The 72,089-nt window shown below is 36.2% G+C and overlaps 1 protein-coding gene across 1 annotated transcript; it reads left to right on the forward strand.

Moving 5' to 3' along the window:
• Nucleotides 1-7,271: 7,271 nt before the first annotated feature.
• Nucleotides 7,272-11,170, forward strand: LOC111390109 (AP2-like ethylene-responsive transcription factor ANT). The gene is made up of 9 exons (XM_023015104.1): nt 7,272-8,027; nt 8,123-8,687; nt 8,868-8,950; nt 9,109-9,117; nt 9,196-9,284; nt 9,373-9,446; nt 9,541-9,591; nt 9,702-9,778; nt 10,167-11,170. The coding sequence occupies exons 1-9, from the start codon at nt 7,709-7,711 to the stop codon at nt 10,838-10,840; spliced, it is 1,941 nt and encodes a 646-aa protein (XP_022870872.1). The 5' UTR covers nt 7,272-7,708; the 3' UTR covers nt 10,841-11,170.
• The last annotated feature ends 60,919 nt before the right edge of the window (nt 11,171-72,089 follow it).

Consider the following 72,089-nt stretch of genomic DNA (forward strand, 5'->3'; position numbering starts at 1 on the left):
AATTCATGATTGTCTACTTAGTTCTTTACACTCATGGCGATTTTGCATCAAAAGAGTGGATATTGTTTTGTTGTTGTGACTTTGAAATGGTTTGTAGATTTAATACGATAACTTCAAATCCTGAAGTAAAAAAGTTAGACCGTCTAACCAAATATTTTTGCATGCTTACGTGTTTGTTGTTATTTTGGTTATTGTTTTGTTTAAGGACAAATTAATGTTTAAGTTTTTGAATGTTTGATTAGTGCATTTTATACTTTAATTTGGGGTCTAAAATAGCGATATATGATGGTTTTTAATCAAATATAGTCTAATAAATTGTATATTTCATTTATTATGTATAACTTGATGATTAGAAGTGAAATTAAAAGAAAGAAGCCAAAAAACGACAAAAAAGGAAGAAGTCCAAAGTTTGAAAATCAAATTGCAAATATTCAATAGTTAATTCAGACCACAAGATGACACTTTCAAGATTGCTAGAAGACAATTTGATAGAATTAGAAATTAAAAAGGAATGGAATATGATCAAAATCAATTTCTAATCACACAAATTATCTAAATTTTTAGCCAAAAATTGAGACCCATTTCTGGCATAATAAAATTCCGAATTAGAAACATTCTACTTCTAGCAAAGTTATAAACCTTTGAGTTAGATTTCTCACGTCGATTTCCCACATACTTTGAATTATCTCAAACGAATATTGTGAGAGAAATTTATTACCAAAATACTGATTGTTGTGTAGAGAAAAATATGCATATACAAAAGAAACTTTCCTTATTCGATTGGGACCTTTTTGAAACCAATAGGAACATGATTTTTAGTAAATTTTCCACTCCTACAAATACTTAATAGTAAAATGCCTGTTAAACACCTCTCATACTACAGTATTCCATCAATTTTCATCGTAAAATAGGGGCAAAATCATACATTGTGAGAAAATTTCAAAGGAGAAGTTCAATAACTCATCAATTAAAGATTAAATATGGAATTTATGAGCAAAAAAGAAAAAGAATTATTTAAGATTTATCGAGATTACTTTGAAGAAATTCAAGAACATTAATATTCATCTTCATCTATTCATTAATTCACAATTTTGGATGGTGTTATACATTTAACATGATTTCATGTAATTCCAATATTGCTAGGCTAGTTTTATAAATTATTAGAATGATATGAAACCTTATTATGATATTTTTAGTTTTAATTAATTATTTTGACTTTAATTTGATTTGATCTGTGGATGTTTATTATTATTTTTCTTGTTCTTTTCAACTGTTTGCTCACCATTTGAATTGTTAGTAAATTTTGTTGTTATCGATAGTGACAATGAGATTTAAATACAATATAATAAATATTGTAAGACTCAATAGAAGATAAAGATATACTTCTATACTTCATATGATTTCAATCGGTGTTTTAACACTTGTTAATACAATTATTATATTTACATCTTTCATCAAGAGAAGAAGGGTCACGTGACTACCGAGAAAAGTATTCATTTAAATTAAGAATTTGACTAACATGAGTGATTCCAAATTGGGTTTCAATTAAAATGGTAGTGTAATTAGCTATCTCAAATGAATATGCTATTTGTTTCTTATTAGTAATGGTAGAAATAAAAAAGCTTTCCTATTGTGTCCCAGTAAATAGAATCTTCCCCTCAGTATTATACTGGTGAGAGATTTGTTGTTTCTATATAATCTCACTCATTCAAAATTTGGTGCATCCTTGAGAGTTAATATATAAGAAATTCTATTTGGTTGTACAAATTTTTCATATAGTAAAAGTCTCTGTTTATGGTATCCCGTGACTTTTCTCGATTTAAGAAATTTTTATGTAAATCTTTATTTTTTTCTCAACCTTTATTTTTAGTTTCTAAATAAATTCTTAGAGCAAGGATCAGTTTGCCTCAATTCCTTAATAAATGGTATCAAAGCGTCATGTAGTTTAGAATGATGGAGAAAAAAAAAAACATATGTCCAGAGAAAAATATGTGAATCCCTATTTGGCAATCTTGGACACTCTAGACACCTTAAGAAAAAATGTCTGAGAGGTAGATCATGTTTGGCTATTGCTCGAGTTAATAAATAGAGATATAGAAAAAATGTGTCTCTTTTCTCCATGAAAGACAAACTTATCCTTATGGAATGATTTTAGCTAGTAAGTTGTCATGATACATGATGAATTGTTGTCCGCGAATCCACAATTATTATACCAAGCTTAACTTTGACATCATTTTACATGGCACTCGTAATGGCCTTTGATTTTTTCAACTCCCTTTCACATCACTGGTCAGATTTTGACACATAAAAAGAATGTCATCCATAATGTAAACAAGAAAGTACATCTAGAATAATTCTTATTATACAGCAAATGATTTGCCATTGATGAAGATTTTGTTGTGGAATATATATTGAAGTCGGATGAACTTTCAGGAAAGCTAAACATGAGGGTTGCACCTTAAATTTTCTGTTAGTTTGTTTGACATGTGCCAATAAATTTCATAGAATTTGATAATTCTAAGTGCTTGCAGTGGAGTATGGTAATTCTTTATTTTATGAATTATAAAGAATCTTTTTCGAAATATCCAAAGAGGGAGTAAGAAATGGGTCTGTGTTGGAGGTATATTTTTCAGATTTGGAGGCAACATGGAAGAATTATCAATGGAAGACCTTGTACAATTTAAAGTCAATGTCGAGATTGTTAGAATTTTGATTTAGTATTATACAATAAAGATAGGATAGTGCTTGTCTAGAACCAAATATATGTTCTATTTCTTTATTTGTACTTAGACTATTATGAATTTCGCATCGAATAGAAATAACAGGACTCTCCTTTTGTGTCATATCGTATTTTATTTATCGAAAGTTTAAGATGGTCATGCATGTACTATATTCATGTGAGACTTGATGATATTTTGTAGGCTCACTCGATTCGATTTTGGGGGCATGTTCGAGAATTTGGGGTATGTGAGAGATTCAATACAATTTTACAAAATTTTCATATGTTGAAAGTCTGTGTCTTTGGAAACTTATGATTTTTCTCCGATTTTGAGAGTTTTTCACGTAAATTTTTATATATGTTATTCATCTTTATATTTTCTAGCTTCCAAATAAATTCTCTAAACAAGGATACTGCGAACAAATCAAGATATTGATTTCAATGCCCCAATATTTTTTCAATTCCCACCCTGCCTCCCAAAAATCTCTTATGGGGGTGGGGGGTGTGGATTGTAATTACTAACTTTGTCTCGCCTTGTTAAAAGTCGGCTCGTGAAACTCATGAACTAGCCATCGGAGCTTGAGTTCAGCTTGCTAGGTCAAACTCAAGCTTGAGCTTAGTTAAAATTGAATCCAAACCGTTCAAGGGCATAAGCATTCGACCTCATTTCTATCCTTAATATTAACTCGAAATCAGTAAACCTACTGGAAAATACTAGCCAATTACCAACCATTGGCAAGTAAAATTAGGTTATCGTCTCTGTCAAAATATGAGAGCAACGAAAGTGAAAGATTAATGATTAAATGCGTCGTGACAAAATAAATAGGATCCGATATGTTAATTAAGAGTGGAAGTGGCCTCTTTATCGTGGCATCTATGCATGATTTAATCTGACAAGGAAAGGCATTATTTGTGTGGGAGTGCTTTGGTGGATTCACTCATCATTACTATATAATCAAAAGAGCAATTCCTTCCCCCCAAAACTAAAGCCTTTCTTACTATCAAAGATTCAAACCAAATCATTCACATTTGAAAATCTGTCTCCATGAATCCACTTCTGCATGCAACGCCCGCACGAATAAAGGATCCATCATAATTACTTGTATATCATCAAACGTCTGCCTCTTCTTATAATTCTTTGATTGCAGGATTCATGAAAATTATTTGTTTTCGAATAAAGAATGGGATACATGTTTTCATTTTATTCACTTTTTTTTTTAAAAATATTTTTAATAGTTTTTATGATAATAATATTTGGCAAAAACCCTTCATTTATTGGCTACCAGAAAAAGACACACTCTTGCAGAAAGCCCGGAAGGAATAGCACCACCACTAACTTACACATAACACACTGCTATATCTAAGATCCTTTTTGATTGTAAGGGTGAAAAAGACAAACAAATTTCATATAAGTTAGAAAAGAAAAACCCATCAAAATCATAGGAATGCATTTTCCACTCAATTGGCCAAAGACATGCTTTAAGTGTTTGTACCTAGGAATTCGAATTCCATTTCCACTTTCGTATCAAATAGCCAAAGTAGAAAACGAATTCCTTGGATGTGACATTTTCCATAGAATTGAAACCAATCAAACGGGTCCTAAATATCTTTTGTTAACCAACAGTAAGCCCTTCTTGTTATGAGCTTCATTTTCTTCCAAAATGCATTTTTACTTTTTTCTCTTTTTCAAACACACATTTTTCAATAAAATAATATTACACGTGAGTTCAAAATTTTTACTTATTTTTTATTCATATTTTCCAAAAAAATCACTATTCCTAAATACAACTGGTGAGAGAAAAATAGAAATACAATTCACATAGGGACTGAAATAGCAAAAGAGGCAAAGCTAATTGCGAGCAAAACGATATCTCCAAGAAACTCTACAATATCTTAAAGAAGCGAAGCATATGGAACTAAACTAAAATTCGAGTGGAAATATTGGATAACCCTTGGAGCATCACTCTCAGCAACAGCAATACAAAACCCATTATTTTTTGGAATAGTATTGCTATATAATTGTTTTCATGTAATAAATTATATAAAGGGGTCGTTTGATCATTTAGTTGATTTATTGTAAAATATTGTAAAGGTGTTGAATAAAAAAACATGTTTCACCAAATGCATTGCTATTTTATAGGGCCCTTTCTCATCATTTCTGGAATATTGGGAGCATATAGAGGCCCACTCCCACTTTTTGTCGTAAAGAGGTGTTGACTACAACACTATTAGCCTTAGAAAATGCAAGTAAGTTTTTAGTGTTAAGTTATATATACAAAATTGATTGACAAAGTAATATTTATACCAATTAAATCAAAATAGATTTTTAAATCATTAAAAATTAACAGCCTAGATTTTATCAACACTTATTTTTGGGATTTGGATTAAAATCAGTTTTAATCTAAATTAAAGTCAAATAATCAATATTAATCATATTTTTCATTGATCTCACAGTTTTTCGACCACACTTTTAAAAAATTTCTATCATAATCTACTAAAAAAATTTAATTTTAATTTACGCCAAACACAATCATCGTTCTTGCCAATTTAAACTTTTATGAAAGATAATTTAGCTTGTTTGATAAAATTGTTTAAAATTCATTTCCAGTAACACATTATCTCAATAAACTAATTCTTTATGTGATCTATAGTTTTTTTTTTTTAAATTTAACCATAAATTCTCTAACAGAACTCAATTTTTATGTATATCTTAGCCCCGTTTGGCATTCATTATTTCAAATTTTTAATGGGTAGAATAATATTTTTTTTTAGAGAATGGGTGAGAAAAATAAAAATTAATTTAGTGGGGGACCACACAGGAGCTTAATCCACCGTATTACTCTAGCTTGTTCACATTCCATGCTTACAAATACGATAGTAGATAGCTTAAACACAAAGCATATCTTGAACCAAGAAAATAATACGATAATGTATAAACTTGGGACATATATATTATGATAAAACGTTACTCCGGAAATTTTATTGAATTATATGACTTTTTTTTTCCAGAACTCACCTTTAAAAATAACTTTTTCATTTTAAGAGTCATCACAATTAAAAATATATACTCTAAAAGTGCTATTTTTTATAATAAATAAATAAAATTATATTCTACTAAGGGTGTGTTTGATTACATTTATTTTCTATGAAAAATATTAGTTTTTCACCCAAATTCTTACTTAGAATATTTGATTGCTATTTTTTTTATGAAAAACATTTTCCAACTTTTTAAAATATGCCTAATTTTAAGGAAAACATTTTCCTTGGGTAGAAGTGATTTTTATTTTCCACAAAAGATTAAAAATATTTTTTTTAGGTGATATTTTTCATGGCAATCAAAAGTAAATTGTGAATTCTTGATTGAAGTTAGAGCCCTGCTCCCTGTCCCGGGTTGGGGACAGGGGCGCCACATGGCTCCCCCTATTCGAGGGGGGCTTGCCCCTGATTTATTCTTGAAGTTAATATGTAACTTCAAATTATAAAGATATTTTAATTAAATCCAAATAAGATCTAAGCCCTTGTTTAAGCCATATTATTTTAATAAGAATGTATTTTTAAATATTGTATTGATAAAAATGTGTGGTTAAAAAATAAAAAAATTTAGATTTACGCGTAATATTATTTTATTGAATAATGTGTGATTAAAATAATATCAAAACTTTAAGAACTATTATTTTAAATATAATTAAAAATTAACGATTATTTTCATCAAATTTTAATATAAATTTGACCAAATTGAGCGAAAACCGATTGAAAAATGGAATTTAGCTGGTATCTCAGTGCCAAACGTTGAAAATGGACCTAGAGAGAGAGAGAGAGAGAGAGAGATATGCAGCTGGATATATTGTACAGAAAAGCTGTATTGCATGAAGTGACTGGAATGCAGATGTCTCTGCCCGTCAAATCTATCCGAGCCTCTGACTGTAAAAATTAAAAGCAATCTTGTTTGGTATTTATCTCTGACTACCCTCTTTTCCCATTGGTTCTATATATCTCCACTAGATTCACAAAATAATTGTATCATGTTTGCCGAAACTTATAAGATGCTTATTAATGAGCAACTTAATTAAGAAATATCCTGTTTGAGCCACTTATGATAAAAAAATATATTTGGAATAGTTATTTTTTGAAGTACGTGTGATTAAAATAAAGAAAAAAATTTCAGTTTATATGTAAAATATTTTAAGAAAAAATGTATGTTTCAAAACGAGTTTTTGAAAAAAAAAAAAAAGAAAAAAAAAGAGAAAACCCACAAAAGAAATTGAAAGAAAAATGAACTAAAAAATTGTAATATTTTTTGAATAAACTTATAAGATGCATGTACAAAATTTAATCAAGATATATCTATTAATAACTGTAGCACTTATAAGAAACTTTTTTGGATTTTTTTTCAGTGAGCTTTAGCCTAAACCGACAATGAAAAAAAGAAAGAGACAAAAGAAAAGAAAAAAAAGTCGAAAAACAATGCACACTTTGCCACTGGGTTATTTTTATTTTAACTGGTCAGGTTCCTCTTACCATAATTGCATAGTATTTTTTATATATACAAGTGCATTTGGGGTATTGGCTTCATGTCATCTTTTCTGGGTTTAAGGTAGGGTTCCAAGAGTTGGGCAAGGAAATTATACAAGAAAAAAATTAGCAAAAGGCTCCTCCTTCCTAGATACTCCAAAGATATGGATGTACACAGATCCCCATGGACTGCTACCCATTTCCCAGCATTTGTTTCTGAAAATTCGTTCTTTTTGTTTAATTTAAAAGGACCTGTATTGTTCTCTTGAAGGGAGAGAAGAGTTTTCTTGTTGGCCAATGCCTTTCTTGTTCTTGTGAAATTTCTGCAACAAAACTATAAAAGAAGATTTAAGTTTTTCAGATGAAGAATCATATTAGAGAAATAATTACTTTTTTTGCTCTCAACGATTGACCTGCCCTGAGAACAGGCAACAAAAGAGAGGGGGGAGAGAGAGAAAAAAATTGAATCTGTAGAAGATGAAGTCCATGAATGATAATAGCAATGGAAGCAATGACAATAACTGGTTGGGTTTTACTCTCTCACCCATGAATATGGAGGGCTCTTCTTCAGACCCTCATCCTCATCATCAGTTCAATCATAACACTGATGCTCCTCCTGCTACCACTGCAGTTCCATCAAGCAACTTCTATCTTTCACCTCTTCACTTAAATACTTCGACAATCTGTTACGGAGTAGGTGAAATGGGTGGTTTTCACTCTCCTTTGTCAGTAATGCCTCTTAAATCTGATGGTTCACTTTGCATTATGGAAGCATTCTCTAGATCACACGCACAAGGTTAGTTAGGTTCTTATTATGCCATCCATTTTTATTCATTTTCTTTTTAACTTAATATTGAATCTTTAACTCACATTTGTGATTCGTTCATGTAGCTATGGCGCCAAACTCCTCTCCTAAACTGGAAGACTTCTTGGGTGGTGCAACAATGGCTAGTCATGGAGAAACAATGGCTTTAAGCCTAGACAGCATATTCTACAACCAAGAGTCCATTAGGCAGCAGCACAACCATCAGTATTATTCTGAACTACAGTACAATGGTATGTACCAGAGAGTAGACGAGGAACAACCTAAGGAAACTCAACTTGTAGACTGTAACACACATGTTCCTTCGACAACTGAAGATGAAATTCAACGTCTGAAAACATGGGTGGATCACCATCCCTTAGAGCAGCAGGTAAATGGTTGTATGGTTGAAGATAGAGGTGCTTCAGGCTCTAAAACTTGTGGGGATTTGCAGTCTTTGAGCTTGTCCATGAGTCCTAATTCTCAGTCTAGTTGTGTCACTGCTTCAAGACAAATCTCACCCACTGAGTCTCACTGTATAGCCTTGGGAACCAAGAAGAGGGGATCTGAAAAAGTTGCGCAAAAGCAAACTGTTCATCGGAAATCTATTGACACATTTGGTCAAAGAACATCTCAGTATAGAGGTGTAACTAGGTTAGTCCACTCTCTCTAGTTTCCACTGTATCATTACTTGCACAATTTTCTTGCTAGACTAGACAAGATCTTCAGTATTGTTTACAGCCCATTTTGGTTGGGTGGTTTACAAAATTTTCATGGTCTTTTGGCCTGTTTTCTCCTTGATTTGATGGGACATTTTTGTATTATTTTTTTTAGGCATAGGTGGACTGGAAGGTATGAAGCTCATCTGTGGGATAACAGTTGCAAGAAGGAGGGGCAGACTAGAAAAGGGAGGCAAGGTTAGCCAAGAATAATGGATACACTCTATAATATTCTTTTGGACGTATTATGAGTTCTAGCTCCATTTGATTGTCTAACTTTTGGTTTGATTTTTCTTGACATGTTCCATTATTGTTCTGGATCATATGCTGTTTCCATCAAATCATATAAATCTCAGTTTATCTGGGTAAGATTATTGTTTTCTGAAATGTGAACCTATTTAGTGTAGATTATGAATTAAAAACTTGTAAAAATCTCATTCTAGGTGGTTATGATATGGAAGAGAAGGCTGCAAGAGCATATGATCTTGCTGCCCTTAAGTACTGGGGACCCACGACTCATATTAATTTCTCTGTATGTATTATTTTTTTACCTCGGGTCGGTTTAGTTTTCTTTTGATGTTCTCAGCCAACAAAATTACAGTGTCATTACTATTTTGCAGTTGGAGAACTACAGGCAAGAGCTTGAGGGGATGAAGAACATGAGTAGACAGGAATATGTCGCACACTTGAGAAGGTTTATTAATCGAAAAATAAGAAAATCTGGCTAATGGGTTTTAACTCCTAATATTTTTCGCGTAGAATTCTCATTTACAGCTTTTGTTTTCCAGGAAGAGCAGTGGATTTTCAAGGGGAGCTTCAATGTACAGAGGAGTAACGAGGTTCAACTGAATATACCTTTCGCTAGATAATATTGTATTATTCATAATATTAAGAGCCTTTTACGAGTTTCAAGTTGCATAGCCTTAAAAGTCGGGTTTTACGCTTACAGGCATCATCAGCACGGGCGATGGCAAGCTCGGATTGGCCGGGTCGCCGGGAACAAGGACCTCTATCTTGGAACTTTCAGTAAGTTCTCATCAATGGACTTTTATTGTCTTACAGTTTCAGTATGTGTTGCATCATTTATTAAAGTTGTCTGCAAATTGTAGCATGCTTTTTTATAAGGCTGTTCACACACACCTTTTGACTGATGGTTGATTTTTAGTGGGAATGAACTTTTATAAGGCTGCTGCTCCTTGAGACAAAATGATAAAGATAGCTACAAGTCATTTTTAGCTAAATTCTTGATCAAACTTTATGATTTTTAATTAGAGAACCATACGTAAGGTTTTCTTTCCACTTCTAGTAGAAATTTTTTATAATATTCCGGGGACGAGAGCAGGCCTGTTAGAACGGTGTAATATTGTGTACTAAATGAGGTTTTGGCTATATCATTTTTTTTCTTTAACTTTAGGTACTCAAGAGGAAGCAGCTGAAGCTTACGATATTGCTGCAATCAAGTTCCGGGGTGTAAATGCTGTGACAAACTTTGATATATCGAGATATGACGTAGAGAAAATTATTGCGAGCAGTACGCTGCCTACTGGGGAGCTAGCAAGGCGAAATAAAGAGAGGGAGCCGCAGCCTGAGGCCATTGAGTACAGCACATTAGCACAGAAACCGGAGGGATTTGCTCGACTGGAGAATGTACCTGATTGGAAAATGGTGCTATACCAATCCTCCAGTCATCAACAAAATGATTCTTTGGAATTAGTGAATGAGAAAAGAATGCATTCAGGAAATTATCAAAACCCTTCTTTCTCAGTAGGGCTGCAGGATCTGATTGGAATCGACGCGTCTAATATCAACGAGCCGGTTACGGAGGAACCTATCAATCCTGGAACACAACACTTTTCGAACCCATCATCTTTGGTTACCAGCTTGAGCAGCTCAAGGGAAGCAAGTCCAGATAAAACAGGTGCTTCCATCCTCTTTGCAAAGCCTACTACCCTCACCACCAAGTACGATGGCCCCTCCGCCTCTGCCTCGACTTACGATAATACCTGGATGCACGCTACTACCCAACTGAGGCCTCTTCCACTTTCAATTGCTCAGTTGCCAGCTTTTGCTGCCTGGAATGATACTTGAATTCTTCGTCATGTTGTTGCATATATCTTTATATTATTTTCTTTTTTTGCATGATCAAGAAAAGCCGAAAGCAAATGTGTAACATCGGAAATTAATGGAGGTCCGAAGGTGGGGTCCAGTTATGTTTCTGTGAAATGTATTGGGAAATCAAGATTTTGCAAAATGGAGGGAATGGGTTATGGAGGGCCTCAATGATTTAGTACACTCTCTATACTAGAAACTGCTTTTATTTATTTTCTTTTGATTTCTAATAATGCAAAATGCTAATGCTTTGACTACGCCATCAAGATTTTGTACCTAAACTGTAAATACACAATCATAGTTCTCTTTTTCCTCTGAGCTTTCCCCAAAAGTAACTGACATTCCCTCCCATAATTCATCAAGAGTGGGAGGAGATTCTTATTTAGTGCGTTGGTTTGCTTTTGAAAGTTTATGGGGCACCATATGATTGTTTATACTTTTGTCCCCTATTTTATGTGCTTAAAATTTCCTATGCTTTTTTTTAATCCACTTGATGTTATCTTGGATCTGAAAGTAATTTTATGTTTTGATACGTCACTTGTACTAAATAATCATTTTACCTCATAGCAAAAACGTACACAACATGTAGTGTGTTCTTAGTATGTATATATATGTGTATATATATTATTCTTTGTTGATGATGGGACAACTCGTAATTGCTACCTTTCGGGAGCGCACCGGGTAAATCTAGAGATGGCAAAAAGGTTCTAGACTCAGTCAAAATGAGCCTCGACCCGAGCCGACTCCAAAAAAAAATAAAGAGACGTTAAAAGGCATCAAGCCGTTGCCTTAGAAAAGCCAGTTTGCTGCCTTTCGAAGGAGGAAAAAAATGAGGGGGAAATAAACGAGCTGGCTCGGCCCGTTTTGGCTCGAGCCGAAAGCTCAGGCTGAGCCTATATTTTTTAGCTCGGCTCGACTCGGGCAAAAAAAAAGTCCATTTTCAAAAAGCTCGAACCTTGATTTTCGGCTCGACTCGGCCCGTCGCCATCTCTAGGTAAATCTTTGGACTGACGCAATAGCTTGCAAATCACACAAACTAGGTAAAATATACTAGGCAAGTTCGATGCGACAAGCTCAACCAAGAAAGTGTTAATAGGGAGAATCGAACTCGTAACCAAAGATCTCCGTGTTTACCTACTCTATCAACTCGGCTACCTCATGAGAGGCATGTTCTTAAATTATAAAGTAAAAATAGAGGTTCCTTGACTTTTTAATATGTTTTGGTTCTCTAACGTTTAAAAGTGAGGTATTAATGCCTAGGGTTGGCAGTCCGTGGCTCGGCTCAGCTCGACTTGGCCTGGTTCGAGGCACAGAGACATTGAGTCAAAGCTTGGACTAAACCCCATTTTGGGGAGCCAGCTCGAGCTTGGGCAGGTGTCGAGCCACACGGGCCAACTCGTTTAAATTTGAAATAAAAAAGGGGAAAAAAATTTAATCTCAACAGTCATGAAGTTGTCGATTAAGGCAGCATAAAGAAGCTGCATTTTAGTTGCCAAACAGATAGAAAAGGGGAAAAAATTTGAGCAAGCTTGGCTCGACTGGGCTCAAGTCGAAAGCTCGAGTCGAGCTTTAATTTTTTGGTTGAGCTTTTGCTTGGCTTAACTCGAGCCAAAAAAAGCTCAAGTAAAAAAGTTTGAACCGATACTAAGTCGGGAATTTCGACTCGAATCTATTCGTTGACACCCCTATTGATGTATGTTGACTATGAAAATTAGATTAACAAATCTTATTCATCTAGCTGTAAGTTTCACTTTTTAAATTCACTATTTTGGTTATTCAAACAAGAGCAAGAAATAAAATAGTTATTTGAGAGGGAGATATTTGAATTACATGCTATCTTCTTCAATTGAAGGGGTATTTATAGGTTTATCTCCAAAATTTGAGGTAATTTGGTCATCATAGAGGAACGACAAATGGCAGTTTTTTGTTGGCTTCTTGATAACTGATTCAGTTTACGAGTATTATGCTTTACATGGGTGTTGATTGCTTGTAATCAGTCAGGATGAGAGAAAGGTTTACGTCTCATGATTGAAACCCTTTATATTTTCCTTCTCTTTGCATATGATTACATACTTCGCAAGGCATGCAATAGGGTTTGAGGAGCGAATTTTTTGGAGTTAAGAAATAGTCATTGAAATTCAATTTTAATATTCATATTAGTTCTAGGACTTGTTTATTTCAATATGTTGTGAATCCATTATTACTCACATATTTTTCTTTGGTAATGGTAGGCGATGCAAATCGTTTTGAGGGGACTGTTGAACTCCAAAAATGGTTCCTCCACGTGGCCAACTTATAGCTACTCCACGTATTCCTCCTTGCGAAATGAACAAATGGTCAGGCGCACACGGCCGAAACCGACGGGGGCGGCGACGGCCGTATACACTTCGACGGTCAAGTCAGGATTGGGTGGTCGGAACAGTGCCCAGGGGCTACACAAATCAATCAATAAAGGGAGAGGAGAATATATAACTTGTTATGGAATGCTATGTATTGAGAGTTTCATTACCTTTGCCTCTTGCCAAACTTTGAGTATTTATAGGTGGTATGAACCGTGGGATGTAGAACATGTGTATACATCTGACGGCATGAAGCGTCTGCTCATAGGCGTCAATCAGCCGCGCTTGTAGAGTGGGCGGACAGTTTGTTTTCCCCCGAGTTGAATTGACATAAAGTTGATAAGTCACATCAAATAGCCTCATGGGGACGTCAAATCAATTTAAACCCTAGATGCAGGATAAATCTTAAATTGGCGGCGGATCTTCTAACCGGGGTCCACCTGATCCCGACCTCGGAGGTGGGATACTTCGGCAGATCAGTAGTAGGAATCGATGTATCACTTCGGAGAAGCTTCGGGAGGGTCGGAGTGGTCTACTTGATCTTGGCTTCGGTGGTGAGATGACACTTTGGTATCGAGGCTCGTACAATCGAGGCGTAACAGTGGTCCCCCAAATCTGGGAATGAATATTTATATTATACGTGGATTTGTTTTCCTGACCGGACCGCGGCGTGGGGGTAGCTGAAACTTTGTAAAGCATGGGAGGAAACGCAGCGGCCGAGGCGATGAGCCAATGGGGTGTTCACGTCAGGTGCGTCCAAGCTTTATAAAATTTGAGGGACTCATCTTGCACCGATTCGTTGGCAGGAAAAGGTCGACGCGTGGGGAGATGGCTGAAACTTTGTAAAGCATGGGAGGAAACGCAGTGACCAAGGCGATGAGCCAATGGGGCGTTCGCGTCCGGTGCGTCCAAGCTTTGTAAAGTTTGAGGGACTCATTTCGCACCGATGCGTTGACAGGAAAAGGTCGACGCGTGGGGAGATGGCTGAAACTTTGTAAAGCATGGGAGGAAACGCAGCAACTGAGGCGATGAGCCAATGTGGCGTTCGCGTCGGGTGCGTCCAAGCTTTGTAAAGTTGGAGGAGGAGCTCATCTGAGGCGACCCAAACGTCCAATGATTTGACAACTGTTGCGTGTTTCCAAGGTGAGAGTTGGGTACCATGCCCATTCTCCTAAAAGGCTGCTGCGGCTAGTAATTATTATTGATGGCTGTTTGTAACCGAGGTGACGCGTTTCAATTTAGCGTGAAAGTCAAAGCGACATCTTGGGCGTAGATCAAATCTGGCGTTTCATTTCAACGGCCGGGATTGAGGATGCGACGAACAGTTTAGATTGATCGTATTTGAATTCAACGGTGGAGATTGGACTTGTCTTTCCTATAAAAGGCGAACTTTGGGGGTTTATCAGAGTTTCTATCTTTGCCAGACGAAAACCAAAATTTGCTCTCAAATTTCCGGCGATTTTCGACGTTTTGCAAGCAACTCCGGCGAGAGAGAACGATACTTCCGGCGATCCTGCACCATTTTCGGCTAGGAAAAACTTCCAAACCCGTAAGTTTCAGCACCCATTTGGACTGTAAAAAATTTCTTAACGAATGGCCTCGGAAGGGAGTTCTGGTTTGGGGAGGGGCTTAGAAATAGTGAGGGTGGACGAGCCCATTGTGGCGACCTCCTCAGAAATAGCTGGGGCAATAATGGGGGGGGAGAACATATGGAAGCGACCAGATAGCCCCCCGGATACTTCTGTGCATTGGGGGATATCGGACTACCCATCAAAATTGAGGGAGGCCGACCTGGGTAGACTTAGAACAGAATATAGGATCCCAGATAGTGTAGACTTGATTCTCCCCGGGCCGGAAGAGAGAGCCTGTTACCCAAGGCCGGGCTGTGTGGCCATTAGTGAGGCGATCCTTAGGGCCGAACTTAGGCTGCCTATCCACCCATTCTTTAGGTTGGTGCTTAGGTCTTACGGGCTAGCCCCGACGCAACTCAATCCAAACTCCTGAAGCCAGATGGTGGGCTCCTGGATGTTGTGGAAAGAGGCGTCGTTAGGAGTGGAGATGCCCCTTTCCGTTTTCCAGACCCTCTATATACCCAAGGTTACTGCCGGAGGGAATAAGACCCGTGGTTGGTACTACCTGACGTCATGGGCTTCCCACACTCCATTCGTGATCGATCTGCCGAGCTCCATCAAGGAATGGAAGAGCTCATGGTGCTGGGCAGCGGGGCGATGGGACACAATGGAGGGGGACCCCCTGGCGCCTCTTACAGTCCCGGCGAAATTTTCAACACTTAGTGAGTATAGTATTTGCTCCTTTTGTTTTCTCTTCGGTTCGGCTTGTGTTTAACAGTTATGTTTCCTTTCGTAGGTTCCCTTCCTCGGTGCGAGCTATCAACAAAGGACTTTGACACTATCTGTGTCATTTATCAGCTGCCTCAGAAGAAGAGGTCCTACCACAGGCTGATCCGGAAGAACATCCATTTCATCACTCACGACTTAATGGCGTCTCAAGGTAATAGGACCGAGGCCCATACTTTTTTATTCCGAACTCCCTAGACTTGTACTATTTCCTTATTCGTTTCTTCACAGATAACTTCAGCAAGAAGCTGCCAGTACGCCCCGACTTCAAGACCATCCAGAAAATGATGGCTGAGGCACGGACGCTGAAGGCCTCCTCTTCTTCGTATAAGAAGCAAATGGAGGAGCTGGTGGGGGCCAGTAAGAGGCTTCAACCTCCGACGGAGGAGGAGGTTCAGGAGGACCCGGAGGCTGACCTTCGAAGGAAGGGCAAGAAGAGTGCTGCCCCTCCCAGACGCCCAACTGTGGCGAGGCCACCCCCAGTTTTGAGGCAGACAACTATTCCCACGGGGGTGGCCCTCCCGGAGAGAAGCCCCGCTGCGGCAGAGCCTGTCGTTGCCTCGGACACAGCGCCCCTTGTGGCAATACCCATTGAACAAGTTCTGGGGTAGCAGAGGAGAAAGAGGGCCCGCTCCAGTAAAGAGGTTGATTTCCTTGGCACCAATCCAGAGGAGCCCGTAAGGGAGGTGCTGGAGCTCTCCCTCCGGAGACAGCTGCGGTGGCGGTGGTCCACAGCAAATATTGGACTGAAGAGTGGAGGGACCACACCGCCTCCTGCACGGCTGAAGACTTGGTGGCGGCGAACAGCGCCTGCGTGGCCCGGGCACTAAGCACAAGTATCCAACTCGAGGGCTTGGTGAATGATCTAAACTCCAAGAGAGAGGACCTCGCCAAGTGCCTCGAGGAGGCGATGCACTATGGGGACGCTGTGCGAGCTGCCCAGGCCAAAGCCACCAAGGCAGAGGAGGGGAAGAGAGCTGTTGAGGTCCAGCTCGCTGCTTCGCAGGCAGAGGTGGAGCGGCTGAAGAAAGAGCTCTACGAAGTGGAGTGCCAGTTGGCTGCGGTGACTTGGCGACTTGACCACGCTAACGAGCACCACAAGCTTGCCACCAATGCTCTGGAGGCCTCTAACAGAGAAAAGGCGGAGCTGAAGCAGCAGACAGAGGTCCAATCAGTGGAGATCGCCTCTCTGAAGGAGGAATTAAAGTCTGCGGGGGAGGTGGCGGTTCAGAATTTTATTGATCACTTCGAAAACCATCCCCTTTACGACGACTTTGCCAACTTCTGGGCCTCGTGGAGTGCCCAAAGCCTACTAGGTCGGCTGAAGGAGGTGCATCCTACCCTGGACATCTCTCAACTGGAGGCAGAGTTTGGGGGACCCACTGGAGGTCGGCCTGATAAGGTTACTGAGGAGGCTCCAGAGGCCCAGGAGGCAGCCAGTGCTGAAATTCCTCCCACAGATTAGGGTTTCCTTTTTATTTTGTAATGGCTTTGGCCCTCCATGTACTTTAATTTTGTGAAATGCAATGGAAAATTTTGTTAAATTTCTGTTAAGTCTTTTTGCTTCTGCTTCTTTGTATTCCTTTTGTTTTATACTTGTATGAATGACAAACATTAGACTAATTGCCTCGTGACAACGATCAGTTAACAATTGAGAACCGGTCCGCTTAAGCAAACATAAGTCCAAACACTTAAGTGAGCAGGAAGTGATTCCTCACTTCAACTTCTTAATAATCTGAGGTCAGACCAATTGGGGAAACACGAGGAACCGCTCGTTAATCAACTAATAATTGACGATCGGATCGCTCAAATGAACCTTCTGAAGAACTGAGGAAACTATTCCCTAGCTGATCTGGTTTGGAACTGGAAATTCATTACTAAGATAAATTACACCACCCTTTACAAAGGCGATTCCATCACTTAATAAACTTTACAACCAAGGTCAGATCAGAACAACCGATTAGCTATGACAACTTAGGATCAGATCGGAACAGTCTTATCACTGGTAGTATTTTCTCAAGTGCTCGATGTTCCACTTGTGAGGTAGCATCCTTCCTGACATATCTTCGACCTCGAAGGTACCAGGTCGGGATTCCCCCCGAATGCGGTAAGGGCCTTCCCAGTTCGGGCCAAAAACTCGTGACCCGGTTGGTTTTGAAGATTGGAAAAATCTTTTGAGGACGAGGTCGCTCAAGCGGAGAGTTCTGTTTCTGACCTTGGAGTTGTAAAAGCGGGTCATCTTGCGATGATATTTTGCCAAGGTCATCTGGGAAGCGTCTCTCTTTTCCTCAAGGAGGTGTAGTTCACTTATGCACGCCTCATCGTTGCTGATCTCATTGAAATGTATCCGTCGATGTGATGGGACCCCAACTTCGACCGGACTCTTTGCTTCGGCTCCGTAGGTCATTGAAAATGGGGTCTCGCAGGTTGCAGTCTGGCACGTCGTTCTGATGGCCCAGAGGATGTGGGGGAGTTCGTCAACCCAGGCGCCTTTCGAGGCATCCAGTTTCCTTTTCAGGGTGTGCTTGATAGTCTTGTTCACTGCTTCAACCTGTCCATTTGCCTGAGGGTGATGCGGAGTCGAGAAGTCCTTCTTTATGCTCAGTTCGTCGCATAAGTCTCGCATCTTCCTGTTGTCGAACTGCCGCCCATTATCAGAGACAATGGAGTGGGGGATGCCGAATCTGCAAATGACATTTTTCCAAACGAACTTCGTAGTATTGGCCTCGGTGATTCGGGCAAGGGGTTCTGCCTCAACCCACTTAGTGAAGTTTTCGATGGCGACAATGGCAAAAGTTGCGCTTCCCCTACCTTTTGGTAGTGGACCAATGAAGTCGATGCCCCACTTGGCGAATGGCCAAGGGCTGGTCACTATAGAGAGGCTCTGAGCAGGCTGTCTTTGCACGTTAGAGAAGCGCTGGCATTTGTCACATTTCTGGACAAATTGGCAAGCATCCATTTTCAGGGTTGGCCAGAAGTAGCCCTGACGGAGAACCTTGTGTGCCAGAGCCGTCCCTCCGGAGTGATTTCCGCAGATCCCTTCATGCATCTCTCTGAGTATGTAGGTGGCCTCTTCGCCGCCCACACATCGAAGAAGGGGCGAAGCGAAGCCTCTCTTGTAAAGGGTTCCTTCTTGAAGGACGAAGTGTGCAGCCCTTCTTCTTAATTTTCTTGCTTCGCCTCTGGAAGCAGGCAGTGTTTGTTCCTTTAGATATGCGATTATGGGCTGCATCCACAATGGGGTGCCTTCTATCCATAGTAACTCTTCACCTTCGAAGGTGGAGGACTTCGATAAGTGCTCAATGGGGACGATGTTTAGGAGCTCTGAGTTCATGCTGCTGGCTAACTTTGAGAGGGCATCTGCATGGGCATTTTCTAGACGGGGGACTTGAGTCAGTTCGAACCTTTCGAAATGGGGAATCATGTCCAGAACTAGCTTCAAGTATGCAAGCATGTTACCATCTTTGGCTGTGAAATCCCCATTTACTTGATTTACTATGAGCTGAGAATCACTGCTTGCTAGGAGCTTCCTGACCTGCATTTCCTTGGCGAGCCTTAGTCCTGCCAGAAGGGCCTCATATTCGGTCGCGTTGTTCGAGGCTCTGAAGCCGAATCTTACCGCACAATTTAGCAAATGGCCTTCCGGGCTCTCCAGCACGATTCTCGCCCCCGCGCCAGCCTCTCCTGAAGACCCATCTACAAACAATTTCCATGTGGGGGGCTCGGTCGGTTCCATTAGGGCCTCCATTTCTGGGGCTTTGGTAAATTCGACCATAAAATCAGCAAGGGCCTGGCCCTTGATAGCGTGTCTAGGTCGGAACGTGAGATCGAACTCGCTGAGCTCGATAGCCCATTTCAGCAGGCATCCCGACGCGTCCGTTTTTCGCATAACTTGCCTTAAAGGAAAATTGGTGAGGACTTGTATTGAGTGGGCTTAGAAATATGGCCTCAGCTTTCTCGAGGCTGTGATAAGTGCGAGTGCCAGTTTTTCCATGTCGGAGTAGCGTGTTTCAGCTGGGAGAAGTGCTTTGCTGATGTAATATATCGGTAATTGTCGCTCATTTTCTTCCCTGGTTAGGACCGCGCTGACTGCCACGTCTGAAACTGCTAGGTACAGCAACAGAGATTCATCCGGATGGGGTTTCAACAGGAGGGGTGCTTCACCGAGGTGTTTCTTTAGAGACTTGAAGGCTTCTTGGCACTCCGAAGTCCATTGGAATTTCTTTCCTTGCTTCAATGCATTGAAGAAATGCAAACTTTTATCAGTGGCTCTGGAGATGAAGCGGCTGAGTGCGACTATCCGGCCATTGAGACTTTGGACCTCCTTCGGTTTCTGAGGTGACCTCATTTCTAGTAAAGCCGCTACCTTTGCCGAATTCGCCTCAATTCCTCTCTGATTTACAATGTATCCCAAGAACTGGCCTGATGCCACTCCGAAAGTGCACTTGAGGGGGTTCAGCTTCATGTTATACCTTCTGAGTATCTGGAAGGTTTGGTCAATGTGGCTCACGTGTTCGGCCGCCTGGAGGCTTTTGACCAACATGTCGTCCACGTAGACCTCCATGGTTTTGCCAATGAGTTTGGCAAACATCATGTTGACTAACCTCTGATATGTGGCCCCAGCATTTTTCAATCCGAAGGGCATAACTTTGTAGCAATACAGTCCCCTGTCCGTAATGAATGATGTAGCTTCCTCATCAGGCCGGAACATGGGTATCTGGTTGTACCCTGAGTATGCATCCATAAAACTCAGTAGTTCATGCCCACCAGTGGAGTCCACCAGTTGATCAATTCTTGGAAGTGGGAAGCTGTCCTTGGGACATGCTTTATTCAGGTTTGTGAAGTCCACACAGACCTTCCATTTCCCACTGGACTTTTTCACCAGAACCGGGTTGGATATCCACCTCGGATATATGGCCTCTCTGATGAAACCACTGCGATTAAGTTTACTTACTTCGTCTTTCAGCGCCTCGTACCGTTCCGGGTTCAGGGCGCGCCTCTTCTGTCTATGGGGGGCATAGGAGGGGTTGATGTTAAGGTGATGGCAACTGATCCTGGGATTTATTCCCACCATATCCTCATGTTTCCATGCGAAGACATCCAGGTTTTCTTTCAGGAATCGTATCATCTCAATTTTTGCTTCAGGCGATAATGACTTCCCTATGCGCAAGACTTGATTGGGGTCTTCTGGATTGACTGGGAAAGTTTCCAGTTCTTCCATTGGGGTCGCATTTGGTTCATAATCGATTATTCGGGGGTCTAACTCATCAAGAGGGTGTTCTTGTTCAGGGGCCTCTTCCATTACGACATCTTCCTCTTGTTCAGAGGTATGCCCTTGTTCAGGGGCGTCGAGCATTTCCACGTCCGTACCGGCTTCAGCGGGTACTTCGGCTAGAATTACATTGACAGTTCGGGGCTCAGATTTACATAGCGAGTTTAGGTAGCATGCCATGGAGCCCATCTGATCGCCCCGGACCGTTGCAATCCCATGTTCAGTTGGGAATTTCATGCACAGATAGTGAATGGACGTCACAGTCCAAAGATCTTTTAGAGCAGGTCTGCCCAATACTCCATGATAAGCCGACCTATGATCTACCACCAGAAATTCCATGGAATGCTGGGCGACCAGGGGGGCCGAACCCATTTTCACAGGCAGGGTAATCCGTCCTCGTGGGACGATGCTGTCCCCAGTGAATCCGAACAGTGGGTCGGTCATGGGGATTAACCCATGTTCAATTTACATTTTGTCAAAAGTGGAGCCGAACAATATGTTCATGGAACTGCCGTTGTCAACGAGCATGTGTTTTAATCCGTTTCTAGCCACTATGGCCCTTACAACCAAAGCGTCGCAATGGGGATGGTGAACTCCCTCTGAGTCTTCCTAGGAGAAGGTGATTGGGGCCATCTTGTTTGCTGATTTTGATTCGTCGACAATGTAGGTCATCATCGGGGGATCCTTAGCGTCTCTTGTATAATTTCTCTGGGCATTCCTGGTGTTGCCACCGACGTGGGGTCCCCCAATGAAAGTATCGATTTCCCTGATGACCTGGCTTCCAGCGAATTGGGCTTGGTTCTCTTGCCTGGATTGGCCTCGGTTTCTCGATTCTCTTCTGCGAGGAGATTGTTCCTGGTGACCCCTTCCTCCCCTCCTCGGGGAGGTGGATCTGCGGGGGTGCTCGTTTCTGCTGGAAGTGTGGGGGTTGCTTCGAGCAGGGCGTCGATTGGCATCCCGACACTCGCTGGTGTCATGCCCGTATAGTTGATGGAAAGTACAAAATCTTGCTCCTGGCAAGGGCCTGTTCGGCCTCTTTTTCTTCTTCTTATTGTTGTCAGTTCTTCCAGATGGTCATGCCTCAGCGGGTGCGTTATCATATGCCAACACCGGCACTGCGTTCAATGTGGCGGAAGCTAGGGCCTATCAGGATGTGGGAGCTATGGTATGCCCTGCTTGGGTCCATTGCTGAGTAACAAGGTGCGCTGCGGGGCCTCGACCTACCTGCCTCTATGGGGGAGGGAGTCCCTGCGCGGCACGGTTGCGATGATCAATCATTTCTTCACTAACAATTTCCACCCTCATCATCTCCACCAGCTCGTTGTATGTGGAGGGATTTTTGCTGCGCACGTCCCTCCAAAACAAAGTGTTCATGTTGAGACCACCTTTCAGGGCTGAAAGGGCTTCCCTGTCAGTGACCTGCTTGCAGTAAGTAATCTCGTCTGTAAACCTGGCGAGATAGCTTTTCAGCGTCTCTCCAGGGTCCTGCCTCATGTCTTGCAAGCGTTGGATTGGCGCCTCTCCTTCCCTGCATGAGAGGTACTGGTTCAAAAATGCTTTCTTCAAGTCCGGCCAACTTCTGATGCTTAGGGGAAGAAGCCTGCTGTACCACACCTCGGTGGCTACGCCTAGTGTTAAATGGAAGACTCTGCACTTTAGAGCAGGTGAGGCTCCCCTAAGACTCATTTGTGTCATATACTTTGTGAGGTGCTTCTCCGGATCCCCTTTTCCCTCATACTTGGGGATCTTAGGGGGCATGAAGTTAGTTGGCATTGGGAAGCTTCGGATTTCCCTTGAGAAAGGGAGGTTATCGTCATCGTCGTCAATCTCATAAGATCGATAGGGCCCCTCTGATCCTTCATCATCTTGGATGTCTTGGGGTGGAGGAGGTGCTTTTCCCCGGCTCCCCCAATCGACTAACTTTCTCCTCTCCCTCCTATTTCTAGGAGGAGGGGGAACATACTCTTCTTCGTGGTCTGAATGGACCGACCCTCTTGAAGGGCGGACCCTATTGCTAGGATCGTTCTCTATCCGGTCGAAGACGCTCACTGACCTCTGGTCATCGTGTTCTTGAGGAAAGTTGTCCCCCAAGAGTGGTTCTGATGGGTGACTCTCCTGCACATAAGATGTCGCTTCGGTGTTCCCCTCTCTTTCGAGAGGACGTTCTGTGTGCCGGCTCATGTGGCCTCGAGAGTGAGACAAAGGGATTTCCTGTACCGGATAAGATCCTTGGGGCCTCTGGTGTCCCTGGGCTTGCATGAGAAGTTCCCGCATCGCCATATTCTGAGTTGCTATGTCTCTCATACCCGCTGCTATCTGGGCCATTCCTTCAGTGAGTATGGCTGTTCTTTCGCCTCGTCGATGCCGGTGATGCGGTCTCTGATGAGTAACATTGTTATGGAGTACCTCTTCTTCAGAGGCCTCTCTCATGGGATTGTCTTCACGGCTGTAGCTCATCCTGCCTCTTCTTTCAAGGGTAGTAAGAACTTGGATTGTAATTCGACTTTTGTTCTTTTTCAAGAATGCCCCCTTTTCAGGGTCAGTCGCCGATTTTCCGGTGTCTTCTTCGATGGGGAATGCAAAACTTCAAATGGGGAATGAGTTTCCCACAGACGGCGCCAAACTGTTGACCTCCAAAAATGGCTCCTCCACGTGGCCAACTTATATCTACTCCACGTATTCCTTCCTGCGAAATGAACAAATGGTCAGGCGCACACGGCCGAAACTGACGGGGATGGTGGCGGCCGTATACACTTCGACGGTCAAGTCAGGTTGGGTGGTCGGAACAGTGCCCAGGGGCTACACAAATCAATCAATAAAGGGATAGGAGAATATATAAACTTGTTATGGAATGCTATGTATTGAGAGTTTCATTACCTTTGCCTCTTGCCAAACTTTAGGTATTTATAGGTGGTATGAACCGTGGGATGTGGAACATGTGTATACATCTGACGGCATGAAGCGTCTGCTCATAGGCGTCAATCAGCCGCGCTTGTAGAGTGGGCGGACAGTTTGTTTTCCCCCGAGTTGAATTGACATAAAGTTGATAAGTCACATCAAATAGCCTCATGGGGACGTCAAATCAATTTAAACCCTAGATACAGGACAAATCTTAAATTGGCGGCGGATCTTCTAACCGGGGTCCACCTGATCCCGACCTCGGAGGTGGGATACTTCGGCAAATCAGTAGTAGGAATCGATGTATCACTTCGGAGAAGCTTCGGGAAGGTCGGAGTGGTCTACTTGATCTTAGCTTCGGTGGTGAGATGACACTTCGGTATCGAGGATCGTACAACCGAGGCGTAACAGTGGTCTTGGCTTCGGTGGTGAGATGACACTTCGGTATCGAGGCTCGTACAATCGAGGCGTAACAGGGACCATCTATGATTACCATAGTTATTTACAAGTTCTGCAAGGTCTTTTCACATATTTCTAGGTGGGTGGCCTGTGCATATTTAATGGGCACATTAGATACGTTTAATCGAGTTCGTTCTTTTTGAATTCTTCATTAGGTGCCTCTTGACACTCAACGATTGCCTGTGTATTTTGGTCGGCTACAGTTCATCTAGAGACGCAATCTAACAATTCACATTTTTTTAGAACCTATGAATTTGTTATTTCTTTTTGTGGGTTTCTTTCTTACGTTTTTTGCTATTCGTCTCTATTGGCGATTGCATACCCTTTTCTTGCCATCATGTCATCCAATTGTGATTGTCAAAATATTTCCCAGGGATTCGAGATTAAAGGTTCTCGTCTCGAGGAATCGTCTCTTGACACGCCTTCTTCTTTAGATGTGTCTTAGTATCTTGTGGCTTAGTCGCATCTCTTAACTAATCCTTCATTGTCTAGGGCTATCCTAAAACCTTTTGATTGGGGTGGGAGTTTCCAACCTAGGGCTAATGCAGCTCGCAAGACTTCGATTGCTAGTGGTAGAAATACTTTAGAAGCCTCGTAGATATTTTCAAATATTGCTGAGAAAGATTTGGGTGAAATTGGGACCGCAAGTATTGTTGAGAAAGATTTGGCTGAAATTCAATACCGCTTTGGTATCCCTGAAAATGTAGAATTGTTTTGTCCTAGACAGTTTTGACTGTGGATAGTCCTTTCCTCCTTTACACCAACTTATCTTGAACAGACGGAGACATATGGTTGAGTCATTTTTATTATGGAGTATTGCACATGTAAGGAGAGAGTTTCCTTCAGATGTTTTTCTTTCCATTTATAATTTGGTGGAGTTAAATTCGCTTTCGCCCATCTGGGACAAGATAGTCATTTCTTGGTGGGATTGGTCTTCCCTTTTACTATCAATCCTTCTTTTTGCGACCTCATCTTAGGTACAGTATTTTTTTTCCGTTTACTTTCATCGCTCATGTTTTCCCTAGTACTTGGTAAATTATCTTTACTGGCAGGCATGTTTTTCATCCCTTCATTCACAGCATCGAATATTAAATAAGGATTCAAGCATGCACTTCTCTCTCATTTTCCAACTTTTATTACCGAGATGATATGTTTCTTGGGAATCAAATCCTTTTATTTTGGCAATATCGTCTAAGATGTTCTGCAATAAAGGTCCTAGGTTATTGACTCTGTATTGGATCAAAGTACTTTTCTATAGCATATTCATGGAGTTTATTTTTGAAAGATAGTTAAGGCCATCACGAGTTATTTCAGCTCGCATCGCATTTGGGGAGATTTGATTCCCTGCATTATATCAAAATACAATTGAAAGTGAGAGAATTGTTTATAATTACTGTAAAGCAAAGGTTTGCATCATATTAAAACTGAGAAGCAAAGTATTTAAAATGGTAGAAAGTAAATAGTGCAGAAAAATAAAGATTCAACACAAGATTTCTTTCGGCCTAAGCCCGGAGGTTTGGCGACCGCTTCCAATGCCTATATTCCCCGTTGAGCATCCAACAAGGTGGATTACGCTCAATTGCATTATAATAGCCCAAAAATGGCAATGAAAGATTACAAATGTTTGACAAATACAAAGAGATTGAGCCAGATCATTTATCTCTCCAAAAATAACCCAATAGCTTCGAAGAATCACAAAGAATCTTCACTGCACAGTACTCATAACTACACGACTCAAGAGAATATAGGGTTCTAGCAGATAATCTAACTAAATCACTCAAATTTACAAGTTTCAGGAGCCAAAGAATCATACAAACAAAACCCTAGCCAGACGAGAGGATTTTTCTCTCACATGAACTAAAGAGTCAGACGCGTTCAGAGAGTAAGTAAGGGGTTCAGGTAAAACGACACCAATAATAGAAAATTCTAGAGTCAAATCCAACAACCCAAGATAAGCCAAGTGTCACCATCCAGTTAAAGGTGCCAAACTAATAGAGTTGCATTTATAGAAAACACGACTTCTTCAATTTCAAAATTCTAGAAGCACACAACTAGGTTTCGAGTCTTACATTTTTCACCTTGCTACCTGAATTTTGGAACTATAGTGCAGCCTGGAGCAAATCCTCAACTCATTTTCACTTGCTTTAAGAACCTGTACATGAATCACAAAGAATCAATAGATAAAAGTTTCAAGAAGTTTAAAATTTTGTTTAAAGGAATCACTTCGGTACCCATATCAGATGGGTTAAATTGAGTAGAAACTTTTTCAATCTTAATTTCAAATTTTGAAATTATATCTCTTATAAAGTGATACTTAACATCAATATGTTTTGATCTATCACGAAATATGAAATTTTTACTAAGGTGAGTTGCATTTTGATTATTAGAAAATAGCACAGTGTGATTATCATTAAAACCCATCCTAGACAATAAGCCAATTACCAAATTCCCTCTTTAACCGCATCAGTTGCAGCTATATATTCTGCCTTAGTTGAGGACAAAGCCACTATTTTCTGAAATTGAGATTTCCAACTGATTACAGCTCCACAAAGTGTATAAAAATAAGACGAAGTTTATTTTCTATTATCTCTATTTCCACAAAATAAGATGAAGTTGATTTTCTATTATCTCTATTAATAACCACTTCAAAGCATGCTAATGTTCTTCACCAAGATTACTCATATATCTACTTAAAATGCTAATACTATATGCAAGATCAGGTCTGGTACAAATCATCAAATACATCATAGAACCAATTACATTAGCATATGAAATTTTTGACATTCTGGCATATTCATCTTCAAATTTAGGACAAAATTCAGAAGACAATTTAAAGTGATTAGCAAGAGGTAGTGGCACAAGCTTACAATCAAGCATATTAATTTTTTTTCAATATTTTAGACACATAGTCACATTGATTTAAAAACAACATATTTTTATCTTTGTTTTTCCAAATATGCATGCCTAATATTCTTTTAGCAGCACCAAGGTCTTTCATATCAAACTCAGATTTTAACTTTGATTTAATATTATCAATTTCAGATTTATCTGAGCTAGCCAACAACATATCATCCACATAAGGGACTAAATATAATGAGTTTTTAACTCCATCACTTTTGCAGTACAAACAAGTATTATATTGTCTTCTTCTAAATCCAAGTTTTAAGACAAAGGTGTCAAATCTCTTGTATCATTGCCTAGGTGCTTGTTTTAGGCCATATAATGATTTATTTAACAAACAAACAGTATTTTCAGGATCACATTTTTCAAAACCAACAGGTTGTTTCATGTATATGGTTTCATCTAATTTTCCATACAAGAAAGTAGTCTTAACATCAAATTGATCAAGTTCCCACTTAAATTGTGTAACAAGAGCAAGTAAGCATCTAATGGTGACATACTTAGCAACACGAGAGAAAATTTCAGTATAATCTATACCCTCCTTTTGTGTAAAACCCTTTGCTACAAGCCTAACTTTGTATCAAACATTTTTACTGTGACCTTCCCCAGGTTTTACCTTATAAATCCACTTGTAATCAATTAATTTTTGTCGTTTGGGCTTGTAAATCCAATTTCTGCTTTCTTTATATTTAATGGCTTCAAGAGAATTTGGCTCATTTTCAGACAGGTCTTGATAAGTAAATAAGGAAACAAAGGTGTTACTATCAAATCTGGTGGAGGGTCTAATTTGGCTCCTCTCCCTATCTCTTATGAGTTTGTACTACTCATCAAATGGAAGAGTTGCAGAATCAGCCTTTTCAATATGTTTAATTTCAGTTTCAGTTTTAGGTAAAATAACATGTTCTTCATTTACATTATCTCATATAGTAGACACAGAAGTGTTCTCATTACTACAGGAGGGCTCCACCTCAATTTGAACATCTTTTTCAGTTAAATCATTATCTTTTCCTTCAAGACATGGCATTAATAGCTCATTAAAAATAACATAATTTCTTATTATTACCCTATAACTTTTTTCAGATTTAACCCATAATCTGTACCCTTTGACATGTTGATCATATCCCAAGAAAACACATTTTAATGATTTTGGTTCTAATTTACCAATATTTTGGTGAGCATAAGCAGCATAGCCAAATACTTTCAGGTAAGAGTAATTCACAGAACTATTTGACCACACAGATTCAGGAACAGCAAACTCTAAGGCACTAGAAGGACTCCTATTAATCAGATAAGCAGCAGTTTTAGCTGCTTCACTCCAAAACATCTTAGGCAGTCCAGAACTTAAAAGCATGCATCTAACTTTATTCAACAAAGTTTTAATCATTCTTTCAGCCATTCCATTTTGTCGTGGCATGTGTGGAACAATTTTGTGTCTCATGATGCTATATTCTTTACAAAGATTATCAAATTCATGATTACAAAATTCCAAACCATTATCAGTTCTCAGATATTTTATTTTAAGATCAATCTGATTCTCAACTTAAGTTTTCTAGTCTTTAAAAATAGAAAATGAGAATCTTTTGATTTCAATAAATGCACCCAATTTTTCCTTGAAAATTCATCAATTATTATTAAAAAACATTTGAAACTAGTCAATGTAAAGACAGAAGCACGACCCCACAAATTAGCATGCAAATACTCAAGTTTTTTTTTGGATTTATGAATTCCAGTTGGAAAGAGAAGTTTAACTTGCTTTCCTAAAATACAATGTTCACAAGTGCCAAAATCACCAAGATTATGCTTTCCAAAAATACCTTTTGATTGCAAAAAATTCAAGTCTTTCATGCCACAATTTAGCCAAAGTAAAATTTTCAGACATAATAGAAGCAGTCAATTGAAGCAAAGGTTTAGCATATATGCAATAAAGGCCATGTCTCTTAGGGGTTGAAGTGACCATGTCATTCCCCCTAAGAATTTTTATATGTTGTTGACCTAAAGTTATGTTGTCATCTAGCATTCCTAAGAACACTAAGTTCATTTTCAAATCTGGGACATGTCTTGTGTTCTCAAGGAACAAAACATTTCCATTTTCTAATACTGATTTGATAGTCCCAATTCCACTCACTTTACAAGCAAAATTATTGCCCATTATAACTTGCCCTCCTTTAGTTTTTTTCTAGATTATGATGAGGCACATGTGAAAAGAGCAGCCTAAGTCAAGTATCCATTAATCACTTAGATACTTTTCAGTGCTTACTAAAATAAAACCGTTTTCAGTTTTAGTTTTATTATAGGTTATGACATTACTTCCATCAAAACATTTTTCTTTTGAATCATTTTTCTTTTTGAAACTATCTTTTGCAAAATGACCAAGCTTGCCACAATAATAGCATTTTTTTTTTACTTTTTGCATTATTCTTGGTCTTACTCCTGTCAGTCCATCTTTTATTTGCTTTTGAAAACTTAAAATTTTGTGCAGATTTTTCAAAAGTTTTTCCCTTAGTCAGAAAACTAGTTCTAGTGTGACTGTTACTTGACTTAGCCTTGATTTCTAAAGCTTTATTTCTCAAAGCATTGGTTATAACATCAACAGTGAGTCCTTCTCTTTCATATTCAAGAGCAAATTTGATGTCATTATACTTATGGCTTATGGAGTTTAACAGAACTGCAGCTAATTGATCTTTTGAAAGTTTTTCATCATAATTGGCAAAGTCTTGGGTAAGTTTTGTAAACCTACTTAAGTTTTCTTCTAAGTCAACCACACGATCCATTTTAAAAGAGAAGAATTTTTTTAAAAGAAAACATTTATTTCGAGTGGTTTTGGTATCATATTTTGCCTTAAGTTTGGCTCAAAAATTAGAGGCAGTAGTGGTTTCACCTACTTTTCTGATCACATTGTGAGACAGATACAAAAATATACCCCAACCAATTTCTTCAAGTTCAAATTTCTTAGTAGGTGAATCATCTAATGGCTTAACACATTTCATTTGCATCAAAATAACTTTCATTTTTTGACTCCACATATCAAAATCAATTTTACCATCAACTTGACTAACTTCAAATTTAGTAGTAGCCATGATGTAGGCAATTTATCACACAGAAGTCAACACGGACTCAAAGGTAGTTTAAGCAGGGAGTCAAAAAATACCAATTTGTATCAATTAGAAATCACTGTAGACACAAAGTAATACAAGATTTCACAATTCTTAAAATATCAACAGAGAACAAACAAGACCAATCAATAGATAGCAATCATAGAGATCGAATACAAGGTTCATAGATCCCTCCAGTAGGATTCTCCAAAGTACACACCTCTACTTGATCCTCGCAGGAGCCACTGGACAAACATTAGTGTCAAGGGGGTTTCAACGGTGTACCGAAAAATCAAGGAAAAGTTTAAGAAACACAAATTTTTGAAAAGAAATATAAGTAAATTGAAAAGATCTCACCAAGAAAGTTCAATAACTCGTATTGTTTCAAATATGCTTTTCAGCAGTTCCAAAAATTCCAGATCTATTGAAGATCCACCAAATTCTTCAAGATTCAGGTATCCTGCTCCTCAGTGTGGTTCTGATACCACCGTAGGGCAAAGGTTCACACAATATTAAAACCGAGAAGCAAAGTATTTAAATGTCAAAAAGTAAATAGTGCTGAACAATAAAGATTCAACACAAGATTTCTTATGGCCTAAGCTCTGGAGGTTCGACGACCGCTTCCAACGCCTATATCCTCGTTGAGCATCCAACAAGTTGGATTACGCTTGGTTGCACTATAATAGCCCATATGTGGCAACGAAGGATTACAAATGTTTGACAAATACAAAGAGATAGAGCTAGATCACTTATCTCTAAAAAAAAATAACCCAACAGCTTCAGAGAATCACAAAGAATCTTCACTACACAGTACTCAAAACTTCACGACTCAAGAGAATATAGGGTTCTAACATATAATCATTCAGAATATCTAACTAAATCACTCAGATTTACAAGTTTCAGGAGCCAAAGAATCATACAAACGAAACCCTAGCCAGACGAGAGGATTTTTCTCTCACATGAACCAAAGAGTCAAACACGGTCAAAGAGTAAGTGAGGGGTTCCAGGTGAAACAACATCAATAATAGAAGATTCTAGAGTCAAATCCAACAGCCTAAGATAAGTCACGTGTCACCATCCAGTTAAAAGTACCAAACTAACAAAGTTGCATTTACAGAAAACACGACTTCTTCAATTTCAAAATTCTGGAAGCACACAACCAGGGTTCAAGTCTCACAATTACCTTTAGGCTCAGAGAATTTTAAGTTTGGGCTCCCTAGGTACTTAAGAGTATGTGCTGCGCGTGATCTTTATACCTTGTGGAATTGCACGTATTTGCTTGTTCCACCCTTTTTCTGGGTATGGAGGCTTCTAATTGCATCGCATCCTGGCCATTTTATGCACTTCAAAACATTCATTTTTACCAACTTCTCTGGTGTAATGGGCTTTACAAAATTTTGCCTCTCTCTCATTAGAGATAGGTATGATTTATCCGTATTTTGGGAAGACGTGCACGGAGAACATATTTATTCTGCTCTTAAAATCATTTGAGTGGGTATATTGTGACCAAGGCCATCCAGATGTGAATGTACAACTTCTTTTTGAATTCCTCTTAGTGCCCTTGCTTTTGTCTCCTTCGATTCTCAAGGATATCGTCTACTTGAATCTCATTGCGAATTAGATCCAATAATTGGTGAAAGGAATATGGATACCTTTTAATGGCTTTTTGCTAGGTGGAGATCCTCTCCAACAAGCTATTCCAAAAGGCAACTATTGTCTCTTTATCTGGTATAGATTCGCAAGCAATCATTTCAACTTAGAAACGTGTGAAGTAACTTTTGAGGAATTCTTCTGCTTTCTGCTTCACATTATCTAGCCATGTAGTTGGTACCTTCCTCATTGTGCTTCTATTGAACACTTTTATGATTTTTTTTTCATATCTTAGATTTCCCTTCTTGCAGTACTCAATATATATTTGCCTTACTCACCAATCTCCTTGGCTCGAACTCGCTTTTGAGCCTTACCTCTAAATCCTCACATTTTGCATGCAGATGTGTGTTCTCTTTTGCCAATGCTTTAAGGTTCTCTCCCATTTCCTGTTCATTTCTTGAAGTGTATGTTTCTTTATGCCAGCGGTAGCATTGGCTAGGAAAATAGTTATTAAAACATTGTCGGTACTCTCCCCTGCTTTCTCTTAGGATTGATATTGCTATTGGTTAAATCATTGTTAGATTCTCTTGTTTCAACCTCTAATGCTTATTTCTTCCCTAGATCTATTTCCATTGGGTTTACTCTTTAAACATCAAAGATCTCTTAGTCATAGCATATTTCGTGGTTTTCTTTGTTTAAAATTTTTCACAGATGGAACCAATTTGTTGTTGATGAATATCAGATCAACAAATTCTACTCAGCTAGTTATAATTTTTATTTCCTAAACTCACTAATTTAAATGTTCAAACAGAAGCAAGAAGAAAAATTGTTATGTGTGAGAGAGATGTTTGAATTGCAAGTATTCTTTTTCAAATGAGGAGATATTTATATATTCTTTTCTGAGATTTAGGTAATTTGGTCATCTTAGAGGAATGATAGATGGCGGCTTTTTATTGGCTTCTTAATAATTGATTCAGTTCATGAGCGTCATACTTTACGGGTGTGTTGACAGCCTTGAACGAAAGAAAGGCCTATGTCTAGTTCATGTTTTCTTTTCCTTTGCATATGATTACGTACTTCACGAGGCATGCGGTATGATTCGCGAAGCGAATTTTTTGAAGTTAATAGTGCTTAATTTGTTTAAATATGTAAAATCTAGGTACCCACGTGATATAAACCATCATTTTGGATGTTAAAATCTCACGTGAAAGTTGTGAACTTCACTTTTATGGTTTCGTAGCGAGAGGATGAATACATAGATTTAAATAGATTTGACACTTAAAAAAGCACCTTGGAAGGTTGGATGATTGAAAGCTAATTGAAAATTTAAGTGGTGCAATTCTCGTTTTTTATTTTTCAAACAATGAAATTAAGCGCATTTCACTAGTGTTCATAGAAAAACCACACTAACTTGATTATGAAAGAAATTAAATTCTCACATTTAAATGTTTTCCAATTTGAAGTCCATTGGAGGCTAAATCAAGTTTTCAATCTCTAGTTTTGTGCAGAAAATGAAGAAAGGATGGAATTCTGTTAATTTTCATTACAAGAAGACAAGGTGGCTAGTGGCAACAATGCTGGAATAGCTGGAATTTTTAAAACCAAATAAAGTTAAATTTAGACATGCATTCTATAATCATAAGTTAGAAGTGTTTATTAATAGTAAAAATGGAATCCCATTTCAATTATAAGTGCAAAATCCATTCAAATGCCTCATATTACCTAAGTGATTGACGTGGAGTTAGTATGATCCAAAAGTAATATGGACCCATTAAGTGGCAAGTGACCACCTTTTACTATATTTAACTTTTCTCCATAATAATGATGTTATTGTTCTATTCTTATCAATAACTTCACTAGTTTGATAGCTGGTCACCAAAATTAATAGAAAGAATATTAATTAGTCGGCCATAATGCACTCAATCTTTGATCTTAATGCACTGGACAGTTCAAAAGGAAGATAGCCAAGAATCAAGAATAATTAGTTTTTTAAAAGCACTGTTGCATGTTTGATTAAGAGAATTCGACAGTACTCAACAATACTTGAAAAGAAAATAAGTAATAAATCTTAATTATATTTTCTAGACATATCCAATACTGACTACAAATAAAAAAGTAAGGTCTTTCTCAATCTTGTCAAATTTTTGGAATTATGAGAAAACATCTAATCTTTGATTTTTTTAATTCTTCGGGTATTTGTAAAATCAACGAGTCTTTAGACCTTATTCCATCATTTCACAGTGCTATCATATACCAATATTTGAGTACAAATGAGGGAAACATATGTTAATACCTCAAGAGTTACTATGAAGAAAAAAAATGATGCATAGTTGCTTAAATGCAATCCATTAAGCTTAATCAACACATAGCTAGTAACCATGTTTATTAAATTTTGACATGGATATTGGGGTTCTAAACATGAAAATTAAATATGGTCATACATAATGAGTGTAGTTCCTTTTTTTTTTTTTTTATTATAATAATAGTTAGATAAACTAGTAAACTAATAATTGTAGAAGATTTAAATGGATCCAAGTATTCTTGTCAATTTAACATACTTTGAAGTTAATGTCTAAATAGTTCAAAATTCGTGACACAAAATTTGGCAATATTTATGACAAGAGACTTACATGGGAGTGATTTTTCATCCAAAAAAATTGATTTTTTGATCGTTATTTCACTATTCAAGCCGTAATTTTTGACTTCTTCTCTCACATATTGTCCCCACTTTTCTCATAACAGTCAAAAAATTAATTCTTAAAATCACTACCAAACAAACCCTTATATATGTTTAACAAAATTCTTTAAAAAAAAAAAGGGAAAATTTTGTGATCTCGATGGGACAATGAAAAAGATAGAATCGTACAAACCAAATACAGTGAGGTGTGTAATTTTTTCTACGTTGAAAGGGCCAATACAGTCTGTGGTCAAAAAGATCCCAACTGGGTTGGAAATATTGAAAAGCACAATATGGGAGTGATTTTTCATCCAAAAAAATTGATTTTTTGATCGTTATTTCACTATTCAAGCCGTAATTTTTGACTTCTTCTCTCACATATTGTCCCCACTTTTCTCATAACGGTCAAAAAATTAATTCTTAAAATCACTACCAAACAAACCCTTATATATGTTTAACAAAATTCTTTAAAAAAAAAAAGGGAAAATTTTGTGATCTCGATGGGACAATGAAAAAGATAGAATCGTACAAACCAAATACAGTGAGGCGTGTAATTTTTTCTACGTTGAAAGGGCCAATACAGTCTGTGGTCAAAAAGATCCCAACTGGGTTGGAAATATTGAAAAGCACAAAGATACATCTGTCAATTATATGCAAAAATTTGATTCCAAGTTCTTCATACTTTGAGCTAATTTGTCAAATTAATCATTACATATTTTGTTGTTGACAGTTGGGTTATGGAAAATAAAGCTAATTAATGTAAGACAGACATCAAAGGAAAACACTGCCGGTGCACGAGCGGTGCATAGTGTGTCACAATAATAAGAAACTTTAGTGGAAAAATCCAAATTTATTGTTAATGATGAAATCGTTTTTTAATATTCATAATATGGAGCAGTACTCGTGCATCTTTTTCTAGTGAGAAAGCTTGAGGCTATTGTTGTGCTTAACTAGAATGCATTTGGAGTGCAAGAATTAAACAATTTGATATGGTATAGGTTGAATTGCAACGAAAGTCATAGAGCTTTACCATACTAGCAATCATGGAGGAAATCCCTCCAATGGTCACCGAACTTTGCCAATTTCCCCTAAGAGATCACCGAACTTCACTTCGTCCCTAAATGGTCACCGAATTTTGCCAAAATCTCCTAGGAGGTCACCGAACTTCACTTTGTCCCTAAATGATCACCGAACTTTGCAAAAGGCCCTTAGGAGGTCACTGAACTTGTTATATATGGGGTCCCATTTTGCAAAAGTTGAGTGACCTCTTGGGAAATTTCGGCAAAGTTCAGTGACCATTTAAGGACGAAGTAAAGTTCGGTGACCTCCTAGGGAATTTTAGCAAAGTTTGGTGACCATTTAGGGACGAAGTGAAGTTTGATGACCTCCTAGGGGAAATTGGCAAAGTTCGGTGACCATTGGGAGGATTTCCTCTGCAATGATGTTATTAAACTTCGATTTGTTGTAATGTCGAGTTTACTTTAATTTACAAGCATTCAGATAGACAATTTTGATTTCGTCAATGAGCTTGCTGACGTAACCATCAAAACTAATGTCGTGATACCGTGTCACCCAATTCTTCATGCCAACTCATCTAATAATTGCATTGGAGGTGACTAAACTTTCTCCATACCTAGAAATACCAATGAACTTTCATCATACTTGCAACTAGGTCATTAAACTTCAATTTTGTGCAATAATGGCTTTGTCATTTAATTTATGAGAAATTAGCTCACTCCGATTGGGAGAGAAAATGATGAAAAAAATGTAGCATTTCTTCTATATAATCGCCCAATTGGAGATGGATTTTGAATCAATTGTAACGTCAATGTGCCATAGTGGATAAAGATCAATTTCTATAACACTAAAGACAGACAAAAATCCAGTTTACAATTTATTATGCAAGACAAGAAATTCCAGATATTTGATGTTATTATTTATAACTCATTTTAAATTTTTTATTTTTTATTTTTTGCTCTAGGATTACTGAGCATTTACCCTTTATTATTATTATTTTTTATTGTGTTATAGGTTGATGGCGTATGTATACATGGATTTTTCTCCTGGCATTAGCTCGCGGCGCACTATTGATCGATCTAATGGTGTAATGTTAATACCTTGGAGATATAATAATAGCAAATTAGGTGAGAAAATGAATGCCTACTTGACAAAAGATAAATGCAGTGTTATGTCTTAATATTCTTCCTTCATGTTTGGTCTCATTCAATTAAATTGATTTGATCACTAAATCAATTATTCTTAACAAACTAATATTGTTAGTCTCATCGACTGAACTTAAACGGGCTGTCCCGACTACTCATAAATTGCAGTACAATGAAATGATTGCACCTAAATTGAAGTTCAGGGACCTAGTTGCAAGTAAGTTGAAAGTTCAATGACCTACATTACAATTTTAGATGAGCTAATAAGGTGGGAAATGAATTGCCATGTTGGCACATCGTTAGGTTTGATAGACTTAAAAAGGAGTGATCTAATTACTCATAAATTAAAGTATAGTTGCCTGATTCTAACAAATAAAAATGTTGTGTCCTAATTGCAAGTATAGTGAATGATCAATGACCTAAGGTAAAACTTCAGCCTATGTCGGTGCTTTCTATTTTGTGCGTGATTATGTGATGTTCATCACTATTTTCAACTTTCCAAAGATTAATTAGGATGAGGAAGTTCCTCTTTGACAAAAAATGTCATAGTTAGAAGTTATATTTGTTCTTCGAATATAAACGTCCTTGTTCGAAAGGCACTTTGACTTGGTAAGAGGAAAATTTTGGAGATCAGGATGTGGTTTGTAAATGAGTGTGACTCGTACAATTTTGTTTAGATTCAATTTCAAAATGACGGTATGTCCAGTCACTTTTGGAGCTTGGTAGGTTTGCTTGACGGACTATCTTAATTCTAAGCGGGTACAAAACTTCGGTTAGTGACTAGAACAATAGTTGACTACAAAAAGTATTTTGGGTGTTGAACCTTGGACTACAAAAGTCTATTGGATCAACTGTCATTTTGCAAGATTAAGATTGTACCTAATTCCTCTTTGAATTCAAAGAAGAGATCATAAATTCTTATATACGACCATTGAAATATGGGTTTGGACTAAGAAGCCCATTAGTTGGCACCATATTAAAATGGCTTGGGCTAATAGGCCCATTGATAAAACCCAATTGATTGCATACAGTAGATTACAGCCCCATCAAATAACTGGACAGGGCTTTAGGGTCACGGTTCAGAAGAATCTTAATATGATGCCCAATAAAAATTACTTTAATTCTGATTACACTCATTTTACTAATCCTACTTAAAATGGGGACAAATTTTCATTATTTACTCACTCTTTGTTAATTTTCTGAGTATGTTCCTCAATTCCCAGACTTCTGTTTGATTGCATGACTTGTAGCATTTACCCATTCAAAACAAGTTGAAATATGCATCTTTTAAAACTCCAATGCAATTAGCACTCTCTTGAAAGGGTGATAATTGATGATATAACACAATTTATGGTTTCTTCAGCCCAATTAAAGTTAATTCTTCTTGAAATCTACAAACATGTCAAACATGTTTGGAAATTATTAATTTGCTATGTGGGCCGACATATGTAATTAATTATGTATAAATGCTATTGTAAAGTTAAGCACAAAATTAAAGTGATTTAATAAAGAATTAAGTAATTGGACTTAGGACATTTAAATAAAGCGCCAGATTATATGTTTATAGACCTATTCCCTTTAGAATTGTATTTTATGATGAGCGAAATACATATAGAAACTAATATAACCATAGGGTTGTTGTTTCCAATTCATATACAACTTCTCATTCTTTGTGTCATCCCATTAACACGAGAATACATGAGAAATCATATTGAAGAGGAAGATCTAAAATCTACAATCAAGAACAGACGATCTACAATCAAGAATAAAAAAGAAGGATTTAAGAACTCAATAATTCATAATCAAGAATCAAGGTTAAAAATCCAGAAAACAAGATTCAAAGATTACTATTCAAGATTCATCATACGAGAGACAAATCAATGGATCAAGGTATGTTTCGCATTAATTAATTTTCTTGTTGATTTAACATCGAGGATTTTAGTAATAAAGTAATTAATTTTCATGTTTATTAAGATTTAAAATTCTATAAAACTTTAACAAGTAGTATCAGAGCTGACTTCATATAAAGCCATTGTGATTAAAGGAAGAATTTTGTAATTGAAATTCATATATTGAGTCCTGGAATATTTTAATTTAGAATATGAAGTTTTTAGCCATAAATTTCGAAATTCAGAATTATTCAAAAAAGAATTTTAGGGTTGAAATTCATTATTAGGGTTTATATAAAAATTTTTGAAGTGTGAATTTCAAATCCTAAATATCTAAATTTTGGGTTTTAGGCAATTTTTTCGACAATATAGTAGCACTGCAGCACTCCAACACCCAAATGCGACGCTGCAGCGCTGTAATACAGTACTACAACACCCAACACTGAGGGCCATAGTGCTTGTCTACTATTTTTATTTTTTTTTATGTTTAAAAGAAATAATAATAAAAAATGAAGGCAATTAATTTCAAATCTTTGTATTTAAAGGTGCTTTTTTTTCCGGATTACTAATTTTCTAAAATAGATTAGTTGAAATAACATGTTATCAAAGTAACCTCTCTTGCCTAAATTAATTTATTTGGAACATTAGGAAGGTTGTGTATACATAATTCATGCAGTTATTCACCAACGTAAAGGAAGGCCAATATTTAACAGAATTATTTACACACATGTGGTAATAAATATGTGACAATTGTAAAGTTTTTCATTATGTGAACATTGAGTTGGTCCAAAGATAAACTTGATGTTTGACGAATTTATTGTCAATATTTGATTACTACACCAAGAGTACCACATACAAGTTAATATTTCTGTCAAAAGACTAAATATCAATGTTGTACTTGGTCTCTTGTGATAGGACTCGCCATTATTTGAAATTATTGATTGTTTAATACGGATTTCCATGTGAGCATGTTATTTGGGTTTATGTTCTCTATTCGATCAATCAACCTGCTTCTACAATATTTGTCAATATCAATTCAATTCTTGTGCTTGAACTAAAGTTTAAGGGCTGGAAAAAGAACGTTTGTATCGTTTTTGGAAACATGGATCTAGACTTTTGCTTTAAGGGCTGAACAATCCACTACTTTTACGGATAAGAGTTCCGTAATAAAATGGGACTAGAATAAGTGAGATTGTTCAAATTGCATAAGTCTTATAGTCATGAAACATAGAATTCCACTAACGTTCAGGGGCGCTGTGTCCAATAAGGTAACTGCCAAGAAATTAAACATGGATCTAGACTTTTGCTTTAAGGGCTGAACAATCCACTACTTTTACGGATAAGAGTTCCGTAATAAAATGGGACTAGAATAAGTGAGATTGTTCAAATTGCATAAGTCTTATAGTCATGAAACATAGAATTCCACTAACGTTCAGGGGCGCTGTGTCCAATAAGGTAACTGCCAAGAAATATCTTAAAGAAATATTCCAAAACACTTTGAAAAAAATTGATAAGGCCAAAACTAGTACGCTTCTTGCAAAGTTATTTTAACTAAAGTATAAGGCTAAGGGAAATATATGTGAGTACATCATGAATGGGTCTCATCTTGCTTCATAACCAATGATATTAAAGTATTAGCTGTTTGATGACTTGTTCGTGCATATGTTTTTTATTTCTCTTCCTGAACAATTCGATTAATTTAAGGTCAATTCCAACTGTAAAAAAGGTAAGTGGACTCTTGATGAGCTTATATCGTATTGTGTACAAGAAGAAGAAAGTCTGAAGTACGAGAGAAATGGATGTACTCACTATGTAAGTACATCAAAGGACAAGTTAAAGAATAAGAAAGCTGTATCCGGTTTGGTTCAAAAGAAGCAGCAAATACCTGAAAAGGATAAATCATTTAGCTGTTACTTTTTTTAAAATTTGGGACATATGAAGAGAGATTGTACTAAACACCATGCTTGGCATGTAAAGAAAGTACACTTCTTACTTTGGTTTATTTTGAGGTTAATTTAGTTTGAATACCAAGACACATTTGGTAGATAGATTTTAGTGTCACGACTTATATAAGTATGTCTATGTAGAGTTGCCTAATCTATTGATAAGCATATTTATATACTTATTATGACAACAAAACTTGGATAATGTTGATAAATATGTTGAAATATGGCTTAATTCTATATAAATTATGTTTTGTAGGACAACATTGATGAATGCGGCGAAATCAAAGAAAAATAAGCGTAAGGACTAAAATGGTAGAAAACCAAAGTGTAAATAGCCAAAAGATGACCAGAAAGCATAAGCGAGGATGTGAGAGAGCTAAGGATCTAATTGGTGAAGACATAAAGTGTTGGTAGAAGAAGAAATGAGAAAAGAGCTTAAGAAATGAGAAAATGGAGTTTGGGGATTAAAATGCAACTTTTGGAAGTTTGACAATACCATGCTATCACATAGAAGGATTTTGCATGCGGTCGTATACCTATTTCCATAGACTTGAAGGCCTGATTTTTCATGAACTATGCTATAGCATTGAATTGTACTATGTTATAGCATAGTAGAATTCCAGTGTGAAAAATCTAGTTTTCTTATATGATAAAAATTCTTATGGAAACCAATCTTGGAACATCTTTTAAACCATAAAGCCATCTAAAAGTGTTCATTATGCATTCCAAACATTCATAAGGGTTTTAGAGCATATATATAGGGATAATGACAAATTAGTTAAAGTTGAGGCTATAATAACTTTTAGGTTATTATTAAAGACTAGTTATTATTTGAATTTGAAGGAGACATTTGCGGTACTGTCCTTTTGGACGAAATTTGATTTCCATTTCTACATGGGACAAATTTGATTATTTTTGTTCAATTGAAAATAGTAAGTATAATGTTTTTCTTAAGTCAACTATTGTGGTTAATAGGGTTACCTCTTATAAAGAAATCTTGCATGTGAATTCACGTGGTATTAAATATAAAATAACCAATGAGAATTTCACTTCGTTAAGACACAAGTGATGAGGTCACATCTCTCAAAAGAGAATGGAAAATCTTGTGACTGGAGGAATTCTTGATTCCCTTAATTTTTCAAACTTAAATGTTAATATTAATTACATTAAAGGGAAACAAAAAAATATAAGGAAATTATCAATGAAACTTTGGATGTCTTAGAACTAATTTTTACGGATATCTGTGGATGATTTTCTTTGACTTCTTGGAATGGTCAACAGTACGTTATTATGTTCTTAGACGATTTTTTCTCATTTTGGCTTATTTCTCATCTATGAGAAATCTCAAACACTAGATATGTTCAAGGCATACAAGGCTGAGGTTGAAAATTAACTCAGCAAAAGAATAAAACACGTCAGATCTAGTTGTGATGGTGAATATTATGAGAGATATGACGGATCAGGAGAACAATGTCTAGGACCTTTTGCTAAATTCCTAGAGGAATGTTGAATTGTCTCACACTATACTAGAATCTCTCGAGGTTGAAGTATTAAAAATTGCAGCTTATATTCTCAATAGAATTTCAAGTAAAGCAACTATCAAAACTCTAGTTTGAAACATTTGTACATTTGAGATTGTCCAATCGAGGCAAGGCCTTAGAGGCCTAATGAAAAGAAATTGAATTCTAGAACTATCAGTTGTTATTTCATTGGATACTTGGAGAGGTTAGGATTAAAAATTTTAAGATCCCACTACAAAGTCAATTTTTGAAATGGGAAATGCCCAGTTCTTTGAGGATGTAAAGTTTGCAGAAAAGATAAGGTTATGGATTTTGCTTTTGAGGAAGAATATGTAAATATTCATTCTGTTGCAATTAACTATGATTTGGACCAAGGACAAATTCTTGTTCTAGATCTTGTTTAAAAAATAATTTCGGATCAAAACAATATTATAAAGTCTCTCATATACAATCAAAAGATTGTTTCAGAAGAACAAACTCAACAATCTCAAGAATAAACGCCATTACGGAAATTCGCTAAAGAAAAGAGAGGCAATTTGGATAATTTTACGATCTTTCTCCAAGGAAATAAAGATGGTATCGTATTAGTGGAAGAAGATTTGATCAATCAGCTTTCATCATACAATACAAAGGAATAATTCTTAAGAATGGATTGATACCATGAATAAAGAGATAAAGTTCATGAGTAATAATGACGGTTGGAAACTCATCCCATTGCTTGAAGGTGCGAAATCAATTGGTTGTAAATGGATATTTAAAAGCATGAGAGATTCGAAGGGTGATGTGGAGAGATATAAGGCTCGTTTTGAGGCAAATGATTTTACTGAAAAGGAATATATTGACTTTAAAGAGACTTTCTCTTCGACTTCTACAAAAGACTCTTTTAGGAATCTTATGACATTTGATATTAAACTACATTCGATGGTTTACAAATTAAAAAAATTCATTTATGAGCTTAAGCAGGTTTTTCGTCAATGGCATCACAAATTTCATTAAATAATTATCTCATTTGATTTTCAAATGAATTTAGTTGATGATTGTGTATATCACACGTTCAATGGAAATAAGTATAATTTCTGGTATTGGATGTCAATGACTTACTATTTGCTTTCAATGATAAATGATTATTGGATGAAATCAAGAGATTTTTGTCATGGAATTTTGAGATAAAAGTTGGAGACGCCTCTTTTGTGTCAGGAATTCTAATATGCTGGGATTGTTCTCGGGGTATTTTTGATTATTACAAAAGAGCTACATTGATAAAGTTTTTAAAAGATCAGGTGATATCCTTATTATTAAGGGAGACAAATTTAGTCTCAATTAATACCCCAAGAATAAATTTAAAAAAAAAAGGAAAATACAAAAAAAAATCCCTTTGCTTTAGCAGTTGAGAGTTTAATGTATGCTTAAGTTTGCACAATCCAGATACAACATTCATTGGTTGAATGCTAGACAGATATTTAAATAAATCTGGAATGTATATTTGGAAAGTAGCCATTAGGTTATTTGGTGTTTATAGAAAACTAAGGATCACATTGGATAATCTGATTTTGATCATGGAATATGAATGCAAAATTTTGTCGCTAGGCTGCACATTTTAGATGAATTTGAAAGACCACTTTAGTTATTCTGTGACGATAGCATTATTATATTCCAACAGGAGTTTGATGATGTCAATATTTATAGACATTAAGTTCCTAGCCATTAAGGAAATAATTTAGAGTGTTCAGGTTTTTATGGAATAATTGGGACAAAATTAATAATTGCGGATCCGCTTACTGAGAGGCTATCACCTAAGGTCTTTCATGAGCATATTGTTCACATGGGTGTTCCATCTTTTGATGATATGCCAGTTTAGTGGGAGTTTGTATTCGGATGTTGTTTATTTTAAACACATGATTTTATCCATAGATATTCGATTTATTTTAGGAATAAAATATTCAGTTCAGCTACACTCTAATTAAAGTTTATGGTTGATCTCATAAGGTGAAACTAGTTGAAAATAGGCATTTTCAGATCACATTGCATGTAATTTTCATGCTACACATCCATACTTGATCTATATTATTTGATTGTGTTAATATATGTGACCATTGAGGGTTTAGTTATGATAATTGTAACGAAAACCGCTTTAATCCTATATTTGCATAATTAGTGGATGAGATTGTTCAAAGATACCTTTAGATTAAGATAGCAAAAATATTGAGCTCATAAAGTTAATACACATTTATAAGGTAACATATGTGGCTCAAGTGGGAGATTGTTGGGAAACTATTAATTTGCCATGTGGGCCGACATAAGTAATTAATTGTGTATAAATGCTATTTTAAAGTTAAACCCAAAATTAAAGCGATCTAATAAAGAATTAAGCAATTGAGCTTAAGACATTTTAAAAAAGTGTGGACCGATTATATATATAGAGACTGAATTCCTTTAAAATTGTATTTCATGTTTCATGATGCATGAAATGCATATGGAAACTATATGTAGAATTATTTTTTCCAATTTATGTACAACTTCTCATTCTTTATGTCATGTCATCAAGACAAAAATACAAGAGAAAACATATTGAAAAGGAAAATCCAAAATCCACAATCAAGAACACGCAATCTATAATAAAAAATCAAGAAGAAGGATTCAAGAACTCAAGAACTCAAGAATTCAAATCAAGAATCAAGAATCAAGATTAAAGATCCAGGAAACAAGATTCAAAAATTATAATTCAATATTCATCATTCGAGAGACAAATCAATGGATCAAGGTATATTCCACATTACTTAATTTTCTTGGTTATTTGACATGGAGGATCTTGACAATAAAGTAATTAGGTTTTCATGTTTATTAAGATTTAAAATTCTATAAAATTTCGAGAAAACAACTTATACATAACTTAGTGTCTCATTCTCTTTCTGCAAAATTTCATGCATGGAAGATATGGTGGCCAATCTCTTAGTCTTTATTTTTCTTTCTTCAGCGTGTCTTGCGGTCGGCCAATATACTTCCAATTCACCAATATCTTCAATTCTTAGTGCAATACTCTCCATTGGCAAAATCTATATATTAATAGGAATATGAACTGAAAAATGCTAGTCTAGAAATCAATTTAAGAGCGGAGCGAAAAGGGTTTTCCATGAGATGGGAAATGAAAAGTATTAGTCCCACACGAAGTTTGTGAATAAGTGATTGTTTGATACACCAATACTCCCTAGGCATCCCGAGCTTCAAACGTATCGGGACTTTAAGTTCAAGGTTCATTTCTTACATATAAATTTCTAAAATGCTAAGCCCCCATGGGCAGAGCCTTATTATGTCCACTGAATTTTTAGGCCCAACCCAATAAAAAAAAAAATATTATTATTATTATTTTAATATTAGCAATGGCCAATGATTCTGCTTGATTTTAGGCATATGTTGATTTGGGCTTCACTTGCTTTATGCCTGCATTGAATTTTTAGGCCCAACCCAATAAAAAATATTTTATTATTATTATTTTTTTTTAAATATTAGCAATGGCCCATGATTCTTCTTGATTTAGGAATAGATTGATTTGGGCTTCATTCGCTTTTGCTTCCAATTACTTTTTTTGCTTTCAATTACTTCATAATAATGTTATTGTACAACGATATCAAAGTATGAAAACTTGCAAGGAACACATTTAATTATAAACTATCATTTTTAGTATTGTTGCAATTTTGTTTTATAGTTTTATCATCATTAAATTCATAACCAAAACTTAATGTTCGACATAGGTTAAATTATGCCCGCGCTTCCTTGCTCCACCCCTGTAATCCCTTATTTATATAGGGAGGGATGACAAATGGCACCATATAATTTGGTTCATTTGCATGCTAGTGTGTGTCAAGCATGCACCAATGTTTGTGTGGCATGTGGCCAAGCTATTGACTCGTGCTGGCAATGTTGCTTTGCGAGGTGTTGATTGAGATGCTTGTAGTGTTAAACTGCTGTCGAGGCATTGAATAATCTACTTATGGGGCACCATCAAAGATGCTTATCGATCACTGGGTAAACTACTTTTATAGGTTGGCCTGATGGGCATACGTTTATGTGTATATCCAAGCTGTTGACTCGTGCTAACTTTATTGTTTTGAAGTTATCGTACATTTTTTACAACTCATATAATCTTTATGCTACACATCTATTTTACAATGTAGCAAAATTTTTCATATCCATAAGATAGTTATGATGTATTGCAATAGTTCTTGCAGAGTCGTTCTTATTCATATAATCATGGCTAATTTTCTACCATTGTCCTCAACCTATATACATTTTGCACTCTTACCCTTAACCTTTCTATCTTCACATTCTTACCTTCAACTTTTCATAAATTAGAGGTTATCATCTCTATTGACGATTTCCATCCAGAATACCTAATATCCTTGTCGTATTAATATTTTAGCTTTTTTGGAATGTTAGTATTTCATAATGATTATATTAAAGCCTTTTCTTTTTGTCAATTAACTATTATCCTTTACCCTTACAAAATTATTTTAAACCATACTATGTTTTTAAGTATCCCAAAAAAAAAAAAAAAAAAAAAAAAAAAAAACCACACCTCAAACAAATATATTATATATTCTTAGAAAAGTGATCATATCTTTTTCAAGTAAATTCATTCCAAGCTTCATTAGTAGCATCATATTGCATTTAGATGGTAATGGGATCTGTTGACATCTCAAAGGGGTCGGATTTATGGCTATTTGTTGATTCCAAGGTTGTGGGAGGCTTCCGTTTGTTCCACTGTGATTTACTTTGTTGGGCTCATGTGGAGCCTAGATGAAACCTTCCCAAGTCCGAACTTGGAGTTTCTTTTCTTGCTTGTAATCTCGGTCAAACACCTTTCATGATGTATGCTTTCCAGATCTGGTTTGGCTGCTTGATGTAATGCAAGAATACATATTGTTTCCTTTTTCTATTGGTGCATGAAACTATAAATACACATGACCGTATATAGGCTAGTGTGTGGTTTTTTGAAAAATAAAATCTCTACAGCTTCGTGGATGTAGGCAATTTGTTGAATTACATAAATCAGTCTTCCAGTCATTTATTTTTCTTCCATTCTTTCTGTGTTTAATTTTCTGCCGTATTTCTGCTATTATTTTCTGGCTGTCTGGTTGTTTTATTTCCTATCATTGGTTGCTACTAATAATTACTATTATCAGAGCGCCAGGTCATGGGTTTGAGAAGGAAAAGCATCATTTTCGGATCTGACCAGTTTCGGATATGAGGAGAAAAAGACCCGGTTCCAGGTCTAATGGCTCGAGAAGAAGCAAAGGTACTTGGCTAAAAAGTTTGATGGCACAGATTATGGTTACTGGAAGATGTAGATAGAGGACTACCTCTATGGTAGGAAACTTCATCTTCCACTGCTCGGGAAGAAACCGGATAACATGACAGATGCAGATTGGAGCCTCCTAGATCGGCAGGTGCTAGGGTTTATTTGGCTGACTTTCTTAAGGTCAGTAGTGTACAACGTTATCAAGGAAAAGACCACTAAAGATCTCACAGTGGCTTTGTCATGTATGTATAAAAAACCGTCTGCGAATAACAAGGTGCATCTGATGAAAAAAATTATTCGACTTAAAGATGGTAGAAGGTGCATATGTTGCTCAACATCTAAATGAATTTAACACCATCACAAATCAATTGTCGTTTGTCAGTACTGAATTTGATGAAGAGATTCGGGCTCTAATATTATTGGCATCACTACCCAATAGTTGGGAAGCCATGAGAATGGTTGTTAATAACTCCGCTGTAAAAATGAAATTAAAATACAATGATATCGTGATTTAATTTTGGCTGAGGAAGTGCATAAGAAAGACTCTGGTGAGATAATTGGATCAAGTTCTGCTCTGAATGTAGATGCTCGTGGGAGATCACATGATAGAAATCCAAACACAGAGGAAGATCGAAATCAAAGAACACAGATAAAAACAAATCAAAGCCCAAATATCAGGCAACCTGCTGGAACTGTGGTAAGACAGGACATATAAAGAAGAACTGTAGAAATTCGAAGAAGACGGATGCTGATGGGGCTAACACAGTAACTAAAGAAGTACAAGATGCATTATTTCTTGCGGTTCTCAACTCTGTTGATGATTGGATACTGGATTTAGGGGCATCCTTCCACACTTATTCTCATCGAAAAATTATGAAAAATTACATTACCGGTGACTTTGGAAAGGCGTACTTGGCCGATGGACAGGCACTGAACGTGTGGAAGTCGGAGATGTTAATATTATACTTTCCAATAGGAACGTATGGACCCTGTACAAGGTCAAGCACATTCCCGAGTTGAAGAAAAATCTAATCTCTTTAGGACAACTCGATGATTGCGGTCATTCAATAAGGTTCTCAAATAATACCTGGAAAGTTACTAAAGGAGCATTGATATTGGCCCGAGGCAAGAAGACTGGTACTCTGTACTTAATTGATGGTTTGAGTGACACCATTGCTACCCCAATGCAACGAGTACCGCAGAGTTGTGGCATCACAGATTGGGTCATATAAGTCTAGAAAGTCATGAACGAACTCCTGTCAAAAGGAAAAATACTGGAGTTAAAGTCAGTTGACATGGACATGTGCGAGAGCCGTATTCTTGGGAAGCAAAAGAAGGTTACTTTCTTGAAGAGTGGTAGAGCCTTAAAATCAGAAAAACTAGACCTTGTACACATAGATGTATGGGGACCCTCCCCAGTGGCATCCTTTGGATGTTCTGATATTACGTCATATTTATCGACGATCACAGCAGAAAGGTGTGTGTCTATTTTCTGAAACATAAATCTGATGTATTTGATATGTTCAAAAGGTGGAAGGCTCTAGTTGAGAAAGAGATGAACCTAAAGCTAAAATGCCTGAGGTCCGACAACGATGGAGAATATACTGATGGAGGATATAAGGAGTATTGCTCAGTACACCGTATCAGAATGGAGAAGACCATCCATGGGACACCACAACAAAATGGTGTCGCTGAGCACATGAATAAAACCATCAATGAGCGTGCTAGGAGTATAAGGCTATACGTAGGGCTACCACCCACATTCTAGGCAGATGCAGTTAATACTGCAGTGTACCTAATCAATCGTGGACCATTAGTCCCACTGGAGTATAGAATACCTGAGGAGGTCTGGAGCGAAAAAGAAGTTAAGCTCTTTCACCTTAAAACTATTGGCCGTGTCTCTTATGTTCTTGATGATTCCAATACTCGTAGCGAACTCAATGCAAAATCAATAAAATGTTATTGCATTGGCTATGGAGATGAGGCATTCTGTTATCATTTTTGGGATGAGCAGAGTCGAAAAATCATTAGAAGTAAAAATGTGGTGATCAATGAGAAAGCTATGTACAAGGACAAGTCCGGCATAGATGCTAACACAACTCCTAGACATTCGGAATTTGGAAGTTTGGATGACTTTCCAGAAGTCACGGTACAGCACAGGGACATGATTGACGATGAAAATGGGATCAGTGTTTCCATCCATATAATTTTGCAGTCAAAATCAGAGCCGTTCACACCTATAGCTACAATTCGAAAGTCCACTAGGACTATACGTCCCCCACAGTGTTTTTCACTGACTTTGAATTATATTTTTCTGACAGATAGGGGAGAATTGTAAAGTTATGAAGAAACCTTGCAAGATGAGAATTCAAACAAGTGGGAGTTGGCAAAACTTCCACCTGGGAAGAAGGCTTTGCAAAACAAGTGGGTGTATCGTGTAAAAACTGAGCACGATGGTAGCAAGAGCTACAAGGCAAGGCTTGTTGTAAAAGGGTTTCAGCAGAAAAAGGGCATTGATTATTTCGAGATCTTCTCTCTTGTGGTGAAGATCACGACCATCAGGCTAGTAGTGGCAATGGTTGCAACTGACGACTTGTATCTTGAACAATTAGACATGAAAACAACTTTTGTTCATGGGGATCTAAAAGAAGACATTTACATGCACCAACCTGAAGGGTTCATAGTTCAAGGAAAAGATAATTTGGTTTGCAAACTCACAAAAAGCTTATATGGTTTGAAACAAGCTCCCAGACAGTAGTACAAGAAATTTGATAGCTTCATGTGCAACTCAAGGTATGCCAGATGTCAGGAAGATCACTGTTGCTATTTTAAGCATTTTGACAATTCCTATATCATTTTATTATTATATGTGGTTGATATGCTCGTTGCAGCGTCCAGTATTGAGGAGATTAATAATTTGAAGAAGCGTTGTCAAAACAATTCGCAATGAAGGATTTAGGAACTGCAAAACAAATTCTTGGCATTAGAATCATCAGAGACAGAGTTAAAGGCATGTTAAAACTATCACAGGCTAAGTACTTGACAAAGGTACTTAGTAGATTCAACATGGACCAAGCCAAGCCAGTCAGCACACCGTTGTAAAGTGACTTTAGACTCAGCAAGGATCAATCACCTAAAATAGAGGAGGAATGCAACCACATGGATTAGGTTCCTTATGCTTCGACCATTGGTTCTCTAATGTATGCTCTGGTCTGTATAAGACCAGATATTGCACATGTAATGGGAGTTGTGAGTAGATACATGAGCAACCTAGGAAGACAACATTAGGAAGCTGTGAAATGGATTTTGAGGTACCTGAAAGGCTCCTCAAAACATGTATGTGCTTCAACGAGAGAGGTTTGAGGTTACAGGGTTTTGTTGATGCTGACTTGGTTAGAGGTGCCGATAGTAGAAAAAGTACCACTGGTTTTATTTACACTCTGGGTGGCACTACCGTGTCTTAGTGTTCCAACCTACAAAAGATAGTGTCTTTGTCTACCATAGAAGCTGAGTATGTTGCAATGTCAGAAGCCTCAAAAGAAATGATTTGGCTACAAAATTTCTTGGAGGAACTAGGCAAAAAGAAACAGAAGGGTACACTCTATAGCGACAGTCAAAGTGCCATATTCCTTGCCAAGAATCCGGCATTTCATTCTAGAACCAAGCATGTTCAGACCAGGTATCATTTCATTCGGTCCTTGCTTGACGATGGTCTATTGATACTTGAAAAGATTTGTGGAAGCAAGAACCTTGCCGATATGTTGACAAAGGGAGTCACACGTGAGAAACTGAAGTTATGCATAACTTTAGTTGGTCTTCTAGCTTAAACACAGGGGCTACAAGCTACAGAGGTGGAGAATAACTTCTTTTTGTGATACAAGCTGATCTAGTCTCCAAGTGGGAGAATTGTTGGGTCGTACGGAGCCTAGATAAAACCTTCCCAAATCCGAACCAGGGAAAGGCTAGAGTCTCCTTTCTCGCTTGTAATCTCTATCAAACACCTTTCATGATGTACCCTTTTCAGATCTGGTTTGGCTGCTTGATGTAATGTAAGAATACATATTGTTTCCTTTTTCTGCTGGTGTATGAAACTATAAATACACATGACCATGTACAGGCTAGTGTGTGGTTCTCTGAAAAATAAAATCTCTACAGCTTTGTGAATGTAACGATCGAGAAAAAAAAATATTTGGTTTCATTTCGAACTAAAATTATAGAATTCAAATATAATTTGGGTTATATTATTATATCGCTACGACACTTTCTTAAGAATTCAAATTAAAGTTTTGGTCACGATAGTAAAGTTTTGCGTACTTGTTTTTAAAAATTTTGTAAGGTATCGAAATCTCTTTAGACGACAAATTTTATTTTGATACATTATTTTGACGACACACTATATATATATATATATATATATATATATATAAACTGCCTATTATCATTTCTTTGTCAACTGTCCACACAAACACCAAAAAACTCCCTGATCATCCAATTTTAAGAATCAATTTCAAAACCATTTTAATCCATTAACTCACCACTTACATTATTTCTGTAACCTCCCTTTTTAAATGTATAACAACCATCATTTCATATGAAATTTAAAATAAAAGCTGTCACTTTGGTTTTAAAAGTCATAAGTTTATTTTGAAAGCCCAAATTTCAAACTCCTTTAACCATATTTTATCTCCCAAACTATTATAATTTTACAGAAAGTGATTTTTGCCCTATTTCCATAATTTAAAGGAACCTCTAAATTTGAAATTTTATTTAAAGGAGAGGCTTAGTACGCCGCATTTTATTTTGGACCCAAAAAGGGTATTCAAACTCCAAGCATTAAGATAGGGATGTTTCGGTACTTTTGTAAGTGATGTAAGATTTATATGTTTTCGTTTGCGTTAAACTTCTTATTGTGTTACTCATGATGAAATCACTGTTTAGTGGTTTATACAAGATATGAAGAGATGATTAGGATAAATGAAATGCGGTTATCAGAACCCACAAGTAAGCGAGATGATTAGGATAAATGAAATGGGGTTATCAGAACCCACAAGTAAGCGGGCTGACTGATTACCAATTTGCTTGAAATTGACGGTGACACAATCAAATAAAGTTTGCATCTCTGAAAATATATATTTTTACCATTTACTTAGGTGCTTTCTATTGAGTATTATTTATAGTACTCATCTCTACAAATAATTTTACAGGTTAAGATCGAGGCAAGGCAGTGGTTGGCATAGTGACAAGTGTTCAGCGATTTGAAATGCTTTCAACTTCTAGTAAAAATTTCCATTTATGTAAACATTTTATGGATACCTAGATGACACTTTTTACAATTGTTTTTAATTTTTATTTTGTCTAGTTTCATAGACAATGCATGTTAACTAGAATTCAGAAATGTTGAGTTGAATATGTACGAAGTTTAATTTATGCTGGGTTAAAATTTCAGATCCTGTACTCCTATTTGAAAATGGTATAACTTGGGCTATGATGCATATTTTTAAGTGAAATTAGTGGGATTTGAAAGGTCTTTGAGTCTTCTAATAGTGGCCTTTGGAATTTCTCAAAAATATTGTCAACAAAAAAAAGTTATGCCCGTTTTAGTAAACTGCGTCGGGTCGAATCCGAATTATCTGTCCAGCATATTTGAGTAATATTCTTATGCTTCAAATGTTATCGTCGAGATCCCAAATTTTTATATGTGATACATATATAAATGTTTTAGTCCCTGTAAAAATTTCATAATTTTTAATAGACATTTGCTAGGCCAAATAAAATTTTCTTCCACTGTTGTTAAATCCGTAATTGCCGAATTGCCACCAAATCTTTTCCAAAATCAAATTTTGCTATATTTGCCTAAATTTATATGAATAACTACCTTCCACTTAATATGCTTCAAAAACCAAAAATCAAAAAATTCGGATTTATAAAATACTTTGGCTAACATTAAAGGGGTTGAACCAAAGAAAAAGATGATTATTGTTTTTACGTTTCGGGTTTTGAAAATTCGGTGCGTTATAGTGGATGTAGGCAATTTGCTGAACCATGTAAATCAGTCTTCTAGTCGTTTATTTTTCTGCCATTCTTTCTATGTTTAATTTTCTGCCATTTTTCTGCTATTATTTTCTGACTGTCTGGTTGTTTTATTTCCTGTCATTGGTGGCTTCTAATAACATACTTCTCTTGGCAATGCTATGATCATAGGAATATTAGTATCTGTAGTACTTCGCCAAGTGTGACTCTCCATGTAATCCTTTAGGGTTCTGATTTGGCATAAGAGCCTTCTCTCTATCCACAATGTCATATATTTGCTGTGAATTCTATAGCCTTGACATTTCATGTCGGGGATCTCTTCCTTGGCCAATTTTCTATTTCATCGTACGTTTTGACTACAGCTAAAAACCAAGCATCAAGTAAGTAGTTTCGATAAGAAGCATCAAGTGGCAAAGTGATCTATGCATATATACCTCAATTGCTTGTTATTCTTTATTAGAACAAGCAATTAAGAGAATTGAGCAAAGCCAAATTTATATATAGTTTTAAGTTAGAAGTTTATAAGAAGCATCAAGTGGTAAAGTGATACATAAAAAAGGGGCCTTTGCAAAGCTTAGAATTAGATGATTGCATATGTTTTGTTCAATATAAAAAAGTTAAAAAAAAAAAAAATTAAGCAGCAATTTTTATTTATAAACACTCGGTTTGAGAAAAAATTTAATTGACCTTGTGAACTAATATGTGTGTTTTACATGACTACCTATGTTTTTGAATTTGCTTATAATTAATTAACTAGGAGAAGTTATGCTCATATTTGTGCAGATATTATGTTATTAGGTAAAAATCCCGACTTGGAGTGGAATTGAGCAAAAATGAGAAGATTTTGAGCTTAATTGAGGCAAAAATGATGGATTTACATCAGTACCAGGGAGTTGGTACCATGATTGGAAGTTTCAGGAATTAATTGGATAACTTCGTAAGTTTTGGAGACCAAATTTGCCATTTGGTTAGTCAGGGGACTAAATTCAACTTTTCAAGAACTTGAATGACCAAAGTTGAAGATATCAAAAGGTGGAGAAGTAAATTAGTATAATTAGAGAGAGCGGAGGCCAATGTATACATATTCAAAAGTCGTTATTTAAATTGAAAAAGCTCAAACTTGAGGAACTAAATTAAAGTGGTTTAAAACTGGGAGGACAAAAATGTAAAAACATGAGAATTGAGGGTTTGATGTCTCATGCATGGGACATACGACCTCAGATCAAGCATGTCTACACAAATTGATGTGCTGGAGTTCGTATGTAGGTACACAATTGATATCGAACTAGACGAGATTTTCAAGATAGAGGACTGTAAGATACCATATAAAGAGCAAAGTTATGTCAAGAAAATGGAAGAGATTATTGGACAATCTTCGATGGGCAAATTATAAGTTCTCTCATTAAAGAAGAAATCATCTGGTTTTCTTAGAGTCAAAGCAAGAAGAAGAACGGAGATCATTCGAGATCCATTAATGAGATTCAATAATTGACAATTTACATTATTTTGAAATCTAATTGATATACTATTATCCAAATCTTTATTTTTGTTAATCATCTTTGACTAAACTTCAGGACAACGATGAAATCTTGTTAACTATTTGATTAATTAATTACTCATATTTTGTTAATTTTTTTATTAATATTTATTATTCCTTTATTGAATTTTTATACGCGAGCTTCTTTAGAATGCGTTGCGATTTATATTGTTTTTGAGAGGTGTGACATAACTTAGTACATGGTAATGAAGAATATTAGGTTCTATAGGAGATTGAGGTACTTCTATGTTTAGTACAATCTTGGTGATATTCTAGTTTTGTCTTGTGTTTTTATCTATTACATCTATCATAGAGATATAGTTGGATTGTAGCTAAAAATTGATTTAATTAATTTTGAGAAAGAAAATTAACATATCTTTATCAATTTTCCACATAAAGCATGAATTAACTAATAACGGGTAATTAAGAATTCAGTAGGTTAAAAATGATGGATTTGAAATCCTAATACTTTCCATGATTTGACTAAAATTCAAGATCTTTTGTATTTTTAATTGTCCAATTTTAGTTGATAATTAGATATAAGTAAATCAAAACAAAATAATGATATGTGTGTCTAAATCAAAACTATTATTAACTAAAACAAAATAAGTAAATAATTAGTTTCCGTCGGTTTGACAATCTATTCATCATTATAATTGATTGATCCACTTGCGATAAAATCGACAACTTTTTGGCTTCACTATTGGGACCTTTTTATTTACTCATTTCCTTCAGTTAATTTAGCTTCAATCATTTCTTTTTTCATTTTTGGATGATATACTCATTTTTTGTTTGAATTGTTGTCAAAGAACAAAGAGACGCAAGAGATCAACAACAACACGAAATCATAGACCACGAAATTGTTGAAGACGTTATGCATGAGAGATATTTTATTTTAATGCAATGAGATACAATGGTGGGATATGATGTACTTATCGAAATTTATGACTATGACTTGTATTATGAGGCTTTTTTTAGTCTATGAACCACTAACGAAGATCAGGGGTGGAGCCATAAATGTTATTTATGCGGGCACAGATTAATCAACGTTGAACTTTGAGTTTTTTATCATGGATTTAATCAACGCTGAACATTGCTTTCTTTTTCATAAACTAGATACAGCAGTAGATTTTGGGATGTAAACTTCATCCGATGGAAAAGGATAAAGAAAAAGACTGGGATATTGGTAGTTGCACAAGATTTTGCTACAATGCTATACTGTATTTTGGTATAGCCAATATTGCCGGTGAGAGATTCATTCTGTGTGTTTTGGATAGAGAAGACATGGTAGTACCTAAACCTACCTCAATAAAAGTTTCATGTAATTCACAGGGAATAATAAAATAAAGATATTTTCCTTTGATTAGGCAACAAAATTGAAGTAAAACTAGCAGCAAAATGAAGAGAAAAAAATAAATTATTTATCCTATTGCTGCGGCAATGCGAAGACGTTGAAGTAAAGGGAGTAGATGAAATTGAATGAAACAGAAGTCGACCTAAATTGGACAATTCTAATCAAAAGCTAATCAGTCACCATCAAATGAGCATCATATAAATCTTTAAATCAATTCCATACATACAAATCACAGGAAACATTGAACTACCCATATCGATTTTCAAGTAGGCTCGACATAAGATAAATGATTTAAATGATGTTTGCAGTGGAAAAGAAGCTATAATTGAAATGGTAATTTTAATAACAAAAATGTTGCACATGTCGCAACACAAGTTCTTCTGAATTTGATCTACAATAGTTCCCACTTCCTATGATAACAGATGTGAGAACAAAGATTTATTCCTTCATTTCACTTCTTCTTGTAATGCTTGGCATTTATTCTGTTAGGTTGGATTTAGTGTTGCTTGAGAAGGTACCATGTGGACTCTCATTTCATATCTTTGCCATCTTCCCAATTTTTTTTTTTTTTGGTAATTAGCACAAAATGTCCATTCCTTTCAAGTTTATTATAGAAAATGTCCTCACTTTTCATTTTTTTTTATAGCATTTTTGCCCTTATTTCCTCCTTTTTCTATGGAAAATGTCCTTCCATCCACTTACATTCACTTGCTCCATTAATTTAATACAAAAATACATTTTTCTTTTCAAACACCAAGGGTAAAATTGTCTCAACCCATTTACACCCCTTCATCTCCTCTTACGCATGAAGGTTCCATTGCGGTTTCTTCTTCAAAACATCCCATTTTTCTTCCATTTGTACAAGATTTCCTCTTTCTCCTCTCATATGCTCCCATCTTATCTCGTGGGCGCATAACAGAAGCACGCAGTGAGAATTTTTGGAAGACTGGAAGTAAGAAATTACGGGTTGGGTATTTCTTTTCCATTTCATATTTAGGTGTTTTGCATGGCTGAGAATCTGTGTCGACTTTTGATGTTGTTTATTGCTGTTACGCAGACCTTCGATGAGCAATATATGTTTTAGAAATCTTGGTGATGAGCGACCCATTTATGGTATAGTGTTCAATCCCTAAATTTTTGGGTGAATTCATCCTATTCCACCGTGATTCACATAATTTCAGTGTCTAATCCCCCAATTTATGTACATTTTAGTATGATGCATTCAATGTTTCTCTATCACTGGGCATATTTCACTTTTACGTTTTGAATAAAAGCCTAAAACTCCCCAATTTATTGCTTGATTTTGATTTAAATGTTATACTATCACATGGAGGTCTTAATTCTCAATATTTCATTGTGGAAGTACATTATGGAGGCTAATTTTATGATAAACCCAACAATGTGGCGTATGAAAGGGATTTATGCTTTTCGTCAACATCTTTCATGTAAATGGTGTACCGGAGAGAGTTTGAGTAAATTCTTAGATGGAACTTATGATGAAAGGGTGTTGGAGTTTTACTATAAGAAGTAAAAAATGAGTTCAAGGAAGGAGTTAACTAGATTAGAGAGTGAAGAGGATATGAAGAGAACGTTTAGGGATAGGGATGGATATCCAGATGTGAAGATATATGTCACAGTCCCAGTGCAATCATATGCATTTTCGTTGCATTATTGTTCTTCACAAGTTGAAGAAGAACAAACATTTGAAAGTTTTTATGTATGATCCATTGCAGAAAATGAAGGAAGAAAGGCTCAAGGTAAATTGTTTGACCAGTTTTTGCAAGTGAATGTTGAAGAGACGTGGTTACAATATGAGAAAACTTTACAATACCAGAATGAGGAAGATACAAGTTTTAGTGATTTGAGTGAGAAAGAGGATGAAGTTGCACTTGAAGATCAAAATGAAGAGCATATAGGGAAGAAAAGTTGAAGATTTGTTGGAATTCGATTATGAGATGGATCAAGAGCAGAAGCTTGTAGCGACTGCTAAAGTTGGGAGTGAAAGGGTTAATTTTGATTTTGGATTTGTTATACCAAACGAGCAGTAGGTTAGGTATTCGGATACTGGCTATGGGGACTCCAATGATTTATGAAGCATTCATAGTGAAGAAGAAGGCGATACAACTTCAAGAAGTAGGGCTTCCAATGATACTTTCAATGTAGTGATAGGTATGGAGGATCTATTGTTCAGATTAGGTAACTGGAAGATGTTCTCTACTTCAACTTAAACCTATTCTGCACTTCAGTTTATTGAGGTCTGAATGCATTGGTTTTTTTGATTGTGCAGGCTTGGTATTTGAGTTAAAAGAAAAAAATAAAGGCTACAATCACTGCACATACAATTAGAAGCAATAAAGAGATTAAGTTTAAAGAAGGATGACGCTTAAAGATTGAGAGCTAAGTGCAAGAGAGATTGTCCATCGATATTGCATGCTACCAAGGAGCGTTATAGGACAAGCTTTGTGATCAAAACTTTTGTAGAAGACCATACTTGCCCTATGGTATGTAAGAACTTTAGAGTGACATCAACATATTTGGCAGATAAGTATTTATCTAATTGGAAGGCTGAAGCAAACAAGTCAGTTAGTACATTCATGGATAGGGTTAAGCAGAATGGTTTAGGTGGCATCTCACTTTGGCAAGTATATGGAACAAACGAGAAGGTACATGAAAAAATTAGAGAGAATATGATAGAGCATTACAAAGTACTGTGGGATTATTGTAAAGAGTTGAAGAGGAAAAATATTGGAACCACTGCTTTGGTGAAGAGGTATGCTGGAGAATTTAGATGGCTCTACATTTACCTTGGATCATTGAGAGATGGTATCGTAGGGTGATTGAGGTGGATGGTTTCTTTTTGAAAACAGAGCACTACGTGCAGTTATTAACTGCAGTTGGTGTTGATGCTAACAACGTTATATATCCGGTTGTTGAAGATGAGATTGGGGATAATTGTTGATGCTAGCAATGGTATGTATCCGATGGCATATGTAGTTGATGAAGTTAAGAATTAGGATAATTGGAGATGGTTTTTGGAGTTGTTGAAGGACGATTTGCATAAACACATAAGTCAGCATTGGACATTCATTTTTGATAAGCAAAAAGGTTTAACTGATGCAATTGAGTCATTGTATTAGACATCTATACAACAATTTTAGTGTTTGCCAAGAGCCACTACTGTATCATAGTAGCTTCAACACACGTAACAGATGTTGGACTGGGACCCGGCTACTTATGGATGGCTTGAACTAAAACTAGCTACTCATTGGGGTAAATCCCATTTCAGAGAATGGACTCAATGTGAGATGCTTCTCAAAAATTTGTGTGAGTCATTTAATAGCACAATTGTGAATGCAAGAGAGAAGCCCATATTGACCATGTTAGAGAAGACGAGGGTGTATTTGATGAAGAAAATTATAGTCTGTAGGGAGTCTTGTGATCGATGGACAACAGTAATAGGACCTAGAATTCAAAAGATTCTGGATACGAATAGTAAGCTTGCAAGGATAGAGTGGGATGAATACGTAGGAAATGAAAAGTTTCAAGTTTGACACAATACTGAGACTGTACTACATACTATGGATTTTTAAGGTCAAGAACTTGTACATGCCGTGCTTGGCAACTATCAGGAATTGTTTGTTTCCATGTGATTGCCTCAGTTGTATCTAGAGGCCTTAATGTCATGGTGTCTTTAGATTATGTCTACAAGAATGATGCATATATCAGGACGTATACGCCATCAATTTCCCCATTATAGGTCTAGACTCATGGTCTACCCCAAGCCTGAACTCTCTCAATCTACCAGTGTACACAAAGAGGACTTAAAGTCCAACGAAAAAAATTAGAAAAGAGCCAAATGAGGTGGGTTCTTCAAGTCATTTGAAGAGGTCTAGAAAGTCGAAAGAGCAAAGTCAATACTTCACAGACAACTTCAAGAATAGTAGCAGCTCAACGAAAAAGATCGGTGCTAATAATGACATATACGAAATGTGGTGAACCAGGATACAATAGGAATGGCTACAAAGGGGCACCACCTCTAGCATCTAATTAGGATTATGTTGTCTGCCAAATTTTCCTGTTCATTTTTTTGCTTTTGTTTTTGTTCCTTCATTACACAGGTAATGTAATGAAATTAGTGCATATAATGTAGCATCCTACCAACCTACTTTCGATGTCTTTGAACTGCTGGATAGAATTTCGCATGTTCAGAACATTTCTTGCTACACAGTGGATATTTAGCACTTTTGAAATAGAAGTTGCTCTGAATTTTTTTCTTATATTTATTGGTTAATTTTTTGTTGAGATTTTGCTTAATTGGTGGTTGAATTGTTATTTGTATTGTGTCTGACATGTTGTAATTGAATTGTTGCATTTAAGGAGTTTGTGTTGCTGTATATAAATAGGCTACACATGGAAGAAAACAAGGATGGTTTTTGCAAAGATTTTTGAAAAGTAGGGACATTATACGCAAATATTTTTGAAGGGTAGGGAATTTTTGCAAAGAAATTTTAAAGATAGACATGTTTTAGACTAAAATAATACAACATAGGGATTCTAATCACAGGGTTAATTCAATCTTGAAAAGGACCAATTTTATCTTCACCAATGGGCCAAATGGACTATTCACCATTGAAATCTTATAGGTACTTTCTAGCAAAAATTTGCACTTGATCTTTTCAATTTATTCCTTGGATTTACCCCTAATAAGCATGAAAATAGAAATGAACATCGCAAGTTTATCGACCACCCTTTCAATATATATCTTCATTTACCATTCTAAATCTTTTCAGTAATCCACATGATAGCAGCCGTAGTTGCCAAATACAAAGTTCTTCATCCATTTTTTTCTTTATTTAAAGTAATAATTTTATTAATTATTTTCAAATTCATGTTCAGTTACTTATGGAATACCAATTTGAAGGTGGGAAGAAGGGGAGTAAATGGGTTGAGACTATTTTACCCTTGGTGTTCAAAAAGAAAACTGTATTTTTGTATTGACTTAACGGAGCAAGTGACGATAAGTAGATGGAAGGACGTTTTCCGTAAAGAAAGGTGAAAATAAGGGAAAAAAATGTCAAAAAATACAAGATAAGGATGTTTTCCATAATAACTTGAAATGTAAGAACATTTTGTGCTAATTATTCAAAAAAACAAATTGGAAAGATGAAAAAGATACTAAATGAGCGTCCACAAGATACTTTTTCAAGTAACACTGAAGTCAACCCGATGGAATACATGGCATGCATTACAACAAGAAGTGATGTGCAACTTTTCAATTTTGGATAATAGACTCATCTTGGAAGAACCAACGAAAGAAGAAGAGCATGTGGAGATGCCTAAATGAACAAAAAGAAAAAGTGACATTCAACGAAGTTGTTACTTTCAAGAAATCCTGCAACTCCAGTGTTTGCTCTAAAGAAGATTTTGTGATTAATGTCGATAAGGATATTAAATTTCATAGTTGAGTTTGAGTTATGTGATAAAGGCAAAACATATCTCTACAGAAAAGGCTAAGTCAAATTTTGGAGATTAGACCAAAAATTGTGTGAAACCAATCGATGCAAGCAAACAAAACTTTCAAAGTCATATTGAAAGTGTTGTGAAATGATTGTTATGATAAGTCAAGCTAATGACATTAGGCAAACGCTTTCTGGGAAGCAACTCAATTTTCTATCCCCTTCTTTTCTTTCAATTTTCACTTTCAATTTAGGATTTTTTATTTTTTGCAATTTCAATATTTTAGTATTTTAATCAACAAGAGTCAATGTTATTATTTCCCGTTAGCTGGATTTCTCTTGTGTATTATGTGGTAGCTGTTGCATAGAATACTTTAGGTTGTGATTGATGGATAAAGTTTAGGATAGATAGAACCTTAAAATCTTGTGATTCTATGAACAATTTTGCATTCTCACTATGGCAGCCCAGCTAGAAATACTGACAAAAAAGTTGGACAAACTAACTTAGAATATGAGCATGGTGCACCAATCAGCACCGATCTGCAGGGGCTGTGGGGTAGATCATACGAGTGCAAGCTATCATTTAGCCTCCACGTATATTTATCGATCTGAGAAGGTGAGTTATGCATAGAACTTTCAAAGACAACAAAACAATCCTTACTCCAATACCTATAATCCAGGTTGGAGCAAGAGCCCGAACTTCTCATGGGTTAATAATCAGGGATAGGGATATCAAATTCAGGGTAATCCACAAGAATTTCAGTAGAACATGTCATCTGTGGAGGATCTTCTTGCTAAGTATATCACTAAGCTTGAAACTGCAATCTAGAACCAGCAAGTCTCAATCTAAAATTTGGAAAATCATGTGGGACAGTTAGCAGCTGCATTGGCTAATAGAACACAGTTACCCTACCAACCAACACAGAAAAGAATCCAATGGATCAGGTATTAGCAGTTGAAGTTATGAATCATGCAAGTATTGAGATACCATCAATCAAGACTGCTATCTTTGCTCGAGTTTATGTGACAACAATTCCATTCTCTCAAAGGCTTCAAAGATAGCCTAAAGAGGAAGAAGTTCTGGCCATTACAACGAGAAGAGGAGTTCAGCTACAAGAATTCGCGGTGAAGAAAAAAGGGACACAGAAGAATCGGGTACCTACCACGGGCAAAGAACAAGTGGTTCAATTTGAAGACTTAACGAAGGTTAATCAAGAAAAATAGTCAGATAGTCCATAGGTTAAATGAATCGTTTCTATCAATAAATATGCACCTCCAGTCCCATTCTCTTAAAGATTGCAGAACAATAAGTCGAAAAAGTAATTTAAGAAGTTTTTGGATACCTTTAGACAACTTCACATCAACATTCCTTTCATTGATGCCATTCTACAAATTCCAAATTACATAAAGTTTCTGAAAGAGATGTTGACTAAGAAGATAAAGTTGTCAATAGATAAAATCGTGGCATTGACTAAATGTATAGCAAAATCATAAAGTAGATGCATCCTCCTAAGCTAAAAGATCTAGGGGAGTTTTATTAAACATTGCTCTATAGGAAATTCACAAAATTTAAATGTTTTCATTGATTCTGGAGCAAGTATTAATTTGATGTCCTTGTCTATATACAAGAAATTAGGATTGGTCGATCCAGAAGTAACATCAACACTTTTACAACTGGATGACACGACACTAAAGCATCCTTATGAAGTGGTAGAGGTTAAGCTCATCAAAGTTGGAGATAATTTCTTTCATGTTGATTTTATCATTCTTGATATACATGATCAACACATCCGTTAATTTTGGGGAGATCATTCCTAGCAATTACACGAGCATTTATAGATTTTGAAAAAAAGTGAATAATGTGAAGGGTGGAAGAAAAATAACAAAGTTTCACCATGAATATTCTACTCAAACAACCACAAGACATTGAGAAGTGAAAAAGGATAGACCATTGGAAAAGTCACAAAAACAAGAAGGAAGAAGGTAGAATTGTTGGGAAGGATAGCAATGAAAATCTTGTAATCTGGAGGTTCACAAATAAATTGAAGAATAACTACCAATGCAGCAGGTGAAAGGCTGAAAACTTACTTTTCAAGCCACCATAAATAACCAAAATAACAAAGTCAAGATAATAACTATAAATAAGCACTTATTGGGAGGCAATTCATTCTTTTTCCTTTATTTATTTTTGCTTTCTAGGATATAGGATTAGTAAATTTTACTGCTTTTAGTAGTTTAGTAAATTTCATTGCTTTTAGTAGTATAAGGTATCTTCATCCTCATATTTCCCTTTAGGGCGTGTCAGAGCTTATTATAAAGTGTTCTATGTTATGATTGATTTTCTAATTATTTTGAAGGAACGTGATACTTGAACACACTGGACATGGGAAAAGACAGAAAGCGAGCCAAAACTTTCATGCCAGTCCATCCATTGCCTTCAAATATATATCAGTGGACTACTTAGTTCCCTTCTTTGTCTTTAACTTTTATATATTACTTGTTGTATTTTTACACATTAAGGGCAATGTCTGTTATAAGTTTGAGGGTGGAAAAACATTGGGTTTTTATTAGTTTTGTGCTTGTTCGAGTTCCAAAAAAATTATTTTCAGCTTATTTTTTGCTTTTGTGTGCTTGTTTGAGTTAGATAAATTTGTCTACTATGATGAATATATTTGAAATCATGTGTTAGACTATAAATTGTGAAAAAACTGCATGTTAAGGTTGATTTATGCTTATTCATGTAAAATTTGACATTTTTGACAATAAAATTTATGCTTTGCATCATAAAGGAATAATTTGATTCAAAATTGGAATATGTTGAAAAAAAAAATTAGTGGACTTTAGATTCTAAATCCAAAAAACCACTAAATTATACATCCTTAAACCAAATTTAGAATAGTTTAGGAGTTATTAAACCGTTGTAGGGAGATATTGAGATAAATGTGGATTCCATGTGTGCTAATTTTGTGTGCATTGTCTAAGGCCAATAAGATGAAAACTAGGTGAAAATATTAAGTTAGTGGTTATTTTTTGCACTAATCATTGCACAAAAAGAAAAAAATAAAGAAAAAATGTGTCTCATTGTGAAACATCTTGTAGCCTTTACAACTCAAGTAATTAAGCCTACATTGTATGTAAAATATGATACCCTATAGTCATCTGAATTGAGAGTTATCGATCAAAAGCTCTTTGCATGATCATTTAGAGAGCTTAATTAAGAGAATGATTAAGCCTCAATCACTTATTTTAGAGAATTAGACATTTGAAAAGGGGTTATTAGCTTAATTGATGCTTGAGGGTTGAAGCAATAAAAAATAAGAAGAATCTTCATTTATTGATGTGTTGAGTTGTGATTAGTAAGATCGAACAAAACTAGAGAGAGTGATGACTAGTATATAAATTTAACTTTAGATAATACCTTGGAAAAAGAGTAAAAAAAGTTTGGGTGCGAATCTTACTAGAGAAGAAATGATATATTTGATAATCGAGGGTCGAGACTTGAATAAATTTATGAACTTATGATGCTTGACATGAATTTTTACATACATATGTCAGTTTTGCTTTGAACAAGTAGAAATTTATCTTAGAGATGTGATTTTGAAGTAGTTCATAATTTTAATATAAGAACTGCAATCCTGAGACCAAAATCAAATTATCTAACCATGCGTTTATAAAATTTCAGATAGAAAACTTTCGAATTGGAAAAATTGTACTGCTAGAAAAATTGTAGCTGATAAGTGTATTTTATACACTTCTTCGAGGCTTTAAAACTATTATATTTAGTGTTTCTCTTATAAATTATGGTCTAAATTGTTCCAATTGGATTTGAATAGGCAGAAGTCAATACTGGTACAAGAAAGTGGAAGAAACAAGAGGAAAACCTGGAAAAAGAGCGAAATGCAAAAGTTTAGGACCAAGTTGTAACAATTCAATAGTTGATCCGGACCATGAATCGAAGATTGAAGAATTTGGAGATCAAATTTCATATTCTGGAAAGTGAAGGACTTGAATTGAATCAAAAAAGACATGGGTTGCAAGAATAAAAGGATTCAAGGATTAAATTGCATTATCTTGAAAGATGGAGGACTTGAAGAATAATTTTTAAGTATTAATAGCTTCAATTGGTGGGTGATTGGACCTCTTGAGACATGCATGCATGAATTAAAATCATTCTTAAAGTGAAATTAAGGGCTGCAGGCGGTTGCCGGAGATTAGAGTCCATTTTAAAGTCAACAATTGCGGCCAGGTTATTTTATATATATATACATGTACATGCCGAGAAAAAGGGAGTAGCCAATTTTATACATTTTTTCTATAGAATAGAGGCTGCCATTTTTTCATAGACACGCACAAAAATTGAGGGATTTCTTTTCTATTATTAATATTTACACACAGAAAATGACGGGGAAAAGATGTGCCAGTTGCTACTAAATTACACGAAAAAGGAGGCAGAATATTTACACGCATACACGGCAAAAGACGACAACACTCGACAAATTCACTTTTACAAATTATTCACGTTCCGTCAATTAACCGGGTGATGAATTTCATGATAACTTCTTGTTTTTCTCTCATTAATATGCATGCTAAATTTAATTTTAGGGCGAACAACGTAACTGATTTGGGAACCTTTATTTCTTTTATTTAAGATTCTTGTTCTTTTATATTTTATGTGTGAATTTTAATTATATTTTTAATGCTTTAAATTTTTTGGCCAATTATTCAATGATTTTATGAACAATTATTACTTAGAGATGCAGATTCTTTTTTAGACCACATATTAAAATTTGGTAAATTAATATAACGTATAAAGATACATATAGTAATTGTTGTGGTCCTATAGGAATTCTTAGATCTATTATTTCGTTTAAATAATGTTGATTCGCATAGAAATATGAAATTGAATTATTTAAACAGGCTCAATGTGAACTCGAGAAGGGTAAATTAAATACCATAGAAGAATTTGACCGAACACTACTTGAGTTTTATGAATCTCGATATTAGAAGTAAATGTGACTAACAAGTGAATTTGTTCCGCCATAATCTCCATTTATTATTTGAATTCTCACTCATTTTCTGTTGCATTCACAAAATTGTTAGTAGTTAGATTTAAAAATTATATTCAATCATTTTTTATTTTCATCGAATAGAAGTTATGAATAATAAATTAAATATTAAAGTATAGTTCTCGTGGAAACGATAATTTGGACCCAAAAGGTCCATTTTACTACTTGTTACGATACATCCACTTGCGGGATAAAATCAACAAGTTTTTGGTGCTGTTGGAGGTGAACTATTACTTTGAGTTTTAATTTATTTTGATTTTTATTTGTTATTTGATTTGTTTATTTTATTTCATTTACAGAAAAAGATGTTCATTATATGCTCCGTACCTAAGGCGACGATTTTGAACCATTTGATTCAAAAATAGAACGTACCTTCGGACGAAGACACAGTGAACACAAACAAAAATAGTAGCATAAACTGGCTGACAATCTAAACAACTCTATCTCTATATAGCCAATTAGACAAATGGCCACGAGAGATCAACAACAAGAGCAAAGGGAAGTAAATGAAGGAGACTTGCTAGTGTCTATGTTCTTAACGCCTATAGCAGCAACTGCACAGTCCAGTATCGTATATCCAAATTTTGGGGTAAACAACTTCTAGATAAGGGCCGATTGAATTAATTTGATGAGCAACACTTTGCAATTCTATGAGCTACCCCATGAGAATCCAAACACACATACTTCAGATTTCTTAAGAACTGCCAGAATTGTCATGCTCTAAGGGTTAATGAAGACCCCATCAAGCTGCAATTGTTCCCATATACACTAAGAGATCTAGTATTGGAATGTCTGGATGCCGAACCTGATGGAAGTATTACCACATGGGAGGAACTGACCAAAAAATTCTGCAATAAGTTCTTTCCATCGACTAAGGTAGCAAAAATTAGACTAAAAATTCAAACCTTTCAACAAAGAGATGGGGAGACCTATCATGAGGCATGGAACAGATTTAAGGAGTTGATGAGGAAGTGTCCAAATCATGGGATCATTATTGGAAATCAAGTACAAAATTCCTACACAGGACTTTCACCATTGTCCAAATCTCAAGTGGATTCCTCTGCAAGCGGATCGATCATAAGGAAATCAGTGCAACAATGTATGGCTATGTTTGAGTTGATTGCTACTACTCATTTTATGTTTTCATCAAAAAGAGTCGTACCTCCAAAAGCAGGGGGAATATATGAATTAGACAGCATAACATTTACCAACGCCCAAATAGCAGCATTGACAAAATAGGTAGAGTTATTGGTGAAGTCAGAAACAAAAAGATCACATGCAGTGATGGCCAGTCCATCATGCGAAAATTGCGAGGCTAATCTTCTGACCAAAAACTACACATCTATAGGATTTTCGGAGGAACAAGTCAACTTCATTCAAAATGGCTCTCAAAATTTTAATCCCTTTGCACAAACATATAACCCAGGATGGAGTTAACACCTAAACTTCAGATGGTCGGATAATCAACAAGGGAACAGTTCAAACAATGCCCAACAGAAGAAAAAACCAAGTTTGGGGAAGATGTTCAACCAATACATGCAAAAGACAGACAAGGTGTTCCAGCATATTGATACTAACTTTCAGAATCAGCAAGCATCCATCAAGAAACTGAAAACTCAAATTGGTCATTTAGCTCAACAGCTTGCAAAACCCCACAAGGGACATTGTCAGGCAATACAATGATCAATCCAAAAGAGCAAGTGCAAGCTATTATAACCAAAAGTGGGGTACATCTTCCAGAGATATATGTGAAGAGACCAGAGAGAAAAGATAAAGAAGTAATGGTTGAAGAGGCTGAGAAAAAAATAGAGTCTGAACCACTAACTAATGAGAAAGAATAAAGAAAAGAAACATCCATAGAGCAACAAGCCCCGTGAAAGCTTATGTGTCACCAATTCCCTTTCCGCAAATGCTACAGAGAAAGAAGTTGGATAAGCAGTTGGTCAAGTTTGTTGAGATTTTCAAGAAGCTGCACATAAGTATTCCATTTGCAGATGCAATAGCCTAAATGCCCAGCTATGCAAAATTCTTGAAACAGGTTTTGTCTAACAAAAAGAAGCTGGAAGAACATGAGACAGTCTGCCTGAACGAGGAGTACAGTGTAATTCTATTGAAAAAGCTACCTCCTAAATTAAAAGATCTAGGGAGTTTTATAGTTCCTTGTATAATTGGGTCTAATTATTTTGAGCATTGTTTATGTGATTTGGGTACCAGTGTTAACCTTATGTCTCTCTCTATTTACATGTCTCTTGGATTAGGAGAAGCAAAACCTACAACCAACTCTTTGCAACTGGCTGACTGATCGATCAAACAACCGAAGTGGATTATTGAAGATGTGCCAGTCAAAGTTGATAATTCATTTTTTCAGCTGATTTTATCATTTTGGACATCGAGGAGGATTCAAACATCACTCTAATCTTGAGAAGACCCTTCTTGACTATCGGAAGAGCATTGATTAATGTTTACAATGGAAAGATGATTCTTTGGGTGGACAATGAGGAAGTCATATTCAACATGTTCAAGGCGATGAAACATCCTCGAACTTCAGACATCTTTTGCCAAGTAGATATTTTTGAAGAGTGTGGTAGATACATTTGAGGTAGAGCATCAAACAATCTTTGTGAAGTAGAAATTGTATAATTGGAAGCAACAAGTGCAAAAAAGACTGAAGGTGTTGTCAACTTGGTCGAGCAACCAATAGGAAGGAGACATTGGTAGTATGAATTTCTTGACGACAACCCCTCACCCCCAGTACCCTCAGTGGAAAAGGCACACACTCTTGAACTAAATCCCCTGCCTTTGCACCTATGTTATACATATTTGGGAGAATCTACAGTACTTCCAGTGATCATTGCAAATGATATGACAAAGGAGGAGGAGAACAAGCTATTGGAGGTACTTAGGGAGCATAAAACTGCAATTGGATGGACAATAGCTGATATCAGAGGAATCAGTCCAACTCTTTGCATACACAAGATTTTAATGGAGGACGGGTCAAGGCCATCAGTGGAAGGACAACGCAGATTAAGTCCAACCTTGAAAGAAGTAGTGCGAAAAGAATATTGAAATTGCTGGATGCAAGAATAATTTATCCAATATCTAACAGTTCATGGGTGAGTCCAGTACATTTTCTGCCTAAAAAGGTTGGAATCATAGTGGAGAACAACGAGCTAATACCAATACGGTTAGTGACAGGGTGAAGACTAGGTATAGATTATCGGAAGTTGAATAATGCTACCAAAAAGGATCACTTCCCATTGCCCTTCGTTAATTAGATTTTAGAGAGGTTGGCAGGCTATTCTCATTATTGCTTTCTGGAAAAATATTCAGGGTACAATCAAATAGGCATTGCTCCAGAGGACCAAGAGAAAATAACTTTCATATGCCACTATGGAACTTTTGAGTATAGAAGGATATCTTTTGGTCTATGCAACGCACCTGCAACCGTTCAATGGTGCATAACGGCCATCTTTCTTGACATGGTACAGAAGAACATTGAGGTTTTTGTGGATGATTTTTCTGTGTTTAGAGATTCATTTAATGACTACTTGGATAGGTTGTCTCTTGCACTGAAAAGATGTGAGGAGAAGAATCTGGTGCTTAATCGAGAAAAGTGCCACGTTATGGTGAAGGAGAGGATAGTCTTAGCCACAGGATTTTCTCAAAGGGCATTGAAGTTGACAAAGCTAAGATACAAGTGATTGAAAAATTGTAGCCTCCTAATTTAGTTAAGGGGATTAGAAGTTTCTTAGGACATGTAGGGTTTTACGGAAGGTTCATTCAAGATTTCTCAAAAATTACAAAACCATTGTGTAATCTACTGAAAAATGATGTGTCATTTCACTTTTCTGATGAGTGATTAAATGCCTTTAATACTTTGAAAGAAAATTTAACTTCTGCACCTGTGATAGTAGCACCTAATTAGGATCTACCTTTCGAACTTATGTGTGATGCTAGTGAGTTTGCAGTGGGAGCATTGCTTGGCCAACGCAAGGAAAAAGTGTTATATGTCATCTACTATGTCAGCAAAATCTTGACAGATGCTCAGATCAACTATGCAACAACGAAAAAAGAGATGCTAGCGGTGGTCTTTGCCTTCGATAAATTTCGTTCCTATCTAATTGGTTCAAAGGTGATAGTCTACACTGACTATGCAGCCTTGACATATCTGTTTGAGAAGAAAGATGCTAAACATATGCTAATTCAATAGGTTCTGTTACTTGAAGAGTTTGACATTGAAATTCGCGATAAAAAGGCTACAGAAAATTAGGTAGCGGATCATTTATCAAGGCTAGAGCAACTACAGGATTAAGAGGATATGCATATTAATGAGGTCTTGCCAGATGAGCAGTTATTGCAGATAGAAAAGACTCCGTGGTATGCAGACATTGTTAATTACTTCGCTAGTGGCTATTTGCATCCAGATCTCAACTATAGACAGAAGAAGAAGCTGCATCATATAAGATGGAAAATGAAGGACAGGAATTAAATCAAAGAAGACATGGGTTGTAAGAATAAAAGGACTCAAGGATTAAATTGCATTATCTTGAAAGACGGAGGACTTGAAGAATAATTTTAAGTATTAATGGCTTCAATTGGTGGCTAATTGGACCTCTTGAGATATGCATGCATGAATTAAAATCCTTCTTAAAGTGAAATTAAGGGATGTAGGCGATCGATAGAGATTAGAGTCCATTTCAAAGTCAAGTATTGCGGCTAGGTTATTTTTTTAGATATATACACATACATGCCGAGAAGAAGGGGAGATAGCCAATTTTATATTTTTTTTTCTACATAATAGAGGCTGCCATTTTTTCAGAGACTCGCACAAAAATTGAGGTATTTCTTTTCTACTATTAATATTTACAAGCACAGAAAACGACAGAAGAAGATGTACCTACTGCTACTGAATTACACGAAATAGGAGGCAGAATATTTACACATACACGGCAAAAGATGGCAACACGCTGCATATTTACTTTTACAAATTATTCACGTTCCGTCAATTAACGAGGTGATGAATTTTATGATAATTTCCTATTTTTCTCTCATTAATATGTGTGCTAAAGTTAATTATAGGACGAACAATGTAACTAATTTGGGAATCTTTATTTCTTTTATTTGATATTCTTTTTCTTTTATATTTTATGTGTGGATTTTAATTATGTTTTTAATGCTTTGAATTTTTTGGCCAATTATTCAATGATTTTGTGAACAATAATTACGTAGAGATGTTGATTCTTGTTTAGATAATATATTAAAATCAGGTAAATTAATATAATGTGTAGAGATACCTATATTAATTGCTGCAATCTTATAGGAATTCTTAAAACTATTATTTCATTTAAATAATGTTGATTCACATAGAAATATGGAATTGAATTATT

The sequence above is a fragment of the Olea europaea genome, unplaced genomic scaffold (assembly GCF_002742605.1).
Source record: "Olea europaea var. sylvestris unplaced genomic scaffold, O_europaea_v1 scaffold65, whole genome shotgun sequence".
NCBI classification, from domain to species: domain Eukaryota; kingdom Viridiplantae; phylum Streptophyta; class Magnoliopsida; order Lamiales; family Oleaceae; genus Olea; species Olea europaea.

Coding starts and splice junctions, on each gene's coding strand:
- LOC111390109 (XM_023015104.1), top strand. CDS start 7,709: ATGAAGTCCATGAATGATAATAGCAATGGAAGCAATGACAATAACTGG. Junction 8,688..8,867: donor CAGTATAGAGGTGTAACTAG/GTTAGTCCACTC, acceptor TATTTTTTTTAG/GCATAGGTGGACTGGAAGGT. Junction 9,285..9,372: donor CGACTCATATTAATTTCTCT/GTATGTATTATT, acceptor ACTATTTTGCAG/TTGGAGAACTACAGGCAAGA.